General features: G+C 35.8%; 1 long non-coding RNA gene across 1 annotated transcript; it reads right to left on the bottom strand.

Annotated features, from left to right (window-relative positions):
- Positions 1-26040: 26040 nt before the first annotated feature.
- Positions 26041-38032, bottom strand: LOC117064485. Its single transcript, XR_004429489.1, has 3 exons — positions 37714-38032; positions 34356-34362; positions 26041-26054 (listed from the first exon to the last, which is right to left on the bottom strand). It is a non-coding gene; the product is annotated as an uncharacterized LOC117064485 (long non-coding RNA).
- Between the last annotated feature and the right edge of the window lie 34057 nt (positions 38033-72089).

Genomic DNA, 72089 nt, shown 5'->3' with positions numbered 1-72089 from the left:
CCAAAAAATAGATATTTATTGTTTTAGGCCACTGAGATTTTGTATTTGTATGATAGCTTAATATAACTTAATCCTAATAATATTAAAAGGAATTAAACTTGGTACTACAAAATAGATGATAAGTACTATTAAGTCATATATTCTGCTCAACTCTACTCTGTTAGGACAGTAAATAAATGTAATGCATGTATAGACAAAATATACTATGGAAGTATATACCTGGGCACTAAAATTATCTCAAACTAATAAAATGTTTTTCTAATATGGAGCCAGCAATTGCTCCTACATTCTCCTCCTCTAGGTGAAAGCTGGACTCCTCTATAATTGAGAATCTCCTAGTAAATCATTTTCTAGATCAATATTAGAAAATCAGAGGTTTAACTGAAAGTGTAGACAAGTTAAACCTCAGGATTTACTTAGGTAAAAAATGATTATAATTGATATGTAGCTAATACATATGCTTTTCAGATCACTACCAAGCTGTATCTCAACTGCAAGACTTTTCAGATACTTCAACATTCATTGTGAATTTCCAAGAATGAAAGATAACATTACTGGCAAAGTCAAAGGCCTAATAAATTCCAGGAAACCTAATGTCACTCTGTCTTGTACTTAAACAAAAATATTTCCTTATTTAAAAACCAGTAGTGAATTTAACCATTATAGAGACAATTTCCTTCATAATCATTTCCTTTTAGAAGCATGGCCTCTGAAGGAATTACAAAAAATTTAGAAATGATTTTCTTATTTTTAAAATATATTTTCATGGTTATTTCTAAAGATCGTAACTCTTACTCACCTGCATTGTGGTCTGTTTCCTGATTAGAAGGGGTAAAAGAGAAGAGTTGGGTTTAGTACCATGCCAACCTAGGTACACTCTTGCTCTTTGTTGAGTAAATCCCATCCTTCATTCACCATGACATTAATCAAAGGTTTAAACCTACTTTGTTGGAGCATGGCTTCACAGCTCTCATTGATTTCTATATTTGGTTAACAGTTCGTGGTCTAATTTACTCATTTACTCAACAATCCATTATTTCATTCTTAATAAAGACCAGGTTCTGTGTCATGCACCCGAGATACAAAGTTGAAAGTAACACGATCCCCATTCTGAAAAAGGTCATTATTTATCGGAGAATAAAAGTTATTTGAATATACTATAAATGTCAAAAATAAGATATTTTCAAATACTTTGAATACCAAAGCAATAGAGCAATTAATGACATACCAGGAAATATAAGCAGAATGATCAGAAGCACATTGTCAAAGTTTATGTCCTATTTGGAGAACTATGTGTGATCTGCTATATATAGTTCAAATGACCCAGGGGCATTTGGAATACAGGACTTAAAAAACAGTATTTATTTATGTAAAATAGTCAAATTCATACTTTGCTTGAGATGGGACACTTTAAGCAATTAAAGGTAGAAAATAAGGATATTTGAAACTCACCAAGTAATATGTCTTGTAAAATACTGACCTCAAATGGTCCAAATAAGAGGCAGATTTAAAAAGTAAGGTGGAAGGAAGGGGACATAGTGGAGATGAGGTAGAGAAATAAACATTTATTGATCACCTACATTTTCTAGGCATTTTGGTGGTAGTTTTCACATATCATCACATATCTTATTCACAGTCAGCCAGTCAAGTAGGCATTACAATTCTTACTTCATGGACATTCTTTTTTTTTTTTTTTTTTGAGACGGAGTCTTGCTCTGCCGCCCAGGCTGGAGTGCAGTGGCCCGATCTCAGCTCACTGCAAGCTCCGCCTCCCGGGTTCACGCCATTCTCCTGCCTCAGCCTCCCGAGTAGCTGGGACTACAGGCGCCCGCCTCGTCGCCCGGCTAGTTTTTTGTATTTTTTAGTAGAGACGGGGTTTCGCCGTATTAGCCAGGATGGTCTCGATCTCCTGACCTCGTGATCCGCCCGTCTCGGCCTCCCAAAGTGCTGGGATTACAGGCTTGAGCCACCGCGCCCGGCCTTCATGGACATTCTTAAAAGCTCTTGGACACAAAAATGAAAAAAAAAAAATTATTTTTCTTAAAATATGAATAAAGTCCTTTTTCATAAATTTTATATTAGTTAAATAATCTCCTTTTTTACTTCTGATTCTTACACAGTGATAATCTGATGCAACTAGGGTATTGAACAATTTCAATGAAAAAAAGTTAGCACTATATATTTTCATAGAAATGATGAAAAATACATGTATCTCATATTTATGTTTCATTTAGTTAACCATATCTAAGAAATCCTCTAGCCTTAAATCAATCTAAACAAACTTTTAAGGGCAGAAATAGCAGTTACCTTTTTAGAAGTGGAAAGGTGTGATACCTTTCATCACCCATCATAAGGGTTACAACTGACACTCCTATGACAAAAGACTACTAAGAGAAGAGTGTAACAAATGTATTTATTCAAAGTTTTATATGACATGGGAGGCTTCAGAAAGGAAAGACCCAAAGACTCAAAGAAAAACTGCCCTTTGTTATGCTTAAGTTCAATGAAAAATAGATAGTCATATAGAAATGTGATTGGACAAAAGGAAATAACCGAATGGTAATAGACTGAGGGCGGAACCAGGAAAGGCCTGGCTATTCAGATTCTTCTTGGCCTCACTGTGTAGCATTCCTTCCCCCCACATATGGTATGGAGCAAGGGTCTTCTGGAACAAGGGTCTTCAAGGGAGAAGAAAGAAGGGAGGGAGTGACCTTTCTAGGTTTTATGTATTGCTTTTAGGAAAAAGACTTCTAGTTTCTATGATCCCCCTAAGGGAAGAGGAATTCTGGTTTCCATGACTCTCTTCGATTGGGAAAGAGAAACAGGAGACAAGAGGGCAGGAGAAGGTCAGAGAGAACTTGCTTCTGAGGCCTTCTAATCTCCTTTAGTTCAAAGTACTCAGCATACCAAGACAATATACTTTGGGGTGTCATGTTCTGAACCCCACCACCTTCTTAGACATACTCCTTAACCCAAGATATATTTTTTCATAAAAAATCACTCAACTCTATGTTTTAATACATTCTTTTTTTTTTTTTTTCTGGCTAATATATCTTGTTATCACAGTCATTGAAGCAGAAGAAGTTACTGTTACCTATCTTACATGTTTTGATCCAATGTAAAAATGGTTCCCTAATAAATATCTACCACCAAACTTCTGTTCAAGTTTTAGATATAAACCTTTAGATATAAACACATAGATATAAACCTTTCAGATATCAGACTAAGACTTTTAAGCTCTCGGGCTTTTAGACTTTAAAATTGGTAGATTGAAAACTTCTCCTCCATGTCTTATTCCCATTTTCTTCTATTCTCATTCATTGACTCCAATTCCAACCTGAAGCATGAACACCTCCTGTGTGTAGGCAACACATTCCTCATAGTCACGTAAACTTTGGCCATGGGTATCAATCCTCGTTTCACTGAGACGTCTTACCTTTGGTTAATGCATCACTAAAGCTGTCTTACCACAACTTGCACACACTGAACAAAATCTCATGATATGTATGAATACAAAGTAATACCACTGGCTGACAGAACAGCCTACAGAAGAGGTAGTATCAAATGGTGGTTATGACTATTGACTGCCTCCACCATAAAATATGGCTTTATAGCAAAGCTGATAATAGAATTCAATAGTTCAATTGGAGTAGCACCCTCCATACATAATCCATATGCTGCCAAAGCAGTCCAACTCAGGTGGGAAGATGTAGCTATTTCTCAAGTGTTGCCTCTATGACAGTGAACACCCTAAACAGTCAATGAGCTCCTGGAGTCCAGATTCAGTCTCTATCTAGCTTCAGAGAAGATGCAACAAGATATTCCACCTCAAGAACAGGTACTTATAACCCTTAAAATTAAAACAAACAAACAAACAACAACAACACAAAAAAACCCAGCCTTTAAAGATCTGTTTGAGATTGCTGGAAGGTTTTGCTTGCACCAGTAAATGTTTTTGCAGGTAATACATAGGTGTTTGCGGTACCTAATGAATCACTGGAGAATGGAGAATGATGTCAGCCCATTTTGTGTGCAGACATATGAAAAGAGAACAAAGGAGATTCATACAGACATTAAAATCATGCAATAAAAATACAAATTAAAAACCTGATAATTAAATAATTCCCCCTGATTTATTCTTTCACTGCAAATTTAACACTAATAATGATTACACAAACTCTCTCCCTTCAAATCAAAAAATAAACAGCAACCAAAAAATAATTTTATAATACATGACATCCAAATATCTAAATAAGTTATTGATAATAAGTACAAATTTGAACACTTCATTCAAATAAATTGAAAACAATTCAGGGAAATGATCAAACACAAGAATCTATGGCCTTGGGGGGCACAGCAGGCCCTAAAACAGGTTTCATAATATTGCTCTAAGAGATCTTGATTTCATGTGCTATACCATGTATTCCTCTGCGTTACTCAACTCTGCGAAACCAAATAACAAACTCTGGTGGAAAATAAATGCATAAACTGATTTATTTGTGTAAGAAGGAAAATGTAAACAAAGTAAAAATTGCTGATCTTAGAACATTTAATCACCATTTACATTTTTAAAAATAAACATTATCAATTGCATAAAATTAAGAATTTCTAATCACCAATATGCTGCAATGGCAAATTTAATTTCTACTTATTTTTAATAATCAAAAATATACAGTTAAACTATTCACTAGGGTTTATAGAATGGGTATGTCTATAACCCCATTTTAGCAATCAGCTACATTAGCCCAATGTCCTATAAGAGTGTAAAGAGGACAGTGCGATTATACTGTAATAGACAATTCTCAGCATGTTTTCAACAAATGTATTTTGAGTCCTTATTAAATATCAGCTTCAATGGGACCTAATTAACATGGATTAGTCCTCATTGGAAGCAGAGAATTATAGTTCAAATAGATATGAAATAAGTTTGATAAAGCTTATATTTGAGATAATAAACTGGCAGTCCACAGGCTGCAATGGAGACTACAGATATTCGGCAGGGAGGAGGGGCCTATAAGGTCTTCAAACATTTGACTGAAATTTGAATAATGAATGATTTCACATGCTAATCTGACTTTCTGGCTTCTTTTGAAATACCGTAAGATGATTACAAATAGGTGGATCTGAATAGCAGGCCATGTGCTTTCCAGTTTTCTAGTCTCTACTTCTTACCAACAATGAGCTGACTTCATTCCTTTATATCACAGGCCTGGCCCCCTGAGACACTAGAGTTTTAGTTCCTTGTCTTACATAGATTCTTTCATAAAAGATGGAATGAGTTACGCATCAAATATGTGTGGTCTTCCTCTCAGGCATCTACTTCTGAAGGAATTTTTCTATCTCTCCTCCTATCCCAATTCTTGTTCAAATATTCCCTAGATAAGAAGCAATATATCTGTTAACAATATATTCAAAAGTCTTCCTGTGTTATTTTATAACTAAAATGAATTAAAAGTATTATCTAGGAATTAGTTTAATATATGTTAGAAACAAAATTCAAAATAATCTAATCTAAAAGTTTCAAGAATTCAAACTGATTTATTTATCTCTTTCATTTTTCTGGGCAATCTCCCCCAAGAATATGCAGCTAACCAAGGTCCTAGTGCAGGTTTGGGATGCACTAGGCTTGCCTAAATTAACATCAAAGATTTTGTCTCTAAAAGTTCAAAACTTCAACAAAATAAAAAAGTGATATGTTTATCTCCATAAATCTTTTGGTGTAAAGATTTAATAATTAGTTAAGGGTTGGATCAAGTTAAATTGTTTGCTGTATTGTCTAAAAATTTATCACTGCTGTCTTTTTCCTGCTTGTGCCCAGAGCTGATCCCAGAAGCAGAGGCTGCAAACTTAAATCCTACAATATCAGTGGCAGTGGCAAGGTTGCAATTTCTCCTGAAATGCCCATTCACAACCTTATTTTACACCTAAACCTTTACAAACATACCTTCATGTTTAACATTTACCAAAAGCACAGATTTTTTTTCGTGCCAAAAGTTAAATGCATAGTAAGTTGTTAGAGTGACTTGTGATCAACAATAGAGAGAGACAGCAAGAAAGACTCAGAGAGTGGACTTTGTTCTGGACATAAAGCTAAGAGAGAAACTTTAAAAAACATATGTATTTGTCATTATACAGACAAGTCTAGTCAGATGAGTAAGTAGAGCTATATACAAGCAAAGTAATGGAATACAGATTTACTTGCTCAACAAAAAGGAAAAAAAGTAGCCAGGTGCGGTGCCTCATGCCTATAATCCCAGCACTTTGGGAGGCCAAGATGGGCTGATCACTTGAGTCCTGGAGGTCAATACAGAAATTTTCTAGGTACAGTGGCACACACCTGTAGTCCTAGCTACTTGGGAAGCTGAGGTGGAAGGATCACTTCAGCCTAGGAGGTCAAGGCTGCAGTGAGCCATGATTGTGCTACTGCACTCCAGCTTGGGTGACACAGTGAGACTTTGTCTCTAAGAAAAAGAAAAAGAAAGAAAAGAAAAGGAATAAGAAAAAGAACACAAGAAAGAAAAAAAAAAAAAGCAAATTACAATGACCAATGACCAAAAAAAAAAAAAAAAAAAAAAAACTGAATATTATAACAAGTGAACCGGGTGTTGCACATCTGTGACAACAAAGAATAGTGAGATTAACAACTGAAGGGAAAATTAGTTATACAGTCCAGGCTGATAAGTTTTTAATAAATGGAAGGAACAGCCAAATGGGATACTCAAAAAGCAATAGGAACTGCAGGTATTCAGATCACAGACACCACAATACAGAGAATCACAAAAGGTAGAGTTGAGTCCAAGGAAGCTGTGTAAGCAAAAGGGATTGTTGGATTTGAACACTATTTGGTATGTGTTTTATTCAATCTAACTAAATAGCAAAGTTACCACAACATCTGCCTATGTTCCTCTTCTTAACTTCTAGGTCAGTACAATGGATTTACTCCTGTGGAGCTCAAACAGCGACTTCCATTTGAAATTCATGGTAGGTCCTCCAGATGCCAGAGCAAGGAAAGCAAAGAGTCTTCATTTTATCAGAGAGTAATGATTACAACAGGGACACTGAGTATTAGGTTAACAGGGCTTTTATAATCACTCATTGATGTCTATTATGAGTTTGGGGACAGTTTCATGAGACACAAATGTCTGCTGTTTCAATACTAAAGGATATTTCTTCCCCATTTGGAAATGATGACTCCAGTCTGTAGAAAATGGAATTACAGTCTTTTAGGAGAAGTGTAACAAAACACTTTTAATCTCAACAATTATTCCTGCAGGATAGAACTGTTCATCTGATTCTTCCCTAGGAACCTAGGAATGGGCTTTATTGACCCAGAAAGTCTGAGTATCTGGAGGTAACCTGGGAATGAACTCTTTGAGTGGAGAATAGCATACAATAGGGAAGACTTGGGACATGGAACTTTTGCTCCCCCTACTTCAGGCTTACCTGTCACTGAAAGCACAAAAAGAAACATTGAATCTGTCACCATATGTCTCCAGTTTTTAAGATTTTACCAGTTGTATGTAGTTCTCTTTTGATACAGTGTAACCTTTTATCAGGAAAAATACTTACAGGAAAAACCTTTAAATTTAACATAAAATCTAATTTTTTTGCTCCTATTGAAGCTTGGAAGACTGGATCCTTATTAGAATGCATTTCTACAAAGAGATAAACATTTTAAAAAATAAGTATGAATGGAATCCAGGATAAAATGCATCCATTTGTGCAGGAAAATAGCTTTTACTGAAGAAAATGGCACAAATTCATCATATGGAGAAAAATGTCATTTCAAAGCCTATTTCCAAGATCAAAATGCAGAACTTTTAATACATTATATTAGCTTTTTTCTTGCTCTAAATTTACAAATTTTTAAAGCCAAAGAGTTTTTAAAATCTTTTGAAAACATCAGCAAGTAATTATCCCTATTAATAGAGATTTGTCAAAACCAGTCTAAAACTGGTCAGGAATGTCACCAAAACTGGGATCATGAACATTGTTGTATACCATGGACCCTTCGTTGAACAATAGTTTCATCAATATATTTTAATTAATCTCTGTATATAACTTAGTACTAAATGCAAATTGCTAACTCTATGAAACAAGCTCTCATGTCTGTCCTGCTAGTTATTATCTCACTCATGTTGAATCCGATTCAACATGCCATGACATATAGCTAATAAAAGGGCATCTGTGACAAGTGACTAAGTACCAAAATCAACAATTTGCATAGTGAACAAGCTTTATATTGTGGTGACTCATGTAGCCTTGTACTAAACAATAGGATGAACACTCCCTTATGGCCTCTAGTAAGTACTAGACATGTGGCCTTAGAAAAAGAAATCCCCTCTCATCCCACTTTTTCCCAGTGGTGCTTTGTTAGATCACAGCAAGGGTTTGACTTCATGCCCTGGTCTCTGTCTGAGAGGAAGTCCAGCTCAATTCAATTTGCATCTCTCTGCCTTTTAGTAATGAAACAGCATCCATTTGAGCAGGCCCCATGATAATGCAGAGCAGATGGGCAGAGTTTTGTCTAATTAGATTGTGGGCAGCCTGTTTGCAATAGTAAATGTGCGTGTATTTGCCTATTTCACACTTATTTCAGAAACAACAGGTTAGTGGAGACAAGACAGAAATAAATACAGGTAGATATCCTCACTAAACAGATTCTTAATACCAATCAATAATTTTAATTCAATTATTATTTGCTGTACTCTAATGAGTAGGCTGATTGCAGGCTTTTTAATTTTTATTATTTTTTAGATTGAAGGCTTTTCATTTTTATTTTATAAAATGTTTATATTATATTTATAAATTATTTAGAAATTCATTATTTATAAAATAAATTATTTTATGCTTTTCTCCTTCCTTCCTTCCTTCCTTCCTTCCTTCCTTCCTTCCTTCCTTCTTTCCCTCTCCCCTTTCTTGCTTTTTCTTTCTTTTTGGTCCAAAGATTATTTGTAAGGTATTTGGAACTGCAACGTTTATAGTTAATTTTAAAATCCAATTAAATTATCTATTTTTAAAAATCTAATACCAAAAGAGCCACCCTGTTCTTTCTACTTTTAGATTTCTCAAAAGACATGTGTGGATATTACAAAGTATAACTACAGACTTATATTTTATGCATCTATCCAACTGATACTTATCATCATCCCCACAATCATCACTTTCAATTTCCCTCTGGTGTACCCATTCACTGACCTGTCCGCTGAGAGAATCATCAAAGAGTAAACATTCAGGTTGTGACAGTTTCAGGGATTTATAGTTTCAGAAACAGGATTTTAAAACTCCCGTTCTTGACCTTTTCTCATCAACCTTGCTGCTTTTTTATATTTCCTAAACTCTTTATGCACAAACACACACACAAAGTCTGGAGACTCAGACTGAGAGATAATAGAAATAATGAGACAGAAACAAAGTTTATATTTGGGAGGCTGTAGTCTTATTCTTACTCCAATTATCTCCCCTGATTCAATGTCCCCTCAGGTACCCATGGCCTAAGGACTTTGTCCCTCCACCTTGTCAATCAATTACATCGTAATGTAAATTTAAATCAGTATCTTAAGGGTAGAAAATTAAAGACTGCATCCTTGTATTGTATAACAAAAGTTCACACCTAAAACAATTTTATGCTTTAAAAGGGTCATATGTAAAGGTTTTGAGAAGAGAATCTTCTGGATAAAATCTTACCACATAGTAATGACTTGACATGTCTATGAAGAAATGACACACAGATTCAAAAATACACATTGGAGAAGCCAGATGTTTCATTTGGATTATGGCTATTGAATCACAGGAGAAGATCTATTTCCTGAATACCTGAGGGCCTACAATACAAGTATGATCCTTCTGAGTTGCTTATCTGTGAATATTCTCAAAGCCACTGAGCTGACAACATTAACCAGATCCTGAATTTCAAGTGCTCAGCTCACCTCTCCTGTGAGCTCTTTCAACAGAGAACCGTTAATAACTAGCTCAATTCTAACAACACCACCGAAAGAACAATCAGTAGCACAAAAATGTACAAGATTAGTTCAGGAATCCAAATATTCCTTATGTAAATAAAAAAGATAAAGGGCTCTAAAGCAATTAAATTGCACTACTGACTCTGTTAAAACCTAAAGGAATCATTCCCATACTGCATCTTTGGATGCAGAGAAAAGTATAGACTAATTGCCTTTCTTTCATGAAGTTGAAGATGCAGAGCAGCCATGTCTCTGGAAATGTTCTATAGAGATCAAAGTAAAGTGCTGTTTGCAACTCATTTTTAACATACACCAACATGAATTTATTGTCTGCCCCTCTTCCACCTGAGACCTCCTTCTCTTCCAGTCTTTCATATCTTCCCAAATGACACATCCATTTCATGTCACACAAACCAGAAACCTTCCAGTCTTCCTTGATAGCTTCCATTCCCTCTCACTTTCTCCCTCTATCACATCACTTCTTTCTGGTGATTTAACCTCTTAAACAGCTCCAAAATCTGTTTCTGTTTCTCCATGTCCTCAGCCAGCCCCAGAGGAGGTCCTCATCATCTCAGTCTCTCATCAGAAGACGGCAAGATTCTAGGCAGCCTTCTCACCCCCTCACTCTCAGATCCTACCACAAAATTAACCTTTCTAGAATGTAAATATAATCCTGTTATTCCCCAGCTCTACAACTTTCACTACCCCCCACTGCCTATGGAACAAAATCTGAAGTTCATACTATCTTCAGCATCTTCCCTCATCTTCCTCTCCAATAGCTCCTTCGTACAGGGATCCCTGGATCCAAGGTCACCAAATTTTTCATCATGACTCAGAATACTCCCTACTTTTGGTTTCCTCATGGCTGCAAACACTGCTATGTGGTCTTTCAAATGTTTTTTGGAATTTCTGGCATGGTGAACTCCTTTATTTATTTATTTATTTATTTTTTGAGACAGAGTCTCGCTGTGTTGCCCAGGCTGGAGTGCAGTGGCGAGATCTCAGTTCACTGCAAGCTTCGCCCCCCTGGGGTTCACGCCATTCTCCTGCCTCAGCCTCCCGAGTAGCTGGGACTACAGGCACCTGCCACCACGCCTGGCTAATTTTTTTGTATTTTTAGTAGAGATGGGGTTTCACCATGTTAGCCAGGATGGTCTCGATCTCCTGACCTCGTGATCCACCCGCCTCGGCCTCCCAAAGTGCTGGGATTACAGGCATGAGCCACCGTGCCTGGCCAGTGGTGTCTCCTTTCTAAAGTTTTCTTTCTTTGTTAATATTGTCACCATATTATTAGTCAGTCTAGCAGAGAATCATGCAGTTGTTTTGTGGAGGAACATTTTCTTCATGCCCCACATCTTTGCTGTCTCTCTTTTATCATCTTAAATATTCTTTCTGACATCCAAGGCTGTCCACACTTCTGAATCAGCCACATTTAATGATTTCTTCAAACTTCCACTTAAATTCAACTTTCTTCTCCATTTTTACTGCCCTGAGTTGATAAAAGGGCATTATTGCCTCTTGCTGGAATCACTCAATGGTCTGCCATATCAAATCATCTGCTGCAGATGCTGGAATTTCACTGGTACTTAGGCAGGGTCCTCACCATTCATGTTCATCGAATAGCACACTGAGTTCTTTCCTTGGTGTGTTAGATATTTTTAAACTTATTTTTTATATCATTTTTCTGCTAAAATATAGTCATTGCCTTCTTTTGCCTGTCATGGAACCTACTTACCAAAAATACTTTCTCTGTTTCTATTTGCCTATCTATATTTTAATGCAAACTTAGCTTTCCTGGGCAAACATGCTCAGGAAATGCTCCAGTCCTTCTCCTTTTCTTTTCTGAAATATATGTGCAAAAAATTTATAACTTAATTGTCCATTGTTCCATATGCAAATTCTCATAAATAATAATATATTCAGGACCAGTGAAATTCTGCAATATGTAGTGGACACCCTTGGATATCAGAGGACAATTTGCTGTGCCTGCTCGCCATTGATCCCAGCTAGAGACAATGATGCCCTATGATCAGTTATCTTTGGTTGTGCTCTGTCTCTATCCTCTCTAAAGTCTTCCACAGATAAAATTAACTTACTTCCTTTCATCATTAAGGGGAATTTGCCCACCCAGCACATGAATTGAAATAGTCCTTGTCCCATGGATGCTTTCCACTTACTCTCAGGTTTTTGTTTGTTTGTTTGTTGTTTGTTTGTTTGTTTTGAGACAAAGTCTTGCTCTGTCGCCCAGGCTGGAGTGCAGTGGCATGATCTCAGCCAACTGTAACCTCTGTCTGTGTTCAAGTGATTCTCCTGCCTCAGCTGCCTGAGTAGCTGGGACTACAGATGCGCGCCACCACACCAGGCCAATCTGTATATTTTTAGTAGAGATGGGCTTTCACCATGTTGGCCAGGATGGTCTCGATCTCCTGACCTCGTGATCCACCTGCCTTGGCCTCCCAAAGTGCTGGGATTACAGGCATGAGCCACCACGCCTGGCCTGCTATAAGATTTATTGTAGCCTCTAGTTCCTTTAAAAATTTAACTAAATTCCTAACTCTCAGTAAGACTAAACTTCCTCATTGTTCATTAGTTTGTTTTTCTGTTTTTTTTTTTTAATTTAAAAAGACTTTGTTAAAATTATTAGCAAAACCTCGAGAAGAATCATAATTGACATCTAATAACATTTCTGGAGTAAAGGATAAAATTCCTCTTTTTATACTTCTAAAAAGATATAGACTTCATTTTATTTGGTATCCATGATAAAGACCAGGAGACATTTTCTTCCGGTCAAAGGGAAATTCTTGGCTCAGGAAAGCTGTTTCTCTGAGTCATTTCTGATTCTTTAGCCCACTGTCTTGACCCTCTCCATACATTACCTCAGCCACCAGGTGTGACACTTTCTTATCTTTCAGAGCAACTGCTGTTTATTGTGAGTAGCTGATATGCTCCTTCCAGCTTTTCCTCTTTCCAATTTAGATTAAAATAGCACTACTACCAAATTAATTTGACTGCTTAATATCAACAAATAAATGCCAAACTCTTTAGCCTGTCCTGTGGAAGCACTCCCTGATCTTTCCTTTATTTGACATTTTATCACTACCATTTTATCTCTATCTGTCTGTCTGTCTGCCTATCTATCTACCTGTCTACCTATGTATCTGCATATCCATCCAAAACTACAATCAACAAGATTACTTACCCTGTTCCAAATATATCCGATTTCTCTTCAGTTTCCCACCTTTGTTTATACTATCCACTCACTTAACCTATGTGCCCTCTTGTATCCTATTTTTTAAATTGCCATATAATTCACACACTATAAAATTAAACCTTTTAAATGTACAATTAAGTGGTTATTAGCATATTCATAAAGTTGTGCAACCATCATCACTATCTAATTCCAGAATATATTTATCACCTCAAAAAGAAATCCTATACCCATGAGCAGTCACTCCCCACTTCTCCTTCCTCCTAGTCTATGGAAACTACACATCTACATTCATTCATTCATTCATTCATTTATTTATTTATTTATTTATTTATTTATTTATTTATTGAGACAGGGTCTCACTGTCTCCCAGCCTGGAGTACAGTGGTGTGATCTGGGCTCACTGAAAACTCCACCTCCCAGGTTCAAGTGATCCTCCCACCTTAGCCTCCCAAGTAGCTAGGACCACAGGTGCACACCACACCTTGCTAATTTTTGTATTTTTTGGTGAGACAGGGTTTCTCCGTGTTGTCCAGACTGGTCTTGAGCTCCTGGGCTCAAGTGATCTGCATACCTTGGCCTCCCAAAGTGCTAGGATTATAGGTTTGAGCCACCACATCTGACCCTTTCTGTTTCTACGGATTTCTCAACTCTAGATCATTCAAATAAATGAGATCATATAACATAGGGCCTTTGTGTCTGGCTTCTTTCATTCAGCATAACATTTTTAAGGTTCATGCATGTTATAGCATGTATCAGTACCTCATTTCTATTTCTGGCTGAATAATATTTCACTGTGTGGATATTGCACATTTTTTTTATCCGTTCATCATTTCATGGACATGGGGGTTATTTCTACTTTGAGGATATTTTAAATAATGCTAATATAAACATTATGTGCAAGTTTTTGTGTGGGCAAATGTTTTCAATTCTCTTGCACATATGCTTAGGAGTGAAATGCTGGGTCCTATGTTACTCTATATTAAACTTCTCGAGGAACTGAAAAGCTGTTTTCCAAAGTGGCTACACCATTTGGTATTTCAGAAGCAATTTCCTCATATCCACACCAATGCTTTTCATTGTCTGCCTTTTTTTATTTTAGCCATCCTAGTAGGTGTGATGTGGTACCTCATTGTGGTTTTTATTTGTATTTACCAAATTACTAAGATGATAAGCGTCTTTATATGTGCTTGCTGGTCATTTGTGTATATTCTTTTAGATATACCAAGCCTTATTAGATAGAGATTTTGTAAACAGTTTTCTCTATTCTTTGGATTGTCTTTTTATATTCCTGATAGAATCCTTTGAAGAACAAAACCTCCCAAATACCATGCAATTAAAATTCTACTTATCATTCAAGTCTCTTTCTAAACACCACATATTTCTTGATAGACTTTTTAGTTCTCACAAATTAATGCTATCTCTATATTTTTGAATGGGCGAATACTTGATTAGTACCTGCTATTATATTTATAAAATATTAACTTCTAGGTATGTTCATTTTCTTTATTTTGGATGCTCAAGATCAGTGACTATATTTTATAGACTTTGCATTCTTCATGGTATCTTTGTTTATAACAAGAGTCTCACAACAAATTTTGTTTATTTATTAAAGAAGCAAGAGCCAGTAGAGCTAAGACAGGTAGTCTACATATGGTGATATAAAGTTCATATAGGTCTGGGGAGTATGTTTAAACAGATGTCTCCACATGAATGAACTTTTATGAAAACTGCTTCTAGGGTGGGGACGTTAAGGGGAGAAAATTACATTTACATACTCTAAACAAAAATGCCACCAGGAATTGTCCTACCTGACATTATTTAGTTTATTTCTCAGCTAGACTTTTTTTTTTTTTTTTTTTAAGTAAACACAGTTAAGAATGTTCTATTTATCAGCACACAACACAAACTGCTCTTGGCATGTTTCTAATCATATGTTCCTATAATTGAATTTTCTTTTACTGTTCACAACTAGAAATTTGCCTTCTTTAAATGTGTGTTTTTAAAACCACGAGTTCTTGATTGCTCAATTCTCGAGGCTAAATTAGCATTGGTCTTTTTTCCCTTATGACTACGTATTACTGTACTAATGAAAAACAGGGCCTCTTTATTTATAATGGCCTTGGGGTCAATTATCAATTTATCATCATGTCCTGCAGATTTAAAATAAAATATGCTGTGCAGTATAACCATTGTACAAAATTGACATTAAGTAGATTCTCTGGGTTTGGACTTAATAAAAAATACAAAGAGTGCTGCCTAAAAGGTTTCTCCAACTATAAATTCTATTAGGTAGCTTTTAATACAAGACAGTAGGAAACTGAACAACTAAATTAGAGGGATTTTTTTTACTGCTGTTTTGTGTCTCATGCATTTGAACAATCATAGGAGGATAGTTGGCTAATTCACAGAAACAATATTTCATATCTCTATAACAGTAATTCAAAAGCTGCCTACATTTTTACTTATGTCAATTCTGTATGTTTTAAAATATTTATATCCAGTGTCAACTTATTTGCAGAAGACATTTGGTTAACCATAAGAAATATGTGCATGAAATATGAGGAACAATCATTTTTTGTGTGTCAAAAATGACCTAATTCCTTTACATTTACGAGTTAATCCATGAACACTAGCCTCAGATCACTTTGAGACTAGCCACCTGGAAGGTGGTAAGATAACATAAAAGTTTCTATTTTAACTCCTATTGCAGATAACACTAATTTCCGCATAGTGTTACTACCCATGCTGAGACAAAGGTCTTGTTTACGGGTCATGAAGATCAGTGTATCCTCTCCAAGCATGTGTCACTGTCTACACAACTTAAAGCCACAGACTCAATGAGAATGTAAAGAAAGGCACACACAGACTTTAAGGTTAATTGTACGTTTGAGAGTCTAAGACTTATTTTCCAATTTCAAGGAAAGAATCAACCTGCTAAATCCTACCGAGTGAAGACTGAGGGTATTCTAGGTACCATGTGTCCATCCCTCAGTAGCATTCATCCATTTCAAGTGCTCAGAAGGCACATATGGGTGTATTGGTTCCAGCATTAGACAGCAGAGTTATATAACACTTGCATCTTCACAGAAAGTTATATTGGATAGTGCTGATCTGGCAAGCAAGATCTCAATTCCTTATACCTTAGGATCCAGGATTCTTTAGTGGTCTTACTTTGGAGAGTGACTTAGTCTGGAACTGGAATTGTTAATTCTACCAATTTTATGTTCCTGCTTGTACCTTGCAGTTAATGCTCTTTGGGGGTAAGAGAAGAAGTGAAATGTAAAAAACAAACAGAAGGAAAATGAAGGGCAAGATATATTCAATATGTTAGCGATGCTGACAGACTCTGAACCTTGGTAATTTTTTGGTTTTTATGAAAAAAAAAAAAAAAAAAAAACCTCACTGAGCCCCAAGAGATTCAACTTAGAAGTAAAAAAAAATACATTGAATTATTGTGTTTGTTAGTTTTAAATGGCTGCCAAGGTAGACATTATATATTCTCTCAATAATTAGTTTCTTGTTAATTCTTCTTAATTTTCACATTAATTTAAATGATAAAATACAAAGCATAAGCAAATAAGTAGATACCTGTGTATATAGCCCTGCCATAGGACTATAAATAAAATATCAGGTTTCCACACTGAAATCTTATTTAATTGGAAACACTGAAAATATGTTAACATAATTCGGTTTTAGATTTTTTTTAGAATTCAATTTCTAATAAGCCAAATTTTTTAAGTTTAGTAACACTGGAGCAAAATCAAGGCCTCTCTAGACCAAAAAAAAAAAAAATTCTTACAAAGAACCATTTCCAAAAATTGATATATCATAATGAACATCTAGAATTTGTGAGGAATTCTCTAGAAAATGAGTTTAAATGTTAACTACACAGTTAAAGCTCTACCCCTCACTTTTCCAAAAGCAGCCTAGTTAGGAACTAGCTTTGGTTATAAATGTCTATTGCTTTTGAATGTCTTGTTTCACCATGACTGTCAAAGTAAGTCTTTTAAAAATTATCATAACAATGTCTAACCTTCCCCCAAAAAAAGGCTTTATAGATTAATGGGGGTAGGAATTGGGAGGGGTCTTTCCTTGAAGGAAATACCCATTAATCAGTTTCAGTTGCCTTCTGGGTTCAAACTTTGGGTGTTGTTTTGCAAAGAGCACCAACAGGTTGTCCAGACAAGGAAGGTTTTCTAGTAGCACCTTCTGCTGGGCCCGTCCACATCAAGGGACGCCCCAGCTCCTGTCTGCACGATTGATGAATGTACTTCAGGCAGGGCTAGGACACAGCTCAGTACAGTTCTCTAAACGGTGATAAATGACCACCTTTGTGTGAAATGGGTTAGGTGGGAGGGCCACCCTTTGACAAGGCAGAAGATGAAATGATTACTATTGGATTCTATTGACCTGTCTGGTTAGAACAGTTGTGCCTCTTGGTAGAGGTTAATTGGACTTGAACTCAAGAAATTAAGAGGTCAGCTGGGGTCACAGTGACAGCAGGCCCACTTTTAACTTGCTGCTAATAACATTTGGCAGAAGAAGGATGAATCTGGGAATTTTAGCCTAGATACAGTTCATTCTCTTTAAGAGTAATGGTTTATACAAATTATTAAGCAAACCTTAACTTAGTATCACATATAAAAATACAATGTGTTTTCAATTCCTATCAAGACCTCTTAAATAACTATGAATCTTCTTGAAATATAAATATTAGAATACACATTGTCTTGGTTTACTTAAATATGCACACACATTTAGACTAGATGTAGTGAAGACTCCATGAAAAAATTAAGAAATTTGGATTTAGAAAAGAGAGATACAGAAAGGCTTGAAAATAACATTCTAACTTACGAATGTAAGAAAAACAGAGAGAATTAATATTTTACAATACATACAGTAAGGCATATCCTAATGCTGTGTAAACTCTCTGATTTCACAAGTATATTTGCAAGCTTCATACATTTTGAGAATTTAGTAAAACAATTGAATTGTTACTGCTTCCTGAGAAGACATCTAAATTTAGTGACACAAGACTTAACTTCAGCTTCGCTGTTCTTATCTTGGTTACTGGATACTTCAGAGTCTTTTCTGGACAAGGACCCCGGCACTTTCCCTTGTGCCACCTGCTTAACCACTGAACCCCACAATGGGTTCCAGTGTGGGCAGGATCACAGAGCACTTTGCAGGGATTGAGAGCATCATACACAATGCCAGGAAGGAGAGTCACAAGGGAGACTCGGGCTGGGACTGGGCCGTGACATCCAGATGGTGGGGAACAAGGGACATCACCTAATTAGTGGTGCTGTTCCAGCAGCTGTGTAACTAGGGCAACAGAAGGGAGGGAAGGAGAAACACTTGGAAATCCGCAGCCTTGAAACTGCTCTCCAGTCCTCCAGCTTTTTGGAGATCAGTTTATGCCCATCAGCTACCTGTAGCTTGTACCTAAGAAAGTTGGGCACAACAGAGAAATGGTTTTGCTTCTTTGTGACAGGATCAACCCCAAAGAATAACACATCATTGAAGATCATGTACACAACCCCTTTTTCTATTAAAATCATTTATTTTCTCTTTTATCTTAGGGTTGTCAAATAAGAGGAGTACCATCAATAAAGCTCTAGGAATACTATCATCTCAAAGGAGCATGGTATGCTAACCAGACTCTTTGAACCACCTTGACGCTAAATCTAATTACTAGTTGACTTAATAAATTACAAAATATCTAAAACAATCATAGAAAATATGCCAGGTTTTGATTTATTTAGTGGAGAGGAAAGTGCTCTGGGCTAGGAATCAGTAAGCTCCTGTTCCAGCACCATCTCTGCCACTTACTAAAAATGATCCCAGACAAATCATTACACTATGCTGGTCCTCATCCCAGCTGTAAAATGTGGGCATTGGTTTAGTGATTACTAAAAGCCCTGACAGATTTGAAAGTCTGAGGGACTATGGTAGTGGGGCTCAACCTTGCCTGCACATTAGAATCACCTGGGGAGCTTTAAATTGAATTAATATCCGGGAGTGGGCCTGGGCACTGGCATGTCTTAAAAGTTCCCCCAGTGATTCTAATGTGCAAACATCATTGTGACCCACGGCTGTATGATATCACCAAATCCAGGCCCCATGCCTATTATACTACTCACATTTATAGAGCACTTAGCACAGCCACTGCGCTTATCATCAATTATCTAAATTATGTAGGCATTGCAACCTGCTATGGATTGGGAAATATTAGCCCTGCTTTACCCCATTTTACAAATAAAAAAACTGAGGCTTATATAGATGAAATAAACCATCAAGAATGTCCAGCTAGAGTCTGGGAGATCTTGTCTAAATCCAAGTCTGCTTCAGACACCAGAGCCTGTGCTCTTAACCATGGCACTTTACAGCCTAGGAACACTTCTAGTCTGTTTCTCTACTACTTAGTATTGGAGAATCTGCAACTGAAAGTACAAATGTCTATGACTGGTGTCTTACATTTCTCCATGCTGGTATCTCCAGCGGCAACCTCCATCCTTTACTTAAACCACCAACCTTCACAGCACCCCATTTGAGCAAGAGGATTTTAGAAGCTGCACAAATGATCTATGAGATTAAGGGGCTTTCCTCTGCAAAGGGATGTCATCCTGGTAAAATCCTTAGGATCCCTGGTTACAGGGCTGGAGATACCTAGTGATGCTGTATTCCTGATTCTAACTGCCCACAATGGCAGGCTATTAAGTGTCTAATTAACTTTTTAATTTCCTATTTAAAGCAGAAATGCATCAGATATAGTCAGGGTGAATCTTAAATAATTGTAAAAACTCCACATTTTCATCATGCCTATTCAGACATAGCTTCTGAACATTAGATTACATTAAATTAAAACATGTACAAATATAGGCACATTTTGCATTTAGAGGCCCAGTAGTTCAGTGAATGTAGCAATTAAATTCACATCACTGAAATACATTACTTGAAAAAATTTCCAAAATTTTCTGAAAAACATATAATTAAATCACCCAATCCCTCTTTAGTAACAATGTTTTGATGTCCCAGAAGCAATTTGAGACTTTTAAAAAATGTCTTTAAAGTTTTTTGCTTAAACAGAAAAGTGAAATTATATCAAGAGTAAACAAACCTGAACTCACTATTTGCTAACTTGTTCTCCAGGTATCACATGGAAGGAATGCTTGGAAATGTTCTTGCTGGCTGTTAAATAACATCAATCCTCCTCAGCTGTGTTGTTGTTCTTTGTGCCAGAGGGTAACCCAACTGCTTTACTAAATCCTGACTCACTTTAGAGAGAACTGAGGGCTTGCCATCTACTCAGCTGGATGCAATTCAGAAAGAAAAGCACCAACTCATATTTGAAGTTAGGCCCAGGTGGAGACAAAGAGCTGTCGACACCCTTGCAAGGTGCAGATCTTCCACAAAGGAAAGTGCAGGTAGATTCCTTTCCTTTGAACCATAATTCCTCTGCTTTATACTGTGGCCTGTCAACAAAGCATTAACATGTATTTTACCAGAAGGCCTGTTTGAAGGTAAGACAGAAGGCTACAGATGCCATATATACATACACACACACACTATATATATATATAGTATGTATATTTGTATACATATAATATCTATATATGTATACACACACATATATATACATATATACATACACACACATATGCATACACAGTCAAAAGCCACATAATGATGTCTCAGTCAATGATACACGATGGTAGTTCCATGAGAACATAATGGGGCTGAAAAATTCCTAACAATATGATGTTGTAGACATTGTAAGATATTTTTGTGACATGTTTGTGATAATGCTGGTGTAAACAAACCTACTTTGCCTCTAGCCGTATAGCACATGCAAGTATATACAGTACATAATATTTGATTAAAAATGGCTTTTATGGTTTATATATTTACTATTCTGAACTTTCTATTATTATTTTGGAGTATACTCCTTCATATTAAAAAAAAAAAAGTTAACTGTAAAACAACTTCAGGCAGATGCTTCAGGAGATGTTCCTGAAGAAGACACTGTTATCACAGGAGATGACAGCTCCATGCGTATAATCATCCAGTAGGATGAGATGTGGAGGGAGAAGACAGCGATGTTGATAATCCTGACCCTGTAGTGACTAGGATAATGTATGTATGTGTCTTAGTTCTTAACAAAAGAATTTAAAAACTAAAAGATAAATTTAAAATTTAAAATAATAGTAAAAAGCTTATAGACTAAGGATACAAAGAAAATACTTTTGTACATCTGTACAATGTGTTTTAAGCTGTTATGACAAAAGAGTCAAAAAGTTAAAAAAATAGAAGTTTATAAAGTAAAAAATTACAGTAAGCTAAGATTAATTTATTCATAAACATTTAAAAAATAAATTTAGTGTAGACTAAGTATACAGTGTTTAATAGATCTACAGGAGTATACAGTAATGTCTGAGGCCTTCGCATTCATTTTCTCCTCACTCACTGACTTGCCCAGAATAACTTGGTTTTGCAAGCTCCACTCGTGATAAGTGCCCTATTAAGGTGTAGCATTTTAAATCTTTTTACTATATTTTCACGGTACCTTTTCTGTGTTTAGATACACAAATACTTACCATTGTATTACAATTACCTATAGTGCTCTCTACAGGAACATGTTATACAGTTATGTACCTAGGAGCAACATAGGCTCAACCACCTAGGTTTATGTAAGTACACTGTATGATGTTCCCACAAGGATGAAATTGTCTAACAATGCATTTTTCAGATCATATGTAATATATAATTGTATATAGAAACCTTAATTTTTTAAAAAATACAATTTACCACAATATAATGAATGCATACCTTCAGGGATTAGAATCACTCTTTAAGTGAAAAAAATGAATTCATTCCACAACTGTTTTAATACCTACTATGTGCCTATTCCTCTGCTAGGCACTGGGATAATTGCAAAATTAAAATGAAATCCAATGAAAAAATTCAGTCTGGTTAACTTAAATGTGCATTCATAATATTTGGCCACTGTATCAGTGATGTCTAGACTTCTATGCTTTGCATATTTATAGTACTGTTCTGAGAATTATACTCTTCTCTCATTGTGCCATCAAACCTTAGAAAATGAGAATGTTCTGGCAATAATACTTGAATGCTTAAACTGGGAAATTTAATTATAATGCCTTTTTGTACTTTAAGGAGCTGATGCAACAGAAAAAAATACTATTTACTATATATTCATTTATGCTCTACAAAGAAAGTGGTAACTAACAATGGAAGGCTCTCTCTCCTTCTGTTTCCCTCCTTTCCATTTCTTCCCCATCAGTTAAGAACTTGGAATGCAAGTTCAGAATTATGATCTGGAGAATGTTGGGAAGAAAAGATTGGGGTGTCACAGTGCAGTATGAGAGTGAGAGTTACAGCAAGAAAGAAAAAAGAAGGAAATGGAGAGAGAAATTGGAATAACGAAGAGTTACAGACTGAATTGTGCCCCTCCATCCTAATTTATATGTTGAAGTCCTAACCTTTTATGTGACTATATTTGGAAATAGGGCCTTTAAGGGGGTAAATAAGGTTAAATGAGCTCACAAAGGTGGACCCTTAACCCAATAGGACATCAAACAAATTGGAAAAAAGAAGAGACAACAGAGAGCTCTGTCTCTGCATATGTACAGAGGAAAGGCCTTTTGATGACACAGTGAAAAGGCACCTGTTTGCTAGTCAGGAAGAAAAGATTCACCAGAAACTAACCAGGCTGGCAGTTCATTCTTGGCTTCTGGTTTGAAGAACTATGAGAAAGTAAATTTCTGTTGTTTAAGCCACTAGTCTGTAGTATCTTTTATGGAAGCCTTTGATGACTAATAGAGGGAAGGCTAGGTGTAGATGGATGAATGAAAAAATCAGTGCTGCAGGGTGATGTGAGGTTCAACATGACTGTTCTGAAAGGTGGCTTTTTGTGTGATGCACTGTGAGATTCCTCCTTTCAACTCCCACATCTTCAGTAGAACCTGCTATACTTACATATGTTCATCACTTACTCTTAATTTTGTTCCTGGCAATAAAATTTACCATTTTATTTTATTTGATACAGCATAGACAAAGAGGAGGTTGTGGCCATCTGATGCCCATGAGAATACAAGACTGGGGGTGAAGGGCCAGCTTTTTCAGAAATTTGAGGAATAGATTTAGACTTCTAGAGAGCATAAAATCTAAACTTTTAGGTAAAGTTATCTAGCCCAAGAGATATCTCTGCTAAAATAGGAGATGAATGTTATTAGGAACCTCTGAAGTCATCTCTATCTTTCAATTTAAAGGTGAAGGAATTGGGGCCTTTTGAGGTGAGGACTAAGGCATTCTTGCACTATATTCTTGTCCAGATGGCAAGGGGAACAGGTTTTAGGACTCAAAATTTGTGCTCTTTAAATTCCTTTGTTAACTATAATAATATTTTTCACTTGCTTTGGACCATATAATAATTTTTTTAAACCCTAGCCCTGTTCCATCTCTTTTTTGAGATAGGATCTGGCTCTGTTGCTCAGGCTAGAGTGCAATGGTCTGATTATGGCTCACTGCAGCCTCAACTCCCTGTGCTCAAGCAATTCTCCCATTTCTCAGCCTCTTGAGTAGCTGGCACTACAGGTATAAGCCAACACACCTGGCTAATTTGTGTATTTTCTGTAGAGATGGAGTTTTCCCATGTTACCCAGGCTATTCTTGAACTCCTGGGCTCAAGCAATCTGCCCACCTGGTCTCTCAGAGTATTACAGGCATGAGTTATAACACCCAGCCTGTTCCTTCTCTTTAAGCTACCCCGTCTTATTGAGTCATAATTTGCTTTGGGAATTCATATAATAATTATACCCAGCTTTGTTCTGAAAAACAAATAACTGATGAGAAAGTGCCTTCCACACTGTAAAGTTCTATAAAATATAGAGTGTTATTACCTATTACTTGACTGTGTAACAAATTAATAGATCTTTTTTTCACCAGATGAGAAAAAATAGATTTTATTTTAAATTTAGACACTGCTCAGGCTACTCCTAACTAGTACTCACATTATTGCCGATCATTGTCAAAACACACATATGCATTCCTCAGCCAACTGCTGAGGCAGGAAACTGAAAGGATACTGATTTTGTAGTTAACAGGCCAAAGTTAAAATTCTGGTTACTCCATTAAGTAGTTACTTATCCTGGAAGAAATTCCTGAATGTCTCCATACCTCAGCTTCCCCCAGTGAAATGGGACTGATGTCTTTTTCTAGGGGTTGCTGTGGTGGAAAAGGAGATTAAAACAGGTAAAGTGTGGTTTCACAGATACCATGTATAGAAATGCATATTTGTTCAATGCTTGTAAACATGATTCATGAATGAAACACGAATGGCAGACCATTGACATCACAGAACTGATGAGAAGAAAGGAGAGGACTTATATAGCAAACATTAATGCCTTTCTGTCTTCTTTAAACCCAAGCTTAGGTAGATTTTAATTCTGTGAAGTGAAAGCTCTTTTTTTTTTTTTTTTTTTTACATTCACAATTAAATTAAGACTTGAGTTCCTTTATGTTATTTAAAAAATAACAGATATGAGATAAATGAGGTAGGGTAATATATACAAATATATATTACTCTATACACACACACACACACACACACACACATACACACACACAATACATATTTATTTTGTCAAATGGGTTTCCAGTCAGCCCCTAAAGCTGTTTACTTCAGGAAAGAACTGGCTTACAATTGATCTGATTTTCTGTCAGGGGGATCGTGTTAATGTTAACACAGCTCCACAGGGTCTGGCACATGAAAGTGTGGCCTCGAAGGGTAAAGGCAGTTACTGAAAGGAAAAGAATAGAAGGGCTTTTAAACTCTCCAGTTTCTAGTACATGTGAGATCATATTGGATGTGGTACAGACATTGCTTTGCCCTGAACAGTGGGGTAATTCAAAGACTCATATTTTTGCATCACAAGTACCAAAGAAAATATTTACATTTTAATCTATTGCATTTTTAAGCTTTTTAGTGGACATTTAGAATATGGCAATTATGTCTCAGCTTGAGTTCATATAAAGACAAAAAATGTTAAAGGTAAACATTTATTTCAATAAATGTTTTTATTTCATCAGAGATTTAAACAAGAATATCCACAAGTGAGTGGAAAGGTAAACCAACTTTAAAACTGAAATAGTAAGAAAACAGAATTATAACAAAAGTGTTTTGTTTCATATATTAATTGATGCTTAGAGCAATTTACTGCTTGACAAGCTTTTAGATATGTAGAAATTCCCTTCCCTGTATGCTATTCAGCATTTGATAAGAATTCTGACACTTTGGACATAGTTTTTAATTGAGTATGATAAAGAGATTTTAAAGTACCCTAAATGTTTTGACTGAAAATAAATATTAAATTTTTCAGTATACATATAAGATTGGAATGACTTGATTGGAATGACTTTAAGACACAAAAGGTCTGTAGTAATCTAACTAAAATTATGTAATTTTTTTAACTTTTATTTTAGGTTCAGGGGTACACATACAGATACGTTACATAGGTAAACTAGTGTCACAGAAATTTAATGTAGAGATTATTTCATTATTTCATTTTATCAGTATGACAATGAAAATGCTACTTTATCCACTGAAGTACCAGTGTGGAAAATAATATTGCTATATTTATTCCAAAGGGATTTTGAATTAAAAGCCAAAGCAAGAAAACTCAAATGTGTTATTTACCGACTTAATATTAGGAAAACACATCTTGTATCCCCATTATAACTCTAGCTGTTAGCCAAGAAATTAATTAAAAACACTTTAATAAAGTGTTAAATATGCTACTGTTTGGGATACCCCCAAATTTTTTAAAAATCAAAGACCAATAAAGTAAAATGAGGAATCTCTTGAGGCCAAATATATTCTAAGAAATAGCAAAGCCACAGTTAGGACTCATAATAATAAATGGTTCTCAATTTTATCTAGCCCCCAAATCCCGAGATCTCCCTTGTTACTCCAATGCACACAATATTCCAATGATGCACTAACTAACTAACTAAATCCATCCATCAATCAATCTAGGCTAGACTAGGTAACTGTATGTAGAAATAGACATAATTGTAATATTGTCCCTGAAGGGAATGTTAATTCCTTCTATTAAAGTTATTACAAGATTGGCCAAGTCTAGGCTTTCAGGACAAAAGGGAATTCTTCATTCCATAATATAAACTATGAAGGGTACAATGTGCTGTTCAATTGAAGCTTTTTATCCTGGAAAAAATAAATGGAATCTTATTACTGAAAGTGTTATTTAAGCTAACAGCAATATGTTGGTAGAGGTTCAGGAAAGAAGACCATCTGACCTGAAATTTTAATTGATCTTTGGCTAGTCACCATGGTGGCTATGTATTGCTTTTAATTTACCTAGGACCAGTGAATGACTCAAACACAATCAAATGGATTCTCTCTCAAGGGCTGAGGAATACAGAGACCAGAGAGTGGAAAAATGGCTTTCATTTGTTTCTTCATTTCAGCTATAGATGAGTCCCTACTTCTGAGTCTTCAGGAGCTACCTGGTGCCTCGGTATCCCTTTGATATTCTGAATGACCCCATATTCTTACAGCAATTTTCCTTTTGGCCAAGAGTAGATTTTTGTTTTGTTTTGTTTTTTGCTAGGAACTAAAGAGCCATAAACACCAAGAGTCAACAATGTCATTCACCTAATTCTTCTCAATCCTTTATCCTCCCAGGCCAGCCATACATATAGGTAAGTTAAGGCACAGGCCAAGAGCTAATTTTGGCACAGAATAATCAAATATCACCCAGTTTCTAGTACATATAAGATCATATGGCATATGATACAGACATTGTTTCATCCTATTATATACTGAGTGTTTATCATGTGTCAGGCACTATGATGAGGACTGGACATGAATTATCTAATTTAGTTCTTATAACAAACGCATAGGGTCGTTTCTATTATAGTGACCATTTTACATTTGTAGAAATTGATCAATTTCTAGTCTCACAGGTATCAAGTGGCAGATCTAGATGATATAACCACCCCAAAGAGGCACTAAAATATATATATATATATATATATATAATCAATGTGGCAAGACATATGGATAAATTTCCCTTCAGAGTTTTCTCCTCTACTGTTAGTAGGATAAATGTTTATCCCCCATTCTTGCCATTTATTTCCATGAAGATGGATTCTTCTCTGCCCCTCAATTTGTTACCTGGCTGGTTAATGACAACACTTGGTCTAGATTTCTCAACTGAATGGATCTAATTCATCAAACATCTGCCTTGAGTGATGTTTTACTGCCTTTTACTCCTTAATTTGTTCTTGAGTAATCATCTATTCTAAAGAACAGATTTACCAGAAAAAAAAAAAAAAAAAAAAAAAAAAACAAGTAGTAAATTCCTTTTGGTATTTATTCTAAGTATATAGTTCATTCCACATTTTATGAACAATCAAGACGTTTTTTGATGATCTGATCTACAGACACACCAGTATTATTTTTTAGTTAGTTCTGAATATAGGTGAGAGAGAAATACAATTTGATGCATCACTTCAAGATCGTACATTTTTATCATCTTCCAGTATCCCATTCTTTACATAAGTTAGAAGATTTTACTATTTAATATTAACTGTGATGAGAAGAATAAGATTTTAGTATTTAATATTAATTGTGATGAGAAGAATGGCAGGTAAAAAAGCAATTCTCACACTCCTCAGCTTTACAGAGAAGATACCATTGGATCCACTGCCATTCTCAGCATTCAGGTTTCCAAAATTATAAATGATCGACTTGCCAATTTTTTACATAGGAAAAAAAAAAAAAAGCAGAAATCATATGAGAAGATTATATGTTTAAATATCCCTAAAAAGAGCAGAAATCATATAGGAGGATTATGTGTTTAAATATCCATGAAGTTGACAGAAATGAGAGTGACTATCTTTTTTTTCCTTGACAGTCCATGCATATGTTAAATAATTCTGATATCTAAGTCTCATGTGAACATGCAATATTAAATAGTGAGAAAAAGTAAGCCCACATCAGGATAATTTAGGAGCTCACTGGGGAATGGTCCAAGGAAAAAATCTTAGTCATTGAAGGATACATTGAAAGATTCTTCCAAGTCATTAGAAAAGAAAAAAAAAAAAAAAAAGAACGGAAGAAATTTTCAACCTACACAATTTATTATAAGGCACTGCTCCTGTAGCCTATAAACTGTACTCAACTGCTCCAAGGTAGACTGTGCTTAGTTCCTAGAAACAGAGAAATCTATAGATTTCTGAGCCAGGCCAATTGCATGCACTAGAAATGGTTTGCAGTTTAGTTTTCTCAAAGACTACAATTATGAGAAGTGGTTTCAAATATTGAATGGAGCACTCTCAATTTTACAGTTAGAAAGTTGTTGGTAGTATTCTTCACTTCCTTTTCGAAAACAGGAAAGGGATCACCTAAAACTAGCATCAGCTGAATGATATTTCCCGAAGTGCTAGAGAGGATCCAGGTCACCTTCTGGAGTTGAAATGACTTTTCCTTTCCCCTATGTTCTGATGAACTACATGAGTCTAGATCACCAAATAAAGAATATAAATTACTAAGGGATGTCAGGACAGTATCAGGACAAGTTGACATATTTTTTCTTTTTGTTTTAAGTATTGTTCAAAACAGCTTTCATTCTAGCCAACTAATTCCTAACTGTATAATATGTCAAGGGACCCACATAAGCTACTCATTGAAAACATCTTCTTTTGACTTTCGTGTACAATGGTAGACTAACTTGGGAATTAGTAAATTAAAATCAGACTCCTATAAATGCAATGGTGTGAGTCACTGTCCTGGGGAAATACCTGTGGTCATGTCAATCTATCAGAAAGACTAGTATCACCTAATGCATCACCATGTTAGGGGCAGTATATGGAGACTTTTTCCATAAGTATAACTTCTTAGACACTCTCTTCTGACTATCTGAATTTTATTGGTACGATATGTCCAAAAATCTAGTGACACTAATAACAGAATGGTTTATTATACAGGATACATTGTTCAACATACTTTCCTTAGAATTCTCACCCCGACTTGCCAGTTAAGGAATATATTGTTTTAATTTTTCCATTGGTAAAATGGGAATGCAATATTTACTAAATACATTGAATGAAAGCATTTGTATCCAATACTCAATAAACTATAACTAGAATTATATCACTATTTGCAATATCAGGAAGATGAGTTTTAGAAAGCTTATATAAGGCTTCTGAGTTTTCAGTAGAACTGCAGAGATTTTATCCTTATGAAAGATTAAGGTATGTGTCTCCTGTGTGTCCTAAGCACAAGATTAAATAAATTGTATTTCTTCATCACAGTTCCATTAAAACTAATGTTTTAGAAGTACATTTATTACCATAGAAAGATGTTTCTAATTTGCTGTTAAATGAGAAATTAGGTAATATAAAATATATTTTATTAATAAAAATTAGCTTCTTTTTCCTCTTTCCTCTTAACTTTCTCATATAAATTTTGCCATTCCAGCATTTAAAGTGTACTTTGAATGACATTAATTTTATCATATTTATAATTAATCTTTTTAAATAATCGTGTTTTATATTTTATTATTGCTCCTTAAAATCCTTATTCTAAATAAAAAGGAATGATAAAATCATGCAAATTCATGCAAAAATATCTAAAATAGAAAGTCACCCATCATCCAATGTTAGCTACTGTCAAAAAGAAAAATTTGGCATTTTATCACAGAAATAAAACATGTCAAAGTAAATTAAAACTCAATAGAAAATAGAAATAGGATTCACTCCTTTTTCTTACCAAATATAGATCTCAACCATAAGTCTTTGCAGTGTTCAATGAATTAATACTCCACGTGTTTCTTCTAGAGCTTATAAATTCCAAAACAAAACCCTATGTTTTCCATAATGGCACAATAATATTATAATATAATTATATTCATCTCAATATAAAAAAACTATTAAATACTTCATACTTTCCAGTAGCATAAAATCATATTGCAGTTTCTCTTGATTGACTGATAAGAAGTTGGTCTCACAGAAAAGAAGCTCAAACACATTAAAGATGATTTCGTTCTTTAAAACAAATTTTGTCTCTCTTTTTTTAACGATAGGAGAGTGTACGCTCTGGAGACCAAAATACAATCACGATTTAGAAACAATAAGAGGATTTGGGCCGGGCGCGGTGGCTCACGCCTGTAATCCCAGCACTTTGGGAGTCCCAGGCGGGCACATGATGAGGTCAGGGGATCCAGACCATCCTGGCTTACACGGTGAAACCCTGTCTCTACTAAAAATACAAAAACATTAGCCGGGCCTAGTGGCAGGTGCTTGTAGTCCCAGCTACTCTGGAGGCTGAGGCGGGAGAATGGCGTGAACCCGGGAGGCAGAGCTTGCAGTGAGCCAAGATCACACCACAGCACCCTGTAGCCTAGGCGATAGAGCAAGACTACGTCTCAAAAAAAAAGAAAAGAAAAGAAAAAGAAAAAGACAAGAAATAATATGAGGATTTTAGGAAACCACGTTAAAACAGGATATTTTCTATTAATTGAATAGTTTCATGATACTGATAAATACTTATATAATGGAAGGCCAAATTAAAAATACATCAGTAAAAGGCTAAACTTGGTAATTAGCTATTTTCTATATATTTGTGGATGATAAAAAGCTTCTCTATTTACCTTTATTAAATGGACTCTAAGCCTTAGTGTCAAATTGCCATAGCCTTGTCCCAGCGTCATCACTCATGCCTGTAATCCTAGCACTTCGGGAAGCTGAGGTGAGAAGATTGCTTGAGGCCAGTTGGTGGAGACCAACCTGAACAACGAAGCCAGACTCTGTCACTGAAAATAAAATGAAACGCAGAAAACAACAACAACAACAACAAAAATGATCACAGAGGTAAATAATATTTAAAAATATATAAAATAATAAAATAGGCCGGGCGCGGTGGCTCAAGCCTGTAATCCCAGCACTTTGGGAGGCCGAGAGGGGCGGATGACGAGGTCAGGAGATCGAGACTAGCCTGGCTAACACGGTGAAACCCCGTCTCTACTAAAAAATACAAAAAACTAGCTGGGCGAGGTAGCGGGCGCCTGTAGTCCCAGCTACTTGGGAGGCTGAGGCAGGAGAATGGCATAAACCCGGGAGGCGGAGCTTGCAGTGAGCTGAGATCCGGCCACTGCACTCCAGCCTGGGCGACAGAGCGAGACTCCATCTCAAAATAATAATAATAATAATAATAATAATAAAATAAAATAGTTGTAGCCTTAGCTGGCTAAAGTTGCTGGCTTCTACAACATTGATAAAAATGACATTTTAAAACTTTTTTGTCATTCAATAGCAGAAAACACATGATTGTTATTTTAATAGTTAATATTTTGGGCGTGATATTTGTGTTTGCAGGAGAACAAGGCTCCAGATAGCCTTGGACAGCCCAACTCTTCCCTTTCTTGCTTTTTTAGGCAGAATATACCGAGGTTGCAACATCCTAAAATAATGAAGAAATATCTAAAACAATCTAGACTATGTCTTTATTCCTCCTAGAATGTAGATATTCTGCAATGCTTGAGTTCGGTGAGCCAGGTGGAGCTCAAGAGATATAAACCCAGGGCAGATTGCTTTCAAGGTGTCTCAGCTGCAGTACAACATGGGCACATGCACACGAGACTGTCTGCCCTGGGCAATCTCCAGAGCCTTGGGAGAAGAGCTTGCCACAGGTGCCTGGCTTCAATTTATCCTTGCAGCCTATCTGAAAGTAATAAGGTAATACATCTGCTTTGCTTGACTTGTTACGCAAGAGTTCTATCTCACCAGACTCACTCAATTGCTATAGCACTTTTGCAGTATTCATTCAAATAATATTCTTACTGAATGCAGAAGTACAATATCAAAGATTCAGAAATATTAACATGGCAGCAAGAGAAGGAAAAATAGATTTTTATGGTTATTATTACCAGCATTAAAATTTTCTCATAATAGACATTTACTTCTTTAAACATGGATCTCACACTTTTTCACCTGATTCTTTTTTTCTGTGGTTTTACTACCACAGAATTAAATGAGTAGAAAACCAGAATTTAACATAATGAATGCTCTGGAAATGTTTCTACATAATCTGAAAAGAAATCCTAAGTAGAATAAATGTGATTTTTTATACCTATTATCTCACTGAAATATTCACATCTCAAAATAGTTGCTGTAAAATGCCTTCATTGGTATGAAAATAAAATGTGCCCCCTATTCCCTGTGAATAATTGCAAAATAAGCTAATAATGAAATTGTATGAAACTGTTGTTTCAGGGAGAAGATTCTGATTCCTCACATTCTTTTTTTTTTTTTTTTTTTTTTATACTTTAAGTTCTAGGGTACATGTGCATAACGTGCAGGTTTGTTACATATGTATACTTGTGCCATGTTGGTGTGCTGCACCCATCAACTCGTCAGCACCCATCAATTCATCATTTATATCAGGTATAACTCCCAATGCAATCCCTCCCCCCTCCCCTCTCCCCATGATAGGGCCCGATGTGTGATGTTCCCCTTCCCGAGTCCAAGTGATCTCATTGTTCAGTTCCCACCTATGAGTGAGAACATGCGGTGTTTGGTTTTCTCTTCTTGTGATAGTTTGCTAAGAATGATGGTTTCCAGCTGCATCCACGTCCCTACAAAGGACGCAAACTCATCCTTTTTTATGGCTGCATAGTATTCCATGGTGTATATGTGCCACATTTTCTTAATCCAGTCTGTCACAGATGGACATTTGGGTTGATTCCTGGCACAAGACAGGGATGCCCTCTCTCACCACTCCTATTCAACATAGTGTTGGAAGTTCTGGCTAGGGCAATCAGGCAAGAGAAAGAAATCAAGGGTATTCAGTTAGGGAAAGAAGAAGTCAAATTGTCCCTGTTTGCAGATGATATGATTGTATATTTAGAAAACCCCATTGTCTCAACCCAAAATCTCCTGAAGCTGATAAGCAACTTCAGCAAAGTCTCAGGATACAAAATCAATGTGCAGAAATCACAAGCATTTTTATACACCAGTAACAGACAAACAGAGAGCCAAATCAGGAATGAACTTCCATTCACAATTGCTTCAAAGAGAATAAAATACCTAGGAATCCAACTTACAAGGGATGTGAAGGACCTCTTCAAGGAGAACTACAAACCACTGCTCAGTGAAATCAAAGAGGACACAAACAAATGGAAGAACATACCATGCTCATGGATAGGAAGAATCAATATCGTGAAAATGGCCATACTGCCCAAGGTGATTTATAGATTCAATGCCATCCCCATCAAGCTACCAATGTGTTTCTTCACAGAATTGGAAAAAACTGCTTTAAATTTCATATGGAACCAAAAAACAGCCCGCATTGCCAAGATAATCCTAAGTCAAAAGGTCAAAGCTGGAGGCGTCACACTACCTGACTTCAAACTATACTACAAGGCTACAGTAACCAAAACAGCATGATACTGGTACCAAAACAGAGCTATAGACCAATGGAACAGAACAGAGTCCTCAGAAATAATACCACACCTCTACAGCCATCTGATCTTTGACAAATCTGAGAGAAACAAGAAATGGGGAAAGGATTCCCTATTTAATAAATGGTGCTGGGAAAATAGGCTAGCCATAAGTAGAAAGCTGAAACTGGATCCTTTCCTTACCCCTTATACGAAGATTAATTCAAGATGGATTAGAGACTTAAATGTTAGACCTAATACCATAAAAACCCTAGAAGAAAATCTAGGTAGTACCATTCAGGACATAGGCATGGGCAAGGACTTCATGTCTAAAACACCAAAAGCAACGGCAGCAAAAGCAAAAATTGACAAATGGGATCTAATTAAACTAAGGAGCTTCTGCACAGCAAAAGAAACTACCATCAGAATGAACATTCTTTTGTAAGTAGGTTTTATTAAGGGAGGTTTTTGCTATCATTCTCTTCTATTTTTAAGAGTTGGAGAAAAACTGTTACTGCTTAAGGTGACCAATGAAGTCTGTTTGGGTCGTGTAAGAAATGTGATCCTGCGGTTCTAAGAACAACAATAGAAGCAGAGAATGAATGTCCTTTGGAAACAAGATCCATTGTTTTGCCAATGGAGATTAAACTAACTTGGTGTAAAGGTAAGAATTGTTCTTTAAAAACAAACAACAACAACAAAAAACCTCTCCTTAAATACATACATGGGCTATTCAGAAGTTTTTTCCTCTAAGAAATCATTCAATTTTTCACTCAACCCACTTATTAGATGTTAAGCTCTGTGCTAAATACAGAAAATGTAAATATAACTAAGACCTGGTCACCATCTTTGTAGAATCTCATAAAGGTAGGAGAGGCAGACAGCTAAGTGAATGTTGGGTAGTACATTTTGATAAGTGACAGAAAAAAAAAGGCAAGGAAAATGTACAAAAGAGAAGCAATGGACTGAGAGATACCCTTTTTTCAGGTGAAGGTTCAGTCAAATCTGTTCAAAAAAGCAACAGAACTTATTTTGCAGGATAAATTGGATTTTGCCTAGCTCATATGTATGGAAATATTATAATAAACCAAGTAGATAAGAACATGCACAAAAACGACATATAAAACACCAGAGAACCTTTGGTACTCCAGTATGGATGGAACACAACACAGTGTGGTAGACTCACTTTAAGGTCTCTCCCTCCCATGATCTCTACCTGCTGGTCTTCATACCAGCATGTAATCCTCTCTCCTTGACTATGGGCAGGAACTGTGATTTGCTTTTAACCAATAGAATATGACTAAGGTGTTCTCCCCTGAACTCTAATCCCAGACATTCAACTGATTAGCTGGCAATTCCACATGGGAAATCAAGCCTAATTCCTACACTTAATAGTTCTACAGAGTATTACTTGGTTTGACAGCCTGCTGGGTAATTCATTATGCCAGTTGAGTCTCATGTGCTTCATCTCTTAAAGGGAGTAACAATAATACCCAGCTCATAGGAGTGTTTTAAGGATTAAGTGAGATGATACATGTGAAGCACTGGTAGTTGCATCTCACAAATTAGTTTCAATTAATGCAAAGATGCTATGGAAATATAATGATGTTGTCCCAAAAACACTTCCAACAAAATATGCCCAAACCTAAACTGTGTTCCTCCATATCTTCACTCATTCTATGGCTGCATTCTAAAATACTCTTCTTTTTTGCCCTGTCCGCTTCAGATGGAATATCATCTCTCAGTATTCAATGAATTAACCTCTCAACACTCATGGATTACTTGATTCTGAATCACTAGAGTTACTAATACAAATGTGCATTTCTGAACCCCACAAGCTTCGATAACCTGTGCTCTAGACTAAGGATTCAATGCTCAATTTTGTATGAAGGCATTTCAGACTTGCAGAGAGGCACCCCTCAACATAAACCTTGCAGAGACATGCTTTTTGATCAACACAAACCTTTAGGACAAAACAAGCCTTGCAGAGACACGCTTTTTGATGAAAAGATGACCCACCCTAACTTATTTTTTTTCTTTTTTCTTTTTTTCTTTATTTATTTTATTTATTTATTTTTTTTTTTGAGACGGAGTCTCGCTCGCTCTGTCGCCCAGGCTGGAGTGCAGCAGTACGATCTCAACTCACTTCAAGCTCCGCCTCCCGAGTAGCTGGGACTACAGGCACCCGCCACTGGGTCCAGCTAATTTTTTGTGTGTTTTTTAGTAGAGACGGGGTTTCACCATGTTAGCCAGGATGGTCTCGATCTTCTGACCTCGTGATCTGCCCGCCTTGGCCTCCCAAAATGCTGGGACTACAGGCGTGAGCCACGGCGCCCGGCCCTTATTTTTTTTATTATTATTTTTTTTTAATTTACACCAAAAAGTACTATCACCAGAGTAAGAAGGCCACACACAGAATGGGAGGAAACATTTGCAAATCATATATCTGATAAAGAACTAACTTTCAGAATATATAGAAAATGTCTAAAATTCAACAACACAAACAAAACAATCCAATTCAAAAATGGGCAAAGGAGTTGAAAAGACATTTCTCCAATGATGATATATAAATGACCAATAAGCACATGAAAAGATACACAATGTCACCAATCAATAGGGAAATGCAAATCAAAACTACCATGAGATAGCACCCGACTATGATTAAAAAAATACAGAAAACAAGTGTTAATAAGGATATGAAGATATAAGAACTCTTGTTTACTGTGAGTGGGAATATAAAATGGTACAATCATTGTGGAAAAATAATGTCAGTTCTTCAATAAAGTAAAAGAAATAGTATTACCATATGATCCAGCAAGTTCACTTCTAGATATACCATATACCCCCCAAAATTAAAAGAAGATTCTCAAAAACGTATTTGTACACCTATGTTCATGGCATCATTATTCATAATAACAAAAACATGGGAGCAACACGAACATCAATTGCATCAGCAGATAAATGGATAAGCAAAATGTTGCATATACTTATAACAGAATATTATTAAGCCTTAAAAAGGAAGAAAATTCTGGCATATGCTACAACATAGATGGAACTTGATGACATTATGCTAAGCAAAGTAAGTCAGTCACAAAAAGAAAACATTATGATTCCACAGATATGAATTATTTAGAGTAGCCAAAATCTTAGAGACAGAAAATAGAACTGTTATTTCCAGGGGCTGGATGAAGCAAGTAATGGAGAGTTATTGTTTAATGGTTATAGAGTTTCAGTTTTATGAGATGAAAAGAGTTTTGGAGATGGACAGTGGTGATAGTTGTACAACATTATAAATGTATTTAAAACTACTGGAGGAAAAAAAACGAAATATGGCCAAGGTGATGGATTGTCTCTATTTTGAATCCACTCTATTACATAAGACTACATTTTTTCTCGCAGACATGCTAGACTTTTTCTACTGACTTAAGTAAGAAGCCATTTTACAAAAGCCCACATTTGCAAAGCATCATGGGAGGCATCTAAGAGTTGCAGAATTTCTCCAGCCAACACTAGAGGGAAGCTAGAATCCTTCAGTCCTGCAAATAAATTCTGCCAACAGCTTGAGTGACTTTGAAAGTGGATCCCTTCCCTGTGTAATTTTAAAATGAGAACCTATCTCTGGCCAATACCTTGATTACAGCTTTATGAGATCCTGAGGAGAGGTTGTAACTACTCCAGGTCAGGCTCCTGACTCACAGAAACTGAAATTTAAAATTTCTCTTATTTTTCAACTGCTACATTTGTGGCAATTTGTTATGCCACAATTGATAACGAATAAATGGTTAGGAGGAAGTAGAGAGAAAGACAAGGATATAAAGCATAGAGAGCCTTACGTGCCATGCTAATGATGGATTGGACAGTGTTTTAGTAGAATCAGTAATACCAGATAAGGTCCTATTGCACAGCCTAGTAAAGAAAGGCTAACGCCTGAAGAGACATACCTTTCTGAATGATGGTTGGGGAAGAAAAGGGAAGACTTTAAATATATTGCCCCCACACATACAGAATACCTATTTATACTAAAAACATAGAATAATTAAACAATCATTCATTTAACCTATGATATGGCTTGGCTGATGTCCCCACCCAAATCTCATCCTGAATTATACTCCCATAATTCCCACACATTGTAGGAGAGGGACGCAGTAGGAGATAATTTGAATCGTGGGGGCGGTTTCCCCCATACTGTTCTTATGGTAGTGAATAAGTCTCATGAGATCTAATGGTTTTATCGGGGTTTCCACTTTTGCGTCTTCCTCATTTCATCTTGCTGCCAACATGTAAGAAGTGCAGGTGGGGTGCTGTGGCTCACGCCTGTAATCCCAGCACTTTGGGAGGCCGAGAGGGACAGATCACTAGGTAAGGTGATAGAGACCATCCTGGCCAACATTCTCTACCAAAAATACAAAAATTGGCTGGGCGTGGTGGTGGGCACCTGTAATCCTAGCTACTTGGGAGGCTGAGGCAGGAGAATCACTTGAACCCGGGAGGGGGAGGTTTCAGCCCAGATCTCGCCACTGCTACTCCAGCCTGGTGACAGAGTGAGACTCTGTCTCAAAGAAAAAATAAATAAAGAAAGAAGAAGAAGTGCCTTTCACCTCCCACCATGATTCTAAGACCTCCCCAGCCACGTGGAACTGTAAGTCTAATTAAACTTCTTTTTCTTCCCAGTCTCAGGTATGTCTTTATCAGCAACATGAAAACGGACTAATACAAGCTGTGTTCGTTAAATGTTTACTACATTATAAATACTATATTTTTAACTACCTGGAAGTGGTAAGGAAAATGACTAATACCTTTTTTTAAAAAACACGTTTATGGCTGGGCACGGTGGCTCACGCCTGTAATCCCAGCACTTTGGGAGGCCGAGTTGGGTGGGTCACGAGGTCAGGAGATCGAGACCATCCTGGCTAACACGGTGAAACCCCCTCTCTACTAAAAATACAAAAAATTAGCCAGGCGTGGTAGTGGGCACCTGTAGTCCCAGCTAGTTGGGAGGCTGAGGCAGGAGAATGGCGTGAATCCGGGAGGCGGAGCTTGCAGTGAGCGGAAATCCAGCCACTGCACTCCAGCCTGGGAGACAGCAAGACTCTGTCTTAAAAAAAAGAAAAAAAAAAAAAATGTTTATACAAGTCTGGATTTAATGAAAAATTTAGAAATTTCATCATGTGGTTGATCAAGTCGATTTTCTCTGGCACTGGCTCCAAGGGGCACAATGTGTGAATGTTTCTGGAATCCACTAGTTTTCATTAATAAATTACTATATTAATGGTATGAAAAGGACTCAATAAAAGAGATCAAGGAAATATTTTCACCCAGGAAGAGGGTAGATTCATTGTGCTAAACCCAGTGAAGAATTGCTATCTCAAAAATATAAGGGAAGCAACATTAATTAAAGAAGCTAAAAGGATATCAAGAGTGAAAAGAAAATTACAGCTTTAATTTTCTCCAGGGATGCTGTTTCCTCCTTTTAATTCTAGATTCCAGGTTAATTGATATGTGCTTAGACAACTTGCTTCCTTTCTTTTTTATGATAATTAAGTTTTTTGATTACATTTAGAAGATATGTATGTGTATATATATATCTTTGGTTTGTAGATTATCACCTCTTAGATATGAGCTTCCTGATTTTATTCACCACTGGTCAAGCAGAAGTAGTTACCGGATTTCAATAATAGTCCCAACCATTCAGGGGTCAGTTTCTTCGAATTTAGCAGATAGAAGCAAGCGGTAAAGAAATTTAAGAAAATAATTGTCCCAATATATAGACAATATAAAATGGGTTATTTTTTTCTTTGGTTTCACACAATTTTGGAGGCCAGGCTCATTTAATCATAAAGATTGCCACATTATCTAATATTAGAACAGGCTGCTTTGTTTTTGACAACCTAACTCGACAATATCAACTCTGTTTAATAAAGATATAAACGTATTTTTCATCTCCTTCCTGCACACTGATAATACAGATATTTACCAAGATTTTTTTTCAAAGTTTCTGATTCATGGTACATGTGTTACTATCGATTAGCCCTCTATTCTATGAGCTCCTTAAAACTATAAAATAAGTTTTTTGTGATAGCTAATCTTCAAAGATCCTCCCAATACTCCATGCCTTCCAGTGTTTGTGCCTTGAGTAGGCCCCTCTCCTGGGATCTGGCTGATGCAGTTGAAACCATCTCTATAAACTGTATAAAATTAACCAGAAAGAAGATGGGAAGCATATCACCACACCATTTACATCATTTGATTTATTGAATAAAAGAATTCAGCAAGTATATTTGAGTGGTAACGATATACCTAGCACTACAGTAGGTGCTGGGAATGGAACAGTAAACAAAGTTGACTTGGTCCTTAACCATTTAAAGCTTACAGATTAGTGGATGTGACCATCACTAGAGGATTCCAATTTTTTATCACAGACTTCTAAGCTTCTAAATCATTTTTTTCATGATGTCCCTAGACAAAATAAATACCTAACATTCTGTTTAGTAAGTGAAGTCCACACATCTTAGTAAATATTTTTGTTCTGACTACTAGTAATTGCATAAAAATAATACATAAATTTAAGGAAAAATGCTGCTACTTCATTCTTGAATAACCACAATAAATAATGAGACGTATGCAGCCATTGGGCATTGCACAAGTTCTCAAATGCTGGAATCATCCTGGATACCACTATCCTCATCTTTTATTCTACATTGATTTATATGTGATACTTTCTTTTTATTACAAGAACCACTGAAAACTCAGCTTTTCAAGGATATAATGACATCAAAGGGAATGCAGCACCATCTAATAACATACAAATGGAGAACTATTTTGTTCTTGTGGTTCATGTAGCTCCCACTGGTGGGTTATCATTGTTTTTCTTTCAAAAATTTAAAATATCCTGGTGCACCCCTGTGAGTTTACTGCAGTGTGCCAGTTCTTCTGCGTGGGCACTTTGGGAATCAAGGAAAAGATGAAGAGTATGTAATCACTAGCCTGGTTGAAATGGAGGAGTTGGATGATTGCGCGGATTTCTCCCATAGGGTAAGCACATGTCTGCTGCCAGATTAAAGTGTGACGCAAACTTGCTTCATCAAAATAACAACATGGCAAGGTTCATCAACTTTCCGAATTATTTGTGAGTAGGCAAAATCGTACCTATTTAATTCATAAAATCTAATGGTCAGTTACATCAAAGTAAAGTTTGTAATTAAAATGATTGATTATTCATGCCAGAGGCTATAAATGCAGGAGAAAAAGTTACCTAAAATACAGAAAGTATACATTTCTCCTCTGGATACAACATTTTATCTTTTAATATAGAAAAAAAAAATCTTCAGATTTCAGAGACTCAATAGGATTGGGGATATAAAAGTCCTGACTGACTTGATGGTTGTACCTAGAGAAAACAAGCTCCAACTCAGCACTTTTGTTACCCATTTATCATACAATATAGTGCACAATTTATGACATTTCTTATACCTGCTTGAAACAAATTAGTCTTTATTTTTCAAAAGTTAGTCAGGTTTTATATAAAATAAAATATCAGGCTTTTGTTATTATAGTAAAAAACAATTCAATGTACAAAAATTTCATGACGAGATGCTTTAGGTAATTTTATATTGCATCACTTAATAAAAAAGAGAACTTGAAAAAGAAGAAATTACTTCAGCTGTTTGTGAAATATCAAATTACCTTAGCGTGTATTTTAAGAGAGCTTGTTATATGTCAGGCTATTTACATGTATTCACAGCTAACAATAAAATGTTTGCTATTATTAGCCAATGAACTTTCCTAGTGTGGAAATTGCACACTGCCAACCCATGGGCCACCTTTACTTAGTAGTGATGTTCTTGGGTCTACACCATTGATATATTTTTTAAGGTAAAATTAGCATTTCAAATTGGGTTATTTCACAAGGAATTCTGGATTATCAGCTTTCCTTATATACTTTGGAAGATCTTGAAGACTTGGCCTTGAATGATTGAGCTGGGCTGTGTGAGACTGTGCCTTTAAGTGGAAAGTTCACTATGTAGTTTATCACATTCCCCATCACACGGTATTTTCTTACACCTGACTTATTTAACTTGTTCATAATTTATGCCTATCCCTGTAGGTATTTAAGTTTGTGAGTCCTACTGCAAAATAGAGAATTTATCCAGATGATGTCTAAATCCTCAGAATGATTACAGGATTGTGGTAAATATTTTTAACATATATATATATATATGTTCATATATATACTTAGTTTAACAATACATACCCATAAGTCAATATTTTTCCCACCTTTTTGGGAAAAGTACAAAAGGGAATGACAATATTTAATTTAGCTCTTCAATCCCAAGGAAGTTTTATAAACTCCATTTGCCATGGAAACTTCTTGGGTGGAAGATTTCTAGGAAAATGATTAATGAGAAGTAGTGATCATAGAAAAAAATTAATATAATACCTGGATTCGTTGTGTATATCCTAAGACAGCTAAAGGCAAATATTATTTTCCCAGGAAAACCGTTTTTAAATTACAGATTAAATAAAGTATATGAGGACGTAGAACTACAAATGAGTGAAAGAAAATAAAAATACTTCACCTCCTCCCTGCACAAACCTTACCAATCATTTTAACCATACAACATACTTTAATCCTTATATTTACTTTTTTTGCATTGTTATTCTAATTTAAAAAACAATTTGAAGTGAGTTGCAAAATAAAATACAATATGGAATAAGGTCATTAAAATGCAGAAAAACATAAGCACAAGGGCACAGGCATCTTAGTTGATTCAATTGTATTTGTGCACTGAATTTAGAACTGTATTTTGTTGCATCTACAACAAAAATGTATGTATATGTGTAGAGACTTGATAAACAATTCTGCCTATACTAGAATGTATGCAAATGTATCTAAACAAACAATTTCTTCATAAAATTTAAAGGTGGGTATACCATGTGATACGTTGATAGTGAGTTTTGACAATATGTTAAAAAATAATAACAAAAATAAAATAATGAAAGTTGAAACAAGTGTAACAGACAGAATTCTAAGATGGCCCCTATGATTCCCTCTCCCTGATGTATGTTCTCTGTATAATCCTCTCCACTTGACTGTAAGTATAATGGATTTTAATCTCATGATTAAGTTATTCTATAGGGCAAAGGTGAAAGGATTTTGCCGATGCCATTAAAAAACCAAGACTATTGACTTTGAGTTAATCAAAAGTTTATTCCAAGTGGGCCTGATCTAATCAGGTAAACCCTTAAAAGGGACTGGTCCCTTTGTAAAGGAAGAGAGTTGAGGCACCACCTCAGAGAATCTCGTGCTAGATTTGAGGAAGTACCATGTTGTGAGAGGCCCTGCAGAGAGGACTATGCAGTAAAGAATCTGCAAGACTTAAAGCATCAGCCCTGGCTGATGACCAGCAAGAAAAAGTGGACTTCAGTCCTACAACCATGATGAATTGAATTCTACCAACAACCAGAGGGCTTGAAAGAAGACTCAGAGCATCATATGAGCTTGCAGCCCAACCAACATCTTGTTTTCAGCCTGGTGTGACTCTGAGCTGAGGGCATAGCTAACCCATTTCTGGTTCTTGACCTATGGAACCTGTGACATAATAAAGAGCTGTTGTTGTTTAAGGCTATAAATGTGTGGTAAATTGTTATGCAGGAATAGAAAACAAATACAACAACATAGAGTTTATTTCTCTTTCATGTAAAAGTAGCCTAGAGGTGAGTAATCCAGGACTAATCTGTTGTCTGAGTCATCAGGATCCTTATCTTGCTGCTTCGCCATTCTTAGTATGTCACCTCATGGTATAAAATGGTGCCTCAAAATCAAGCCATCACATCTACTAGTAGACAGTAGGAAAAATGAGGGTAAAAAGTAGGCATTTTCCTCTGAGAAGTCTAGGAATCACAAAACACTTGTGATTTTATCTCTTTGGCCATTATTTAGCTACATGGCATGTGCAGTTGTGTAAAGTAATGATTTTGACAATCTGAAGAAACAGAAAATTAGCATGTGACTGGCGTATCTATCTCTTTTAAATGAAAGCTATCTTAAGAGAATAGATGCTAACAAATTTGTGGTTATTCTATTATTTTGAAAGAGGAATCCATATGCTTTACAAATTATATTATATATGAAGGTCAGACTTCATATCAAATCACAATTCCACAACTTAATATATGGCTTGAGAGTCAAGTAAGTTTGTTTTTGTAATCTGTAAAATTGAAGCAATTATTCCAATTTGTAGGCACTCTTAGATTAAGTGAAAATACATAGAGGTATAGGAGATGAAGGTGCCAGTTATGCAATGTTACAATACGGTGTGGTAGCTGTGTTCACTTACTAAGGAGTATGGGTCATCAGGTTGTCCTACTGAGTGAGGAATACTATTTTTCAGCACTTGGACAAATATATAGTTAAAACCACAGATTACTACAATATGTAACATGAATAGGAAAAAAAAACTAAAGATAAGTTGTTTTTAATCCACCACTTTGCCCATTATTTTCCTAATACTATAGGAAAATGAAATGGAATTCCAGTAGACTTGAGTATCAAAAGTATCACTACATAAATTAACAAAATAATCTATTTGATAAGGCCACTTAAGACAGCCAATTTAAATACTAAGATTTAAATTAAAGGCCACTTAAGACAGCCAATTTAACTCTTAAGAGTAATGAATTATGGTAAATGGATACTCTGTTGATTATCATTCTCATTTTCCATATGGATTGCTGAACCAATCATTTCAACTGTGACTTAAGGTTGGTTACTCTTGTTTGTATGTAGTTTTGTTAACACTGAGAAGGTCTAAATTTCCTGTTTGCTAGTGCTGGTAGATATTTGCCTGATTCCTTATTAGATAGAGTATATTTTGTTCACTGAGGTTAAAATGAAATTAGGGGGAGATCATTAAGACAGAGCTCCATTTTCTTTATGTGAAATATTTACATCAACTGTTTCATTTCTCAACAATCGTTTCTCTGATTTTAGCTGTAGTATCAGGAAATAGTCTTTAAAAATGTATTGATGGACTGAAAATTGTACCAGGTTTTGTGATGCAGATTTCAGATACTTCCTGTAAGTTGAATCAAATCTGACAAGAGGTTTACGAATGCTACAAATACATATGCCACCATATAAGTATTCATCATTCTCAATTAATTGCTCTATAAGATGAAATAATGTACAGCTAACAATCAGAATTAGAGCCACCTTATACTAAACTTGATTCTTTCTCACACAAAATATGAAATTAAATTATCTAATCTGGTGATTGATTTTAGAAGAAAGGTAATATGTTTTGAGGGGATTTACAGAGGACTACTTGATCACATATATTTTGAATTAATATGTGTGTGAATTGATAGTATTTCTGTTGAATAATATATATACACATATATAGTGCACATATATCTATATGTATATGTATTTATATATGTGTATGCATTATCTTATAGACATCTATATATGTACTTGTGTGCCACATATGCTTTAATTTCAAGAACAATAGCAATAGCAAATTCTTTTGCAATAAAAGCAAAGAGAAATTTTAGGAAATGTACATCTATTCTTGTTTCATTCAATTCTTTTTCTCAGTTTATGCTTATGTACAAGACATCTGGAAATTAAAGACCTATAGATAAAAGAAAGTAAACATTAAAAATAGTACAAATTCAGGCCAGGTGTAGTGGCTCATATCTGCCATTTTAGCACTTTGAGAGGCCAAGGTGGGTGGATGGCTTGAGCCTAGGAGTTTGAAACCAGCCTGGACAACATGGTGAAATCCCATCTCTACAAAAGATATAAAATTAGCCAGGTATTGTGGTGCACACCTGTAGTCCCAGCTACTAGGGAGGCTGAGGTGGGACAATCACCAGAACCTGGGAAGTCGAGTTTACAGTGAACTGAAATCACACCACTGCACTCCAGCCTGGACAACACAATGAGACTGTCTAAAAAAATCATCATCATCATCATCATACAAATTAAACAACAAAAGAACTGTTCATAATATGAGTTTATATAAGTATGTAGAGGAATATCTTGCTTAAGATTGATAAATCCATGAAGATCATATTTTAAACCCACAGATTTTGACTAAAAATATCAAGTAATTATGAAAAAATTAGAATAAAATGTCACATTCATTTTTATCATGTTTTTAATTATGATTTGTCTTTGTTACATTGGACATAGCACAAACTATGATCACTGAAAACTCATACATTTCCTGATTATATTTTGTTAATCATCTGTTTCCTAATGATAATAATTTTGAGAGTTTCAAATACCGGTTTTATAGAAAATTCCTTTTTTAAAGGGAAAGAAAAAATCTGAATTATAAATAATTGAGCCCTATTATTGTCTGCACGTGGGCCGGCGAGTACGAGAAAGTGGAGTAGTTAGCCTTAATTATCTGGATAATTTATTTCTGTCAACCCAGCCTTGGTGCCCTTTCCTTTCAAAACTGAAAAGTTATATTAGAAATTATAGTTCGTCTTAAAGGAACTATAACATTAGAGATGACATTTCAGCACATTTGTGGATAAGTTATTTTCACGATGTCACCTTTTCCTGTGATAGTTGTGCAGCGTTCCTATCCTAGGCTAGAGATTGAAAGAGTAGATGACAGGAGGGTCAGGGGACTCTTCTCTCTCCCTTGGAGGCTCCTACCATTGCTGTCTGCAATCAGATTGTTAGCATGTCAGCTCAGTCTGTCAGAATCCCCTTAGTGCTGCTCAGCCAGCTGAGAGAAAATACCTTGTGTACTGGCTGTGGATGTCCCTTAACAACACCCAGCCACTCAGTCATGCAGCCTAAATGGGGCAGCAGACAGCACCTTCACACCAGTGTACGGTAACTGAGCTTTCCATCGATGTGTCCTGACCTTATAAGAAGCGCCACAAAGGGCCAGGGTGAAGAGCCCAGAAAGGCTGGATTGCTACTAACCTTCTCTTGTCTGTTAAAAATGGCAGCTTCTTTTACTCCAGTCACTCAGAAACAAATGTAATAAAACAATCTTTACTCAGAAAACCAATAAAGCGTTTCTTTTATGCAGTGATGAAACACAACCACTAGATGACACCAAGAGATAGTTTCTATGTCTGATTAATATCCTGTACTCAGTTGTCTGTTCAAAGGTGACATTCTCGCTAAGATTTTCACTGAGATCACAGATGCAGGCCAATTAAGTGATCTAAGTTTTTTAAGTTGTCTTGCTTTGATATTATCAATTATCATCTAATCAAGAAGACAAAGTCAAACAGGAACAAAATAAAACAAAATACAAAGCAAAAAGCAGATATGGCGTCATTTGGACACTCAGTCTTAAACATTTCCACTTCCGTTTCTTGCTGTCTGTACCATTAATAAGATACTCCCAGTGAGTCATTACTGTGATTTAGAAAAGTTCTGCCAAAAATCTCTATCATAAATCCTTCTCAGGGGCTTGAAATTCAATCATAATATTCTCTCCACACTACATGTATAAGCCAAGTCTCAGCAATATGCTAATATATTTTACACAGTTGTAAACAATTGGCCTGCATATGCATCCCTGTCAGAAAGAGAAAAACCATAAAGACTAATAAGATTTAACTTTCAAATGATTATCCGTATTTCCTTCAAAAAATAACCAATTTCATCTCAGATTTTATATGCTGATGGTTCATTGCAAATTGACATAATTTGTATTTTGGGAGCAGTCTTAAACTTTTTAACATTAGCTTTTGTATATAGTAGAATACTGTTGTAATAGCAGGATATCTATATAATAAGGGTTGCATGCAAATTTCAAAATCTACTACTTGACTAGTAAAATTCTTCAGAAGTCCAAGAGCATAAAGAAACAGTTAATATTAAATACATAATTCTAATAACTATTGCTTGAAACTTCTTGGTAAAGTTTCTATGTACAGCTTTGAAAATATAATGGATTTCATTATTTTAGCCATTTCCATATGGCAAACAAAATTGCAGTTTTTCAAAAAATATATTTACTATCAGAAAAATTGTATATTGATTAAATAATGGGAAAACTCAATGCTCTTGGTCATAAAAGGCATACAATTATCTCTAAAAGTAAAATGTGTGGAAAGTAGCAGAACACAAGATCATACTCATGTATTAAATATTAATTTAGTAAATCACATGTACATCCATTAATTACAAAAGTAAAATGACAAGAAAAAACAAATATGACTTCAATCTGAAATAACTATTTTTTTGAAAACACTACATTCTACTCTGATTATTTAGGACATCCTTTCTGTTTCCTTTGTGGTTTTTGGAATATTATATGTGTGATTTTCCTGAATTTTATGGGATTTTCTGACATTATGGCAAGATTTTCTAATTTAAATAACACTTATATCTTGGAGTCAATATACAAAGGCATATTTCACATTAACTTGTTAAAAAGTCTTAGTTAATTGGCATAAGAAATGTGTATACCTATATAGACCACATCTTTTTTTTTTTTTTTTTTCTTGTTTTCTCAAGTGAAAAGCTTAGGATGGATTCACTAAAATCTTGGCTTGTTTCCAATGGTAAAATGTTAACTTTATTATAAGTTGTGTGTACCTATTTTTCATTAGAATTCCTCTGAACTTCCATAAGATTGTAGAAAATTAGCCATTCAAAAATATTTTACTTTTAGAATAAATTTATACTTTTAAAAAGTTAGCCATTTTGTTTTATTGAAATATATAGATGGGAGGAAGGTCTTACAGTTTTATACCAATCACTTATTTTCCCTGAGGTTCTATTGAGTTACTTCTTCTCTGTTGAATTAACTGTGTTAACTTTGCACTTCAGAGAAAAATGTGGATTTCAAGTCTATAAAATGAAACACACACACACACACACTCACACACGCCTTATTCTGAAATACCATGCAGAGCACTACAGCTTTGTAACGCCATGATGTGTTAACTCTTCCTTTGTGTTGAAGTCCTGGATCAGTAGGTGTTATCTTCAAAATCCCATTAATAGAAGTTATATAGAGACAAGGCAACAGAAAGAAAAGTAGCCCTGAAATATTGTAATGCACAGTTGAAATGAGTGTATTAAATATGAAATATCAAGTTTAATTAGATATTTTTTGCTTGTTTTGCATCTTTTGTTTTTTTCTTATGTCCTAACCTTTTCAGTCACTTAAACAGAGATTTTTTGTCATTTGATTATATTTATGGAAAAGCTTCAATTACTAACCATGTGAGTTTTAGAGGGAGACCTCACAAAGCAGCTTAAAATAATTTGGCTGTCTAATTTATTTTTCTTCCTTTTCTTCACAGAGATATTTTCTTTATTTTTCCCTCCATTTACAGGTGCAGAATTAAAGAACATGTTCGCTCACTATATTATTGATGCACTTAAGTGGAGTGTTCCAAAGCATGTAATTACCATGTAGGCTTATGGCCCTGAAGTAGCCCAGGATAGTGGTGCTGCATATCCATGATTTGAAGGACATACAGTGATGATTATAGAGGCAGTACTCTACATCCATTCTAGCCCTTTTGTGTTTAGCTGGTTGTCATGGCAAATAATTGGATAGAATTTAAGCCACTTTCTTCCAAGTGGGAAAATTCATAATTTTACCCTTTACCTAATTTTGTAGATACTTTTAAAGAATCTTAAAGTTTCTACAGGAATGACGTAGAGCAGTGTGGGAAAAATTTTTCACATTCAGCAGTCTCCTTAGAAATTAAACTTCCGTGTAGGGGGTAAATAAATCAATTTCCATTTTCATTAAATGGCTTTATTTTCCTATAACTAAGCCACAGACTTTGAGTTCCTTCATTAAAACAAGGCCAATGTGGATTTGACAGCTTCCAAGATTAATGGAAAAACAGAGTAAAATATTGAAATCGTATTAAATTTTAGCTAAAATGACATCTTGCCTATAGTCCTGTCTGCAAAAGCTTAAAACCTTTTCAAAACACAGCTGATGGAGGAAATTGTAACTAGAAATGGTTTATGCTAATAGCATAATAGGGTTTGTCATAGGGAGGGTATTAATTGACCCAAAGGATATGTAAGTCAGGTAATAATGATACATTTCATGATTACTTTCTGTTTTAGTTGTATAATATTGAAAGATAAATGTTTTATAATATATCCTCCTTTTATTTGTAAAATACAGTTACAAAACCTTCAAAAATTTAGAATTGATGGATTTTAGTCATTATCCAGCTCAATTATTATCTGAGGTATCATTCAGCCAAATTTTATTTAATGAACACCCTTTGAATACTAGTTCTCTGTTAACAATTGAGAATAATGAGATAAACAATCTTTTAAAAGAATAAACAAAATCAAAGTCTTACCCTCAAGAAGCTTACATTCTAGAAATATCAAGATATGAAAAATTACGGCCAAGACAATTGTAGCCATTTAATACAGACCAGAATCCAAGTTCATATTTCCAAAACTGTCATTCTTTGGACAAAAGTCCCCTGTGTCAAGGTTCCCTGCTGTTTAATTACAATGTTGCATAATCCCTTTTACATTTATCAGGACCTGAATGCTAAATCACATAGTGGAGAGCACAAGGTAGAAATTGTATGGAATCCTCAGGGATGTGATATGTTTCTCTAAGATTAGAATTATTCTTCATGCCCAGAATCACTTACTTCTAAGTAAAGGTAAGGAAAATTTTCATAAAGAATTGGGAAACCATATAAACAGTGGAGAGAAGGCATAAAAGGTAAAAAAGGGAGACAGAAATGGAACCAAAAAGCAGATGATCTTGACAGTAATACTTAAAATACCTACTGTTTGTATCTATAAATTTGAATTTAAGTTTTGACTTACTCCATGTCTGACAGCCCACAATATTTAAAGAAATTATAAAATCATTCATCGGGAAAATACTAATATGATGTAGTACCATTTGTGAATGTCTAATCTCAATCATGCTGTGACATGTGGGAAACAAACAAAAAAAAACAGAATAACACTGTTCAAGATACAACTAAAATTAGATCCCGGAGGTCCTGTTACAGCCTAAGAGTAATACCAGGTCATTGCTACAAAAAGTTTTATTGTACAGTCACTAAAAGATATATTTACTCTGCAAATCCTAACAAGAACAGACATCATTGTATATATAGTATAGTGTGACACAGTAGAAACAAAGTTCTTGCAAGTTAGGAAATCTCTTTTTCCACAAATATGCTAGTTATTATTCAGTCATTGGAAAACCAAGTGTTCTTTTATTTCCTACTTAGCATTTTGAGTTTCTATTTGCTCTAATTCAGTATTAGGATGAAAACAAAGGTAGCATATCAGATATGGGCTCTTTGAGATCCGTTAAATAAAAGCAAAGTATGATCAATTATCACAGTGTTAAAATTAAACATTATAAGAAAGGACATAACTATGAAAAACTAACAAAGAAACACAGCAAAGAACAAAATGTCTTTCAAAAGACACATAAAATATATGTCCAATAAGGAGAAACAGAAAAACTATTCAAAATTTTAAGTCTTTTCTTTGCAAAGGTCTATAAATGACCACCAAGTGAGCTAAAATATTATTATTATTGCTCAACTGAATTTATGCAAGTATCATATTATTCTAGTTTGCTGGTATGGGAGACATTTTTCCTAGGACAATCTAAGGTTAAGTGTATAAACTAAAACGTATAAGTTTTGATAGTAACTGAATTGCATGCCAAAGAAGCTACAAACTGTAGTTCACTAACACAGAAAAAAAAAAAATTGTTTATCATGACTGGCATCTTTTTACTATAATATGTATCTATCTTCATTATTCTTACTCATGGGTAATGTTTGTTTACATAACTTTTGGTCTCATTTGTCATTTGGGATCTTCAGTAATAGAAGACATTTCCCTTAGAGATTTACCCCAAATACATACTTTTAAATTAACATTATGTTATTGCTTTATAAGTATGTATTCAGGATTTTAAAGATCATCTTGCCAGAACATAAAATAAATAAAGGCTGGATAGATCAGAAACCATTAAAACAAACTACATTTGCTGCAAAACAGTGACAGGGAGGCAAAGGTTTATGTTCATTTTTAAATAAAAAATTTTTATTTCATACAAAATTCTTAGTTTATATAAGAAAATATTCAAAGCTTACTCATAAATTCTCACTCCCTAGTTGTAAAAAATCCTATGTAGGATTTGCTAGATCAGAGCTTTAATAAACTTGAAGCTTCACTTCTAGTAAAAAGGTTGAAATATTTATTGAATTGGTGAAATATTGAAAAGTTGATGATTTATAGTTTTAACTCTTACATTTGTATTTCACCCATTTTGAATTAACAATGTAACATGAGTTCAAACCTCCCTGAACCCCCTTTGTTTAGATGCTCCATGTAAACCACTTTAAGTAAAATCAAGAAAATGAAAAAGTTTGACATAGGAGAGTAGGAAATATGAATAATGTTGTTTTGTGCACATAAACATCAACTTTTATATGACATACATGGTGGAAAAATAATTTATAGAAATATTTTAACAACAAAATGCTTTTCCCTCAGGTGCCATTATCATCATTATTATCATTACCATTATTATTTCATAAATGGAATTGGCAAATACAGACCATGAGCCAAATAAAGCTCATGGAGTGTTGTAAATTTTCTTAAACTTAGGATATAATTTATGCACTATAAAATTCACACTTTAAAAGTGCACAATTCAGTGCTTTTTAGTATATTCACAATGTTGTGCAACTATCAAGATTATTCCAAAATATTTGTATTACTCTGAAAAGAAATGCCGTTATCTATTAGCTATTACTCCCCATTACCCTTTCACCTCATACCAGATAACCACTGATCTACTTTCTGTTTATATAAATTTGCCTATTCTGCACATATCATATAAATGCAGTCATACAATGTGGCCTTGGTGTCTGGTTTCTTACACTTGCTATGCATGTATCAGTAATTCATTCCCTTTTATGGCTGGATAATATTCCATGTATACCTATACCATATATTAATTTTTATTCATCAGTTGATGGGCAGTTGGGTTGTTTTTACTTTTTGGTTATTATTAGTAACGCTGCTATGAACAAATGGCCTGTTATACACATTGTTGTGTGAATATTGTTGTCAGTTCTCTTGGGTATATCTCTAAGAGTGGAATTGCTGCATCATGTGGTAACTCTATATTTAACTTTTTTAGAAATTGTCAAAGTGTTTTCCAAAGTATCTGTACCATTTTACATTCTCATTTAGCAATCTATGAGAATTTCAGTTTCCTCACATCCTCACTAATACTTTTACAGTTCATCTTTTTGATTATAGCAACCTTAGTAGGTATAAAGTTGTATCTCATCAGGGTTTTGATTTGCATTTTCCTGATCCATCTTCTTATATGCTTATTGGATATTTATATATCATCTGTACAAAAATATCTACATAAATCTTTGTCCATTTTTAAACTGAGCCATTTTATTGTTAAGTTGTAAGAGCACTTTATGCATTCTTGATAACAGTCTGTTATCAGATACATGATTTTAAATATTGTCTTCCATTCTTTGGATTATCTTTTCAGTTTTTCAAGCTATCTTTTTCAAAAAGATAGCTTTTGAATCTTCAAGATATCTTTTGAAAAGATATCAAATAATATCTTTTCAAGGTATCCCTTGAAACACAGAAATATTTCATTTTGATAAATTTCAATTCATCTGTTCTTTTTTGCCTTGGTTACCTTTATTTTAGCTGTCATATTTTAAAAATTGTTGTCTAAATCCAAGGTCATGATGATTAATATATTTGTTTTCTTCTTAGAGTTTTGTAGTTTTAGCTCTTACATTTAGATTTCATTCATTTTGAATTAACTTTGCATATGGTGTGAGGTAGGGGGGGCCAGACTAATTCTCTTGCTTGTGAACATCCAGTTGTCGTAGCACCATTTATTGAAAAGAGAATGCTTTCCATAGTAAATTGTTTTGCACCCTATTAAAAATTTATTGGCTGTAAACATAGGGTTTTATTTTTCAGGAATCCCAATTCTATTCCATTAATCTACATATCTATCTTAATACTAATAACATACATTTTTTCTTAGTAAAGCTTTTGTATTATGTTTAGAAATGGAGAATTGTGAATTCTAACTTTGTTTTTCTTTCTCAAGGGTATTTTGGCTATTCTGGGTCCCTTCCATTTCCATATACATTTTAGTATCTGCTTGTAAATTTCCAAAGAAATACAGCTGGGATTTTGATAGGGATTACAGACATTATGTATATAGATTAACTTGAGGAATTTTGCTCCTTAAATAATAAAGTCTATTAATCATTGTGCAAGGGATGTAATTTCATTTATTCAGGTCTTCTTTAACTTTCTTCAACTATGTTTTGTCATTTTCAGTGTATAAATTGTTCACTTCATTTGTTAAATTATTCCTAAGCACTTTTATTTTTAAAACTATTTTAAAACAAATTATTGTCTTAATTTCATTTTTAGATTGTTCATTGCTGGTCTATAAATATACAATCAATTTTTGCATATGGACCTTGAATCATGAAAATTTGCTGAACTTGTTCATTAGCCCCAATAGTTTGCTGTTGATTTCTTAGGATTTTCTGTACACAAATAATATTGTCTACAAGTCGAGAGAGTGTTATACTTTTCACATTCCAATTTGTATGCCTTTTTTCATCAAATGTCCTTTATAAAACCTCTAGCACAATGTGGAATAGAAGTATTAACAGTGGATATTCTTGTCTATTCCCTGATCTTAAGTAAAATACTTTGAGTCTTTTACCATTAAATATGATGTTAGCTCTGAATTTTTCTGTAGACATGTTTATCAGATTGAGGAAATTCCCATATATTCGTGGTCTGTTGAATGTTTTATCATGAAAGGGTGTTGGATTTGTCAATCTTTTGAGAAAATAGTGAAGGTTTTGACCTTGATTCTTCAACATGGTACATGAGGTATTACATTGATTGATTTGTAGTATGTTGAACAAATTTTACATTGCTATAATTAATTGCATTTGGTTATGTTGTATGGTACTTTTTCTATATTGCTGGATTGAGTTTACCAGTATATTGTTGAAGAAATTTGCATGTGTACTCATAAGAGTAATTGGTCTATAGTTTTCTTTTATTGTGATGTCTTTGTCAAGAATTGGTTTTAGGATAATAAAGCCTTTAGATATTGAGTGAGGAAGTAGTCACACTCTTCTATTTTTTGAAAGAGTTTATCAAGGATTGGTATTTGCACTTCTTTAAATATTTGGTAGAATTCACCAGAGAAGTCATATTGTTTTGGGATTTTTCTTTATGGGAAGTTTTTAGACTAAAATTCCATCTCTTTATTTGCTATAGGCCTATTCAGATCTTCTGTTTCTTCTTAAGTCAGTTTTGGTAGTGTACATCTTTGTATAATTTTTTTTCTATTTCATCTGATTTATTTGACTAATTTACTAGTAAATAGTTTTTCATAGTATTTCATTATAATCCTTTTTATTTGTGTAAGGTTAGGAGTACTATCTCTTCTTTCAGTTTGACTTTTAATAATTTGAACCTTCTCTCTCATTTTTTTTCTTGATTATTCTAGCTAAAGTTTTATCAATTTTGTTGATCATTTCAAGTAACCAGCTTTGGGTTTTGTTGCTTTTCTTTACTGTCTTTCTTTTCTCTTATTTACTTGTTTGTTCTGTAATCATGATTAAATACTTACTTGTGCTTATACAAGTTTATATTAGTCCATTTTCACACTGCTCTGAAGAAATAGCCACAATCGGGTAACTTAAAAAGAAAATAGGTTTAATTGACTCACAATTCCACACAGCTGGGGAGGCCTCAGGAAACTTACAGTCATGGCAGAAGGCAAAGGAGAAGGAGGCATCTTCTTCAGAGGGTGGTAGGATGGAGGGAGTGCAAGCAGAGGAAATGCCAGATGCTTACAAAACCATCAGATTTTGTGAGACTCACTATCATGAGAGCAGCAGGGAGGAAACCACTCCCATCATCCAATTACCTCCACCTTGTCCTGCCCTTGACATGTGGGGATTACTGGGATTATCAGGATTACAATTCAAGATGAGATTTTTGGTGGGGATATAACTAAGCCATATCATTCTTCCCCTGGCCCCTCCCAAATCTCATGTCCTCACATTTTAAAGCACAATTATACATTTCCATCAGTCCCCGAAAGTCTTAACTCATTCCAGCTTTAACCCAAAAGGCCATGGCCAAATTCTCATCTGAGACTAGTCAAGTTCCTTCCATCTATGAGCCTGTAAAATCAAAAGCAGGTTAGTTACTTCCTAGATACAATGGGGGTCCAGGCATTGCATAAATACACTCATTCCAAATGGGAGAGATTGACAAAAAAAATGGGGGAATACAGGCCCCATGCAAGTCCAAAATCCATCAGGGTAGTCATTAAACCTTGAAGTTCCAAAATGATCTCCTTTGACTCCACATCATCCAGGTCATGCTGATGCAAGATGTGGGTTCCCACAGCATGGGCAGCTCCACCCTTGTGACTTTTCAGGGTACAGCCAAACTCCCACCTGCTTTCATGGGCTGGCATTGAGTGTCTGCAGCTTTTCCTGGTGCATGGTGCAAGCTGTCAGTGGATCGACCATTCTGAGATCTTGAGTACAGTGGCCTTCCTCTCACAGTTCCACTAGACAGTGTCACAGTGTGGACTCTGTGTGGGGGCTAAAATTCCACATTTCCCTTCTGAACTGCCCTAACAGTGGTCCGCCATGAGGACTCTGCCTCTGTAGCAGCCTTCTTCCTGGACATCCAGGCATTTCCATACCTCCTCTGATCTAGGCTGAGGTTCCCAAACCTCAATTCTTAGCTTCTATGCAAACACAGAATCAGGATCAGGTGGAACCCACCAAGACTTAGGACCTGCATACTCTAAAGAAATGATCTGAGTTATACCTTGGCTCCTTTTAACCATGACTGGAACTGAAGCAGCTGGGATGCAGGGCACCATGTCCCAAGGCTGCAGAGAGAAGGGAGGCCCTGGACCCAGCCTTCCTCCTAGGCCTCCAGGCTTGTGATGGGAGAGTCTGCCTTGAAGATCTCTGATATGCCCTGGAGATATTTTCCCCATTGTCTTGGTGACTAACATTTGGCTCCTCTGCAGTGGGCTTGAATTTCTCCCCAGAAAGTGTTTTTTTTCTTTTTCTACCACATAATCAGATGCAAATTTTCCAAACTTGTATGTGCTGATTACTCTCAAACGCGTAGCTGCTTAGAAATTTCTTCCACCAGACACCCTAAATCATTTCTCACAAGTTCAAAGTTCCACAGATCTCTAGGTCAGGGGCACAATGCCACTAGTCTCTGTGCAAAAGCATAACAAGAGTGACCTTTACTCCAGTTTCCAGCAAGTTCCACATCTCCATGTGAGACCACCTCAGCCTAGACTTTATTGTCCATATCACTATCTGCATTTTGTTCAAAGCCATTCAACAAGTCTCTAGGAAGTTCCAAACTTTCCTACATTTTCCTGTCTTCTTCTGAGCCCTCCAAGCTGATTGAACCTCTATCTGTTACCCAATTCCAAAGTTGCTTCCACATTTTCAAGTATCTTTATAACAGACAGGGTAATTTATAAAGAAAAGAAGTTTAACTGACTCACAATTCCACATGGCTAGAGAGGTCTCAGAAAACTTATAATCATGGCAGAAGGCAAAGGAGAAGCAGGCATCTTCTTCAGAGGGAGGCAGGACAGAGTGAGTGCAAGCAGGGGAAATGCCAGATGCTTACAAGATCATCAGATCTTGTGAGACTCACCCACTATCACAAGAACAGCCTGGGAGAAACCACTCCTATGATCTAATTACCTCCACCTGGTCCCACCCTTGACATGTGGGAATTATTGGGATTATAGGGATTACAATTCAAGATGAGATGTTGGGTGGGGACACAGCCAAACCATATCAAGGCTTTAGTTTGCTCAATTGTTTTCTGAATTTTTAAGGTAAAATGCTAGTTCATTGATGTGAGGTTTTCTTTCTTTTTAAAATATATATCATTAAAGATATACATTTCACTCAAGGCAATATTTAGATTATAGTCCATAAGATATGATATGTTAGGTTTTTGTTTCATGTATCTCAAAGTATTTTTAATTCATCTATGATTTTTTCTTTGAATCATTGGCTATTTAAGAGTTTTAATTTTTTTTTTTTTTTAATTATACTTTAAGTTCTAGGGTACATGTGCATAACGTTTATATCATGTATAACTCCCCAAAGCAATCCCTCCCTCCTTCCCCCTCCCCATGATAGGCCCCAGTGTGTGATGTTCCCCTTCCCGAGTCCAAGTGATCTCATTGTTCAGTTCCCACCTATGAGTGAGAACATGCGGTGTTTGGTTTTCTCTTCTTGTGATAGTTTGCTAAGAATGATGGTTTCCAGCTGCATCCATGTCCCTACAAAGGACGCAAACTCATCCTTTTTGATGGCTGCATAGTATTCCATGGTGTATATGTGCCACATTTTCTTAATCCAGTCTGTCACAGATGGACATTTGGGTTGATTCCAAGTCTTTGCTATTGTGAATAGTGCCGCAATAAACATACGTGTGCATGTGTCTTTGTAGTAGAGTAATTTATAATCCTTTGGGTATATACCCAGTAGTGGGATGGCTGGGTCATATGGTACATCTAGTTCTAGATCCTTGAGGAATCGCCATACTGTTTTCCATAATGGTTGAACTAGTTTACAATCCCACCAACAGTGTAAAAGTGTTCCTATTTCTCCACATCCTCTCCAACATCTATTGTTTCCTGACTTCTTAATGATTGCCATTCTAACTGGTGTGAGATGGTATCTCATTGTGGTTTTGATTTGCATTTCTCTGATGGCAAGTGATGACGAGCATTTTTTCATGTGTCTGTTGGCTGTATGGATGTCTTCTTTTGAGAAATGTCTGTTCATATCCTTTCCCCACTTTTTGATGGGGTTGTTTGTTTTTTTTCTTGTATATTTGTTTGAGTTCTTTGTAGATTCTGGATATTAGCCCTTTGTCAGATGAGTAGGTTGCAAAAATTTTCTCCCATTCTGTAGGTTGCCTGTTCACTCTGATGGTAGTTTCTTTTGCTGTGCAAAAGCTCTTTAATTTAATGAGATCCCATTTGTCAATTTTGGCTTTTGCTGCCGTTGCTTTTGGTGTTTTAGACATGAAGTCCTTGCCCATGCCTATGTCCTGAATGGTACTACCTAGATTTTCTTCTAGGGTTTTTATGGTATTAGGTCTAACATTTAAGTCTCTAATCCATCTTGAATTAATTTTCGTATAAGGGGTAAGGAAAGGATCCAGTTTCAGCTTTCTACTTGTGGCTAGCCAATTTTCCCAGCACCATTTATTAAATAGGGAATCCTTTCCCCATTTCTTGTTTTTGTCAGGTTTGTCAAAGATCAGATGGCTGTAGATGTGTGGTATTATTTCTGAGGACTCTGTTCTGTTCCACTGGTCTATTTCTCTGTTGTGGTACCAGTACCATGCTGTTTTGGTTACTGTAGCCTTGTAGTATAGTTTGAAGTCAGGTAGCGTGACGCCTCCAGCTTTGTCCTTTTGACCTAGGATTGTCTTGGCAATGCGGGCTCTTTTTTGGTTCCATATGAACTTTAAAGCCGTTTTTTCCAATTCTGTGAAGAAACTCATTGGTAGCTTGATGGGGATGGCATTGAATCTATAAATAACCTTGGGCAGTATGGCCATTTTCACGATATTGATTCTTCCTATCCATGAGCATGGTATGTGCTTCCATTTGTTTGTGTCCTCTTTGATTTCACTGAGCAGTGGTTTGTGGTTTTAATTTTTACATATTTGTGAATTTCCCAATTTTCATCTACTATTGAAAATACTACAATTTAATCCCATTGTAGTCAGAAAACGTATTTTATATGATACCTACTCTTTTAAATTGCCGAGCTTATTCTTTTAACTAAACTTAGACTATCTATGTAAATGTTTCATGTGTACTTGGGAAGAATGCATATCCTGCTGTTTTTGGGTGGATTGTTCTATAAATGTTTGGGAGGTGTAGTTGGCTGGTAGTACTGTTCAAGTTTTCTATGTAGTGTTAATCATCTGCCTTTTCCTATCCATTATTGAAAGTGGGGTACTGACGTCTCCCATTGTTTTTGTTAAATATTCTATATCTCCCTTGATTCTGAAAAATTTTTCTTTCATGTATTTCGGGGATCTTTTGTCGGATGCATATATGTTTATAATTTTTGTAAGTGTTTGATAGTTTAACCCATTCATTATTACAAAATATCCTTATTTACTAATAACAATTATCACTTTAAAGCCTATTTTCTATAGCCACTCTAACTCTCTTTTTAGTTATTTTTGTTTACTATTTGCAGAATATATTTTTCCTCAACCTTTTACTTTAGGTTTACTTATGTCTTTGAATCTAAATTGTCTCTTTTAGACAGTATATACTTATATAGTTAGTTTAAAAAAAAAAAAAACTTCTGTCAATTTCTAGTTTTCAATTGTAATAATGAATCCATTTTCATTTAATGTAATTGCTCATAAAATTGGATTTATCTGTTTTTTTCTATATGTCTTATTTTTGTTCCTTGATTCTATTGCTGCCTTTTGTGTGTGTGTTAATGATTTTTCTACTTTGTAATGCTTTATTATAGTTTTCATTATATGTTTTAGTTGTTTCTTTGTGCTTGCCCTAGTAAATATAATTTATATTTTAACTTAGAGCAATCGAGTTCGGATTAATACCAGTTTAACTTCAACAAAGTACAAAAACATTATATACTGTTTTATAGTATCAGCCCTCCTTTAATTATCATACATTATATCTTTAAATATTTTGTGCCAATACACATAAACTTTTAATTATTGCTTTCTAAAGTTGTCTTTTAAATCAGAAGGGAATGTTACAAAAAATAAATATGTTTATGCTATCTTTTGTGTAACTGATGTAGTTACCTTAACTGATGCTCTTCATTTCTTCAAATAGGTTCAAGTTATTATCTAATGTTCTTTCATTTCACCCTGAAGGATAGGATTTTCTTTAGTATGTCTATTTGCTAACAGCATATTTTATGTGTTTTTAAGGCTAATTATGTTTTAAATTTTTATCTTTGGAGGATAATTTTGTCAATATAGAATTCTTGGTGGATAACTTTTTAATTTTCTAGTACTTTCAATATGCCATCCTACTGCCTTCTGACCTATAATGTTTCTGATGATAAATCAAGTGTTGATCTTATTGAGGATTTTTTATGTTATGAGTCCCTTCTCTCTTGCAACTTTCAAATTAGTCTTTTTGTTTGGCTTTTAGCCATCTTATTATGATATATCTACGTGTAGATCTCTTGGAATCTAGTGAGATTTTTTAGATGTATAGATTAATGTCTTATATCAAACTTAGAAAGATTTAAGCAATTATTTCTTCAAATATTTTCCTATCTTTCTCTTTCATGTTCTTTGAGTTTAACATTATGTGTATATAGATATGTTTGATGGTATTTCCTAGGTCTCTGAGACAATATTCATTTTCCTTTTCTTTTGGAATCATAGTACATGGGGTTCCCATGCCAAGGAGTCCCAGAAACGTCTTTCCCACCCTCTAATAATTTTACTCACTCATATGATTTTATTTTAACTTTACTCCCTTGGTAGGGGTCTGTAGGTTATGATTGAGACTGGTAAGTATATCAGCCAGGTACAAAGTCATCATTTACCTTACAGCATTACCTTACCTCATTTTTGTTTTTATTTTTATTTTAACTTTACTTATCGGTAGGAGAGTTGAGGCAAGAAGTTTTAACTTGAACCAGCCAGAATCCAAGGTTGGCCCAGTATCAATATCCACTTCAATTTTCTCCCTTTCTTTAATTTTAGCTACTACAGATATCAATAACCAAGAAATTGTAGATTTAGTTTATTTCTTACTACTTTACATATCATTATGCATTCAAACTCTTCAAGAGTTTGATCCATTATTTCTTAATTCTATTGATAACTTTTGCTTTTATTAATTGATCACAACACATCTGCAGCTCCATACTATTGGTAACCCCACGACCATCGAAAAATTCTTTATCTTCTTACCACTATTCATTCTTTTTTCAAAACATATATTTCAGTGAGTCAGGGTCATTCTTGGAAACACCCACTCCACTCCTGTTACCAGCTACCTAGAGTTAGACAAACTTCAAAGTTTGAGGGCATTGCCAGGTCTGTCTATTCAAGATGTCTGACACAAACTGCAGGTTTGGGAAATTTCTAAAACTACCCTAAGTTTTGATGATTTGCTAGAAGTTTTCACAAAAACCATTAAAAGTTATTTTAGTCGTGATTTTACTTTAGTGTAATGAAAAAATACAAACTAAAATCAACCAAAGAAAGGGTTGTTCAGGGCAAAGCCTGGAAGGGTTCCAAACATAAAGATACTGTTATCATGAAGAAACATTGTCTTTCCAGAGTTAACATACGACAGTATACATGTAGTGCTGCCAACCAGAGAAGCTCACCAGAGATATGGTATTTGGAGATTTTTTGGGGGGGATTAATTACATATGTATGATCAAGTGATTATCCACATGATTGAATTCAGTATTGAAGTCAACAGATTATCATATGACCCAAGGACACCCCCCAACTTCTTAATCACATGGTTAGTGTTTCTGGCCTCGTTATTTCATACCCTAAAACTGTTAGGTGTTGCAAGCCTCATCCCATCCTAAGATCGGGTATGGCCAACCCTTGGTCTAAACAAACTCTCCTTTATGACAGAAGTGTATGATGTTGATTACTTCCCAGAATGTGAGGCAAAGGCCGGATCTCTTTCTTACCAACGACAAATTGTTTATGACATGTACTAGACAGGTAAGTAAATTACAATTATCTGGAAATGAGGTTTGGATTATCATCAGAAAAACCTGAGGCACAGTTCCCTTCACTAAAGTAATGATAATGATTAGAAAATTCAAGGATTTTTTCCCATATAGGCTTTTTTATACAACAAACACCTGAAAACTTTGTGATTTAAAACACCAATTATTTTTTATCTCATGAACCTGTGAGCCTGCAATTTGAATTAGCTTATCTTGATATAACTTCCCAGCTTGAATGCATTCACTCAATGTGTCTGCCAATCCAGCTTGCAGCAGGCCAGTCTGAAATGGCTTAGTTGAGAGAGAACATCATTGCCCCATGTGATGTTTCATTCTCCAGAAAGCTAGTTTGGACAATTCAACTGGCAGCTAGCCCTTTAGACTTCCAAAAGAGTGAAGAGAAAGTATGCAAGTTCTCTTAGGTTCTGTACTTATACCTGCAAAGTCATACCACAAACATGATGAATACAGAGATAGGAATTAATGTGGCCATTGTTTTTGCAATCTAACAAAGGAGGTTATTACCAGAAGCAGTGGGACTACACGTTGAATTAGTGAAATTAATATATGTCCACAACAGTGTGTATAATGTTATTATAACCTCTGCTTTATAAATGAGAAAGTAAAATTTATTAAGTATCTTTAATGAGATCATATTATTAGTGAGAACTGGGACCAAATAGATCTTCTGACTCCAAGTAGATATTTCCATTAGAACAGATATATAAGTGAGGAGGCGTGGCAAGATGACCGAATAGGAACAGCTCCAGTCTCCAACTCCCAACGCGAGCAACATAGAACACGGGTGATTTCTGCATTTTCAACTGAGGTACTGGGGTCATCTCACTAGGGAGTGCCGGACAATCGGTGCTGGTCAGCTGCTGCAGCCCGACCAGCGACAGCTGAAGCAGGGCGAGGCATCGCCTCACCTGGGAAGCACAAGGGGGAAGGGAGTCCCTTTTCCTAGTCTGGGGAAATGAGGCATACAACACCCGGAAAATCGGGTGACTCCCACCCCAATACTGCACTTTGAGCAAACGGGCACACCAGGAGATTGTATCCCACACCTGGCTGGGAGGGTCCCATGGCCACGGAGCCACCCTCATTGCTAGCACAGCAGTCTGCGATCTAACCACAAGGCAGCAGTGAGGCTAGGGGAGGGGCGCCCGCCATTGCTGAGGCTTAAGTAGGTAAACAAAGCCACAGGGAAGCTCGAACTGCGTGGAGCTCACAGCAGCTCAAGGAAACCTGCCTGTCTCTGTAGACTCCACTTCTGGGGACAGGGCACAGCTAAACAACAACAACAAAAAAAGCAGCAGGAACCTTTGCAGATGTAAATAACTCTGTCTGATAGCTTTGAAGAGAACAGTGGATCTCCCCACATGGAGGTTGAGATTTGAGAAGGGACAGACTGCCTGCTCAAGTGGGTCCCTGACCCCTGAGTAGCCTAACTGGGAGACATCCCCCACTAGGGGCAGACGGACACCCCACACCTCACAGGGTGTAGTACACCCCTGAGAGGAAGCTTCCAAAGTAAGAATCAGACAGGTACACTCGCTGTTCAGCAATATTCTATCTTCTGCAACCTCTGCTGCTGATACCAAGGCAAACAGGGTCTGGAGGGGACCTCAAGCAATCTCCAACAGACCTGCAGCTGAGGGTCCTGACTGTTAGAAGAAAAACTATCAAACAGGAAGGACACCTATACCAAAACCCCATCAGTACGTCACCATCATCAAAGACCAGAGGCAGATAAAACCACAAAGATGGGGAAAAGCAGGCAGAAAGCGCGGAAAAGCTGGAAATTCAAAAAATAAGAGCACATCTCCCCCTGCAAAGGAGCGCAGCTCATCGCCAGCAACGGATCGAAGCTGGTCAGAGAATGACTTTGACAAGATGAGAGAAGAAGGCTTCAGTCCATCAAACTTCTCAGAGCTAAAGGAGGAATTACATACCCAGTGCAAAGAAACTAAAAATATTGAAAAAAAAGTGGAAGAATTGACAGCTAGACTAATTAATGCAGAGAAGGTCATAAACGAAATGACAGAGATAAAAACCATGACATGAGAAATACGTGACAAATGCACAAGCTTCAGTAACCGACTCGATCAACTGGAAGAAAGAGTATCAGCGATTGAGGATCAAATGAATGAAATGAAGCGAGAAGAGAAACCAAAAGAAAAAAGAAGAAAAAGAAATGAACAAAGCCCGCAAGAAGTATGGGATTATGTAAAAAGACCAAATCTACGTCTGATTGGGGTGCCTGAAAGTGAGGGGGAAAATGGAACCAAGCTGGAAAACACTCTTCAGGATATCATCCAGGAGAACTTCCCCAACCTAGTAGGGCAGGCCAATATTCAAAGTCAGGAAATACAGAGAATGCCACAAAGATAATCCTCGAGAAGGGCAACTCCAAGACACATAATTGCCAGATTCACCAAAGTTGAAATGAAGGAAAAAATCTTAAGGGCAGCCAGAGAGAAAGGTCAGGTTACCCACAAAGGGAAGCCCATCAGACTAACAGCAGATCTCTCGGCAGAAACTCTACAAGCCAGAAGAGAGTGGGGGCCAATATTCAACATTCTTAAAGAAAAGAATTTTCAACCCAGAATTTCATATCCAGCCAAACTAAGTTTCATCAGTGAAGGAGAAATAAAATCCTTTACAGATAAGCAAATGCTTAGAGATTTTGTCACCACCAGGCTGCCTTACAAGAGACCCTGAAGGAAGCCCTAAACATGGAAAGGAACAACCAGTACCAGCCATTGCAAAAACATGCCAAAATGTAAAGACCATCGAGGCTAGGAAGAAACTGCATCAACTAACGAGCAAAATAACCAGTTAATATCATAATGACAGGATCAAGTTCACACATAACAATATTAACCTTAAATGCAAATGGACTAAATGCTCCAATTAAAAGACACAGACTGGCAAACTGGATAAAGAGTCAAGACCCATCAGTCTGCTGTATTCAGGAGACCCATCTCACATGCAGAGACATACATAGGCTCAAAATAAAGGGATGGAGGAAGATCTACCAAGCAAATGGAGAATAAAAAAAGCAGGGGTTGCAATCCTAGTCTCTCATAAAGCAGACTTTAAACCATCAAAGATCAAAAGAGACAAAGAAGGTCATTACATAACGGTAAAGGGATCAATTCAACAGGAAGAGCTAACTATCCTAAATATATATGCACCCAATACAGGAGCACCCAAATTCATAAAGCAAGTCATTAGAAACTTACAAGGAGACTTAGACTCCCATACAATAATAATGGGAGACTTAAACACCCCACTGTCAACATTAGACAGATCAATGAGACAGAAAGTTAACAAGGATATCCAGGAATTGAACGCATCTCTGCACCAAGCGGACCTAATAGACATCTATAGAACTCTCCACCCCAAATCTACAGAATATACATTCTTCTCAGCACCACATCACACTTATTCCAAAATTGACCACATAATTGGAAGTAAAGCACTCCTCAGCAAATGTAAAAGAATAGAAATTATAACAAACTGTCTCTCAGACCACAGTGCAATCAAACTAGAATTCAGGCCTAAGAAACTCAATCAAAAGCGCTCAACTACATGGAAACTGAACAACCTGCTCCTGAATGACTACTGGGTACATAACGAAATGAAAGCAGAAATAAAGATGTTCTTTGAAACCAATGAGAACAAAGATACAACATACCAGAATCTCTGGGACACATTTCAAGCAGTGTTTAGAGGGAAATTTATAGCACTAAATGTCCACAAGAGAAAGCTGGAAAGATCTAAAATTGACACTCTAACATCACAAATAAAGAACTAGAGAGGCAAGAGCAAACACATTCAAAAGCTGGCAGAAGGCAAGAAATAACTAAGATCAGAGCAGAACTGAAGGAGATAGAGACATAAAAAACCCTCCAAAAAATCAATGAATCCAGGAGTTGGTTTTTTGAAAAGATCAACAAAATTGACAGACCGCTAGCAAGACTAATAAAGAAGAAAAGAGAGAAGAATCAAATAGATGCAATAAAAAATGATAAAGGGGATATCACCACCAACACCACAGAAATACAAACTACCATCAGAGAATACTATAAACAACTCTATGCAAATAAACTAGAAAACCTAGAAGAAATTGATAATTTCCTGGACACTCACACTCTTCCAAGACTAAACCAGGAAGAAGTGGAATCCCTGAATAGACCAATAGCAGGCTCTGAAATTGAGGCAATAATTAATAGCCTACCAACCAAAAAAAGTCCAGGACCAGATGGATTCACAGCTGAATTCTACCAGAGGTACAAGGAGGAGCTGGTACCATTCCTTCTGAAACTATTCCAATCAATAGAAAAAGAGGGAATCCTCCCTAACTCATTTTATGAGGCCAACATCATCCTGATACCAAAGCCTGGCAGAGACACAACAAAAAAAGAGAATTTTAGACCAATATCCCTGATGAACATCAATGCAAAAATCCTCAATAAAATATTGGCAAACCGGATTCAGCAGCACATCAAAAAGCTTATCCACCATGATCAAGTGGGCTTCATCCCTGGGATGCAAGGCTGGTTCAACATTCGCAAATCAATAAACATAATCCAGCATATAAACAGAACCAAAGACAAGAACCACATGATTATCTCAATATATACAGAAAAGGCTTTTGACCAAATTCAACAGCCCTTCATGCTAAAAACCCTCAATAAATTTGGTGTTGATGGAACGTACCTCAAAATAATAAGAGCTATTTATGACAAACCCACAGCTAATATCATACTGAATGGACAAAAACTGGAAAAATTCCCTTTGAAAACTGGCACAAGACAGGGATGCCCTCTCTCACCACTCCTATTCAACATAGTGTTGGAAGTTCTGGCTAGGGCAATCAGGTAAGAGAAAGAAATCAAGGATATTCAGTTAGGAAAAGAAGAAGTCAAATTGTCCCTGTTTGCAGATGATATGATTGTATATTTAGAAAACCCCATTGTCTCAGCCCAAAATCTCCTTAAGCTGATAAGCAACTTCAGCAAAGTCTCAGGATACAAAATTAATGTGCATAAATCACAAGCATTCTTATACACCAGTAACAGACAGAGATCCAAATCATGACTGAACTTCCATTCACAATTGCTTCAAAGAGAATAAAATACCTAGGAATCCAACTTACAAGGGATGTAAAAGACCTCTTCAAGGAGAACTACAAACCACTGCTCAGTGAAATAAAAGAGGACACAAACAAACGGAAGAACATACCATGCTCATGAATAGGAAGAATCAATATCGTGAAAATGGCCATACTGCCCAAGGTGATTTATAGATTCAATGCCATCCCCATCAAGCTACCAATGACTTTCTTCACAGAATTGGAAAAAAACTGCTTTAAATATCATATGGAACCAAAAAAGTGCCTGCATTGCCAAGACAATCCTAAGTCAAAAGAACACAGTTGGAGGCATCACACTACCTGACTTCAAACTACACTACAAGGCTATGGTAACCAAAACAGCATGGTACTGATACCAAAACAGAGCTATAGACCAATGGAACAGAACAGAGTCCTCAGAAATAATACCACACATCTACAGCCATCGGATCTTTGACAAAGCTGAGAGAAACAAGAAATGGGGAAAAGATTCCCTACTTAATAAATGGTGCTGGGAAAATTGGCTAGCCATAAGTAGAAAGCTGAAACTGGATCCTTTCCTTACCCCTTATACGAAAATTAATTCAAGATGGATTAGAGACTTAAATGTTAGACCTAATACCATAAAAACCCTAGAAGAAACCCTAGGTAGTACCATTCAGGACATAGGCATGGTCAAGGACTTCATGTCTAAAACACCAAAAGCAACGGCAACAAAAGCCAAAAGTGACAAATGGGATCTAATTAAACTAAAGAGCTTCTGCACAGCAAAAGAAACTACCATCAGAGTGAACAGGCAACCTACAGAATCGGAGAAAATTTTTGCAATCTACTCATCTGACAAAGGGCTGATATCCAGAACCTACAAAGAACTCAAACAAATTTACAAGAAAAAAACAAACAACCCCATCAAAAAGTGGGCAAAGGATATGAACAGACATTTCTCAAAAGAAGACATTCATACAGCCAACAGACACATGAAAAAATGCTCATCATCACTCGCCTCAGAGAAATGCAAATCAAAACTACAATGAGATACCATCTCACACCAGTTAGAATGGCAATCATTAAAAAGTCAGGAAACAACAGGTGCTGGAGATGATGTGGAGAAATAGGAACACTTTTACACTGCTGGTGGGATTGTAAACTAGTTCAACCATTATGGAAAACACTATGGCAATTCCTCAAGGATCTAGAACTAGATGTACCATATGACCCAGCCATCCCACTACTGGATATATATCCAAAGGATTATAAATCATGCTGCTATAAAGACACATGCACACGTATGTTTATTGCAGCACTATTCACAATAGCAAAGACTTGGAATCAACCCAAATGTCCATCAGTGACAGACTGGATTAAGAAAATGTGGCACATATACACCATGGAATACTATGCAGCCATAAAAAAGGATGAGTTTGCGTCCTTTGTAGGGACATGGATGCACCTGGAAACCATCATTCTTAGCAAACTATCACAAGAACAGAAAACCAAACACCACATGTTCTCACTCATAGGTGGGAACTGAACAATGAGATCACTTGGACTCGGGAAGGGGAACATCACAAACCAGGGCCTATCATGGGGAGGGGGGAGGGGGAAGGGATTGCATTGGGAGTTATACCGGATATAAATGACGAATTGATGGGTGCTGACGAGTTGATGGGTGCAGCACACCAACATGGCACAAGTATACATATGTAACAAACCTGCACGTTATGCACGTGTACCCTAGAACTTAAAGTATAATAATAAAAAATAAGAAAATTTAAAAAAAGAACAGGTATATAAATATACAGACATGCATACACATATTTCTTTATTGCTCCTAATTCATGTCAATTAGTCTTTATTAGAATATGGGATGTATAAATGTAAGAGAATTTTTGTATTAAAACTGACAGATACATTTTAGAACAAGTTTATGAGCTATGCAAAACTTTTATCCTATACAGTGTTTATATTTAGTACACAGAATTAACATATTTCAAAGTATAGTAACATTATATCCAGTAGGATTATTTCTAATGTAAAGCAAACTGTCTTTCAAATTTGGGTTAACCATATCTTTCATGACCCAATATAGGAAGTAAAAGCAGTAAAGTTCGTAGCATACATGGGAATATGGACTCAGAGGATGACGAACAGAAAAAGTCTGTGTAATTAAAAATAGAAATAAATAAAAAAATAGACATTGATATGTATAAATCTAAGGTAAGCTAGTCATAACTCATGCAAATTTTACATATGTTGAATAAGAATAATCTATGGTGCAATTATTCAGCCATGAGAGCTTCTAAAGAGTTTATTCTATATACTTTTAATACAGGTTCTATCCATAGTATTTATTTCTAAATCTTGACTTTAAAAGTGAGTGCATATTTAATCTAACCAGCTTTCATCTTACTGTAACTTTATGAGAAAATTATTCTCCCTACGTTAAAGTCGTGGAGCATAATTTGATTTCCTTAGGATATGATTGGTTGATGTTAATCAAATGATTTGTCTTGAATTACTTATACTAGTATTCTCAACAATCTTTTTATACAGATACCTATTAATTTATTTTGATCATTATAGCAGACCCATAAAGACTAAATATGGCAACACAGGCAAATGACAATCTTGGTCTGATTAAATGATAAGGTGCTCAAAATATCTTATAAAGCAGGAAATTTTTATTTCAATTTTTAGGAGAAGAAATTTAGAGATTGAGTTTTATAAGGTTGCAAGATCAGTAATCCAAAAAACTGGAACTCAAAAAAGTTTGATCTAGCAATAAAGATTAACTCTTTCTAACTCTTTCTACTGGAGTACAGCAGAAAAAAGACACATATATCAAAAGGAAAAGTAAATCAGTTGGGTCCAGTATATACATATAAGCTGATGGGATGGGGATTGAACAAAGGAAGTAGAGAAGATTCTTCAACTACAGAAAAATGTTCCAGTCAGGCAACTTTGTTAATTCTTCCCGATATATGAGGAGTCATGTATAAAATGTTCATGGCAATCTTACTTATAATGAACAACATTAAAAAGAACTGAAATGTCCACCAACAATAGAAAGGTAAATAAATCCTAGCAAATGCACATAATGATACAATGGAATATCACATAGCAGTGAGAAACTACAAACTGTTAATACGTACAACAACATGGATGAGTCTTACAGAATAATGTTGTGTGAAATAACTCAGACAGCAGATGACTACCTAACTCCATCTGTATGAATTTCAAAACCAATATACCTAGTCTGTAGTGACAGAAGTTGGAAAGGTGGAGGAGGACATTATGTATCAGTCTGGGTGCTGGTAGTGTTCTATATTTTTACCTAGGTTGTAGAAAATGAGTGTCTAGTGTGAAGAACTTAATAAAGCTTTACTTAATATTTTTGTACTTGATATAAATTATTTTTGTGGGGGAAAGAAAAATAATGTTGCAATGAATTCCCAGAGTAATAATATATTTGAGAAAGTGCAGTGATTCAAAATATATTTTCTAAAGTACAGTGTCAATTTTCATTGAATACCTTAACATCTCAAAGCACTTATAACTGGCCAGAATTGCTGTAGCTTTAAACCTGAAGATTAGCCAGAGTCAGAATGGGCATGCAGAAATCAGTGGGGTTTTTTGTTTGTTTAGTTGGTTTGGTTGATTGTTTTGTTCTGGTTTGGTTTGGTTTGGTTTGGTTTGGTTTGTGAGACGGAGTCTCACTCAGTAGCCCAGGCTGGAGTGCAGTGGTGAGATCTTGGCTCAGTGCAAGCTCCGCCTCCCAGGTTGACGCCATTCTCCTGCCTCAGCCTCTTGAGTAGATGGGACTACAGGCGCCCGTCACCATGCCCACCTAATTTTTTGTATTTTTAGTAGAGACGGGGTTTCACCGTGTAAACCAGGATGGTCTGGATCTCCAGACCTCGTGATCCACCCACCTGGGCCTCCCAAAGTTGGGATTACAGGCGTGAGCCACCGCGCCCGGCGAATCAGTGGTCATTTGAGGAATACATCATTCGAGTCATACAGCATTAGCTGCTTCTTTTTCTCCAAAGTGAGAACTGATCGAGATGATTAGAATGGAAATCCATTGTCCTGTGATGTCTCATCAGCTCCAGAGAAAATTGGGCACTTTATGTAAAACAAATGTTTTAAATTCTTAACTGACTTTCTAAAGTTTCATGGTTAGGGTCCAGGCATTTGGTATTTAGAAGCTCCATACAGGTTTTGATGAGCAACCAGGCTTGAACAACACTGTTCTAAGAAACAAAAGTTAAAAGGAAGAACATACAGAGCTTCTTGAGGGCAATGTCTTCACTCCATTTTATCCTTTCCATCACCATGTGAGAGCGATGCTTATCTTCAATTTAATGATGTGTATCTTCAGTTCATAAAGGAGGAAACGTTTATAGAACATGCCCAAATACAGACAGGGAGGACGTGGCCAGATCAAG

This window comes from Trachypithecus francoisi, unplaced genomic scaffold (genome assembly GCF_009764315.1).
Source record: "Trachypithecus francoisi isolate TF-2019V2 unplaced genomic scaffold, Tfra_2.0 Lachesis_group2, whole genome shotgun sequence".
Taxonomy (NCBI): Eukaryota; Metazoa; Chordata; class Mammalia; order Primates; family Cercopithecidae; genus Trachypithecus; species Trachypithecus francoisi.
Note: the sequence above shows the minus strand (reverse complement) of the source record. Positions and strands in the feature narration are given on the sequence as shown.